This window comes from Grus americana, unplaced genomic scaffold, assembly GCF_028858705.1.
Source record: "Grus americana isolate bGruAme1 unplaced genomic scaffold, bGruAme1.mat H_29, whole genome shotgun sequence".
Classification (NCBI taxonomy): domain Eukaryota; kingdom Metazoa; phylum Chordata; class Aves; order Gruiformes; family Gruidae; genus Grus; species Grus americana.
In genome coordinates this window covers 4,699-76,787 of record NW_026561348.1, presented here as the reverse complement: position 1 = coordinate 76,787, position 72,089 = coordinate 4,699, and the positions used below count along the sequence as shown (strand labels likewise).

The 72,089-nt window shown below is 43.2% G+C and overlaps 1 protein-coding gene across 1 annotated transcript; it reads right to left on the bottom strand.

Annotated features, from left to right (window-relative positions):
* Nucleotides 1-38,189: 38,189 nt before the first annotated feature.
* Nucleotides 38,190-57,619, bottom strand: LOC129200280 (protein FAM83F-like). The gene is made up of 5 exons (XM_054811600.1): nt 57,149-57,619; nt 53,145-53,312; nt 44,834-44,955; nt 43,536-44,248; nt 38,190-38,694 (listed from the first exon to the last, which is right to left on the bottom strand). Exons 1-5 carry the CDS (start codon nt 57,602-57,604, stop codon nt 38,630-38,632), a joined length of 1,524 nt encoding a protein of 507 aa, XP_054667575.1. The 5' UTR covers nt 57,605-57,619; the 3' UTR covers nt 38,190-38,629.
* Between the last annotated feature and the right edge of the window lie 14,470 nt (nt 57,620-72,089).

The window sequence follows — 72,089 nt, the reverse complement described above, 5'->3', positions numbered from 1 at the left end:
CCCCATTTCAGCCAAGCAAGCTATTGCTCCTCCAAAACACAGTGGCATTTACCTCATTGACCTTGGGACTGCCTTCCTCCAGTATTTCTCCCTCATCAGTTTGCATGGGAACAGGATCTGTGCAAAGTTCTGCAGAAATGCAAAATACTGCCTAAAAGATAAAAAAAGAAAGATATGTTTTTAAAACAATGATTTTTCTGCCTTTAACACTGTTATGTGAGACTGCAGTGCACATAAATAACAATTCTAGGCTATGACCTTTAACGTTCCCATTCTGCACATATTCACTGAATTTATGTTTTACACGAACAAGTCAACTGTTATTCAGGATAAGACATAACTCTACTTAAGAGGAAAGAAAAGCACCTAACAGGAATGTACTTTCTTTTTAACTTTAAAATATGTCACTGCTAAGTATTTAATGTATTAATTGTATTTACTCATTAAAGCTATGGTCAGTAAGGAATAATCACATGGACTAGAGCTGAGCAATTCTTACTTACTAGGAAATAGCTTTTATGCAAATATAAGTTTCGCAGATTCGGTTAACAGACAATCAAAAGGTTATTAGTTTGAAAAATTGTTAGACTTCCAGTCATCCCACAGTATCTCTGAATTCTTACTTAAAGGAATTTTTCCTTGACTTTATTTTAAAAATAAATACATTATAGGCTCTAAATGGTGCAGGGAACTGATAAAATCATTAATTTTTAGGTCAACATTTCCAGTCTTACACAGGGCAACAGTTCCCAGTGTTTCCAATATTCAACACTACTTGGTAACTTGTTTTTAAATGTTTGACAGTGTCAGTGCAGTTCCAACCGAACAAAATCTACACCCCAAACTCCATTCTTAGCATTGTAAAGTAACACATGGAAGAACACAATAGAGTCAGGGAGACTTTGGTTACAAAGATTAGAATGTCTTCTACTCCAGAGGATGAGCCATCTTTTAGAAGTAATGGATCAAATTAATCAATTTAGGAGACCAAACGCACCAGCATAAATTCAGCGGGAATCTCTCACTCTCAAAATTCAAGACAAGCTATCAGTGGATCTCTAATGTTCCAGGTATGTGGAAAGTAAGGGCTCACACTGAGTTAAAAACTATCTTAAAACCAAGAGCTGTTGGCCATTAACAGCTGTCCCTCTCAAGATGCTCTAACTCTTCAATTGCACCAGCATTTAAAAATCATTTAAAGTCTTTCCACTTCATTTTTGCACCTCAGCTACAGAGCTGCTGACTCTACTGTCACCTTTACAACAGCAATTAAAAGCTTGGAAACTGACAGCTTTGGAGTATCCCCCATATCCTGGGCTGCATGAAAAGAGGTGAGACCAGCAGGTCAAGGGAGGTGATTCTCCCCCTCTACTCTGCTCTGGTGAGACCCCACCTGGAGTACTGCATCCAGCTTTGGTTTTGGCTGGAGTTCAGTTAATGTTCTTCATAGTAGCTAGTATGGGGCTATGTTTTGGATTTGTGCTGACTCATGAGACCCCACCTGGAGTACTGTGTTCAGCTCTGGGGCCTCAACATCAGAAAAACATGGACCTGTTGGAGTGAGTGCAGAGGAGGGCCATAAAGATGATCAGAGGGCTGGAGCACTAAAAGAGGATGCATTTAGATTAGCTATAAGAAAGAAATTCTTTACTGTGAGGGTGGTGAGGCACTGGAACAGGTTGCCCAGAGAGGTTGTGGATGCCCCCTCCCTGGAAGTGTTCAAGGCCAGGTTGGATGGGCCTTTGGGCAACCTGGTCTAGTGGACAGCGTCCCTGCCTATGGCGGGGGGGTGGAACTAGATGGTCTTTGAGGTCCCTTCCAACCTAAACCATTCTATGAGTCTATGAGTGCAAATAGTAGCAAGGTCAAAAAGAGAAAGTTTGGAAATTGTTCATCTAGATGCACCTCCTTCATTTCCAGGTTAAAGCCTGTTGTTCATAAGGTAAGGCTGTCTGCACTGCCAACGTCTTCTGTATGTTATGCATAGGTAGACAACATCTTTCATGGCTATTAAGTTGACACAAGGATTGAAGAATATGTTCTACAAATATAAAGGGCCTGAAGCTACAAAATGTTACATGCAACTTATTAAATCTTATAACCAACAAGATGTTATGTTCAGTAATACCATACATTCTCACACAAAGCATGAGAGCTGCAAAGACTTACAGCATAGTAATTTCCTTTTCTGGGGAAAGAAAAGTGAGGATAAAGTAGAACTCTCACCCAAGTCCTCAACAAATATTCTGCCTGCAGCATATAATAAAAAATCGTAGGTATCAAATGCTAAGCAAGACTTGTATCCTGCATCTATGTCAAGAGCCTCCTGCATATAGCAAGTATTTCTTGCTGCCCAGCTATCTTCTGTTCTGCAGCAGGAAGGAGGAGGCCAGGCTGGGCAGTCCCTGTCCATGGTACTTCACCACACCGAGTTTCTGAAACCCACTGCAGAGCTTCTGGAGATGGGAGTTTCCGAGCAATATTTTGCAGTATCAGATTCAAGTAATTAGGAAGCTCCACAGATAGTCTGATGTCTAACAGCCAAACAGCTTCAGCCAGAAGGACCGCTGTGGCACTGAACTGGCTTCAAATCAGAGAAACAAGCAACATTGTACTTGAGCTACAGAAGCATTTAAAAAGCTTATAAAATAAAACAAGAGCAGATAGGTCAGGCCAAGATCACTGCAAAGATAGGTCACTGTTCAAATATGAACCTCTGTAAAACTGTCATATTTATCTTCTGAGATATCCCTCACTACCAGAGGAATGGGAAGTGATATTATATTATTATATAATATTATTATAATTATTATTGACAGCAGCCCTCAGAAGGACTTGGGGGTGTTGGTTGATGAAAAGCTCAACATAAGCTGGCCATGCATGCTTGCAGCCTAGGAAGCCAACTGTAAACTGGGCTGCATCAAAACAAGCGTGACCAGCAGGTCAAAGGAGGTGATTCTGCCCCCCTACTCTGCTCTGGTGAGACCCCACCTGGAGTACTGCATCCAGCTCTGGGGCCCCCAATATAAGAAGGACAAAGACCTGTTGGAGCGAGTCCAGAGGAGGGCCACGAAGATGACCAGAGGGCTGGAGCATCTCTCCTATGAGGACAGGCTGAGAGAGTTGGGGTTGTTCAGCCTGGAGAAAAGAAGGCTCTGGGGAGGCCTTATAGCAGCCTTCCAGTACCTGAAGGGGGCCTACAAGAATACTGGAGAGGGACTGTTTACAAGGGCAAGTACTGATAAGACATGGGGTAACAGGTTTAAACTAAAGAGGGTAAATTTAGATTAGGTATTAGGAAGATAATCTTTACTGTGAGGGTGGTGAGGCACTGGAACAGGTTGCCCAGAGTAGCTATGGAGGCCCCCTCCCTGGAAGTGTTCAAGGCCAGGTTGGATGGGGCTTTGGGCAACCTGGTCTAGTGGAGGGTGTCCCTGCCCATGGCAGGGGGGTTGGAACTAGATGGTTTTTGAAGTCCCTTCCAACCCAAACCATTCTATGAATATTTGACACCAGTTTTTATATATTACTCCTGGAAGACAAAAAACTACCAACCACTGCACCTCAAAGAAAACAAAAAGTCAGTAGAACTAGGAAATAAAAAAAATGGAAAGGCTAGAAGAACAAAGATAAGCAAGCTCTCCCACAAAAGACAGATTAAATACACTGGAACTATCCATAGCTCAGAGAGAGTAAGAAACAGAAAAAGAGAGAGAAATAGATAAAAAAACAAATGTAGCAGAAGAGGAGAAGAGAGTTTATTCAGTCTTCATTTGTCCCATAATTCATGTTTTATCAGCTTTAATGTTCAAAACATGTATTGTACTGTTTCATACAATGCTCAGACTGAACTCACTCACACGGGATGGCAAGAAGGTGGAAGTTTTAAAAGACTCTAATTTACTGGAAAAATTCATAGGGGGAGAAGAAAATACACACAAAAAAAAAATCTTGCAGCTGGTGTAGGAAGACCCTAAGCCACAGACTGCAAGAGGTGTTGCAAGAGGAAGTTTTGCCAAATGCTGCCCTTCTATTGTATTTTTCCCCATTACATTTGCTTCTGGCTTCTTTCAGGAGACAAAACATCAGGCAACAAGCTACGAGACAAATTCAATACTATCATTTATACACTCTTTCTGCATACGTGAATCCTTGATTCCCATGGCCACCGGCACAAGAGTACTGCATTTCAAGTTTATTTATTGCCAAAAGCAGGCATCTGGGAATTCCTGAATCCATGGGAAACTACCTCTGTGGCAGACTTTTGTAGCGGCCATTTACAACTGAGGATGACTTCTCAGCCAACAAAGTGACTGCTTAGTGCCAGCATGTGAAGAAATAATGTAATTATTCCATGTTGTTGACACCACCTCTTCAGCGCACTAGCTTCTGAGCAGAGGGCTGAAGACCACACATAGCGTAATTTTTGTACACAGAGGACAGACAGGCAATCAGAATTTGTAGTAGTGTCCTATAGGATTGGAAAAAAGGCAAAATGCCGAAAGGCATTATTTACTTATTTCCAGTATTTGTGTGATATGCCAGGTTTCCAGGGGATAAAAATACATAAAGTTTATAGACAGTCCATTTAGATTTTCAGATCCAACATCTATCAACAAAGTCACTCTTGGAAAAGGTCAAAAGTAAGATAATCCTCCTCTTCCATTCTTGCATATACCCACCAAAACTACTTCAGATGGGACTGAAATCCCCAATCTTTTTATTCACCTGATGTTTTCTAGAAAAATTAACTAGCTTTGGCTTCAGTCAGGACTGCAAGGAAAATCTGACAAATAGTGATGCACGGGTATGTCCACTTATGTAGCAGATGCATGTCTAAAGTTAGGAACAGTTTTTATTTAACTCTTTAAAATATCATGCAGTGATGAGAATCTATTCTCAAAGGTAAAAACACTTGCTAATATGAATTAGGTACAGTTCTTACAAACTTTAATGCCTACTACAATACTGTCCTGTCATAAACCAATACGGCTTTGGGACAATCCATTTTGATTTTTAGTCCTATTTATGTTCCATCTCTTTCTGCAGCAGAGACATACACATTTCATTCAGTGGTATCAGGATGATGGATGCACCTACTAGTCATTAAATTCAGTGTATGCAGAACAGTGCAGAGCACCTTATGGATACTATCTCTTCACTACTGCATTCTAGTACACTCTGGCACGTAAAACCTGAGCCAAATTTCCATATACTTATAAATCCCTGAAAATCAGTATCAGTGAAGGTACTTCCTCAGGCCTAATTTGCCCCCCAGGTAAAAAGGTCCACCATTCAGAAACACCAGATCCTCATTAGCAGGAGAGGACTGGAATCCGAATGTCTTCGGATTTGCTGTTCATCAAACACGCACCACTGGAACTAAGCACCTTATCTAATACATGGGCCTTTCATACAGCAAGACTTTTTTTTTTTTCCAGATTGCCAGCAGGAATCAAATACGGACTAAAGAAGAAAACTGTTCTTCATTTGATATAGAAGAAAAAATTATTTCAAGCTTCTGAAGAGTGCAGCTGCAAGAGAAGCACTTATTAATGTAAAAACAATTGTGGTTCCTGTGAATTCCAAAGTCTGAATTGGATATGGCCCACTGGAAAACCCTTGAAGGACAGTAAGGGTGTGCAAACTGTCACTATTACAGAGAGTAAGCAGAAATTTAGGATAGGTCCAAACTCTCTCACAAGAGCATAAAGCAAAACAGACACACAAGTGCTCTTCAAATACGGTGGTCTTGTATACATGGCATACTTGAAAAAAAGCAGTTAGAACAAGGCAGTAATGTACTGAACTATGTCTTATTTGAGACTGTGCTTACTTGACACAATCTTATTGATACATGATTGCAATCAGTCTCTATCTAGGTATGTAGATAAAAGTGTTAACTTTTAACAGATGGTCTAGCCATATTATATCTAATTGCTACAACTTTACATTACATTGAGTTTGTTAGGAATGTACGAAAACAACATAAAATGTAACGTATGGAAAAAGAACAGAGCACTTTTTGTCATTTTACATGCTAGTTGAGTTACTGAGATGAAAGCAAGAGCATCCAGAAGATGAAGAAAACTTGAATGTAACTTCATTGCTTGTAGAAACTAATCATTTACCAATTCCAGTGACTTTAAAATCTCATCATAAATGAATTACTTTTCAAAGAAAACCATCATATGCATCAACTGTAGCTGACAAAAACAAATCGCATCAGACAGTTACAGAAAAAACTTCACACCCAAACCCACAGGAAGTAACACACTAGAAAGTATATGAAAACAGCCATGTATCCTCTAGCTGGCTAAGAACTAGTATACACTAATGTTCTTCTCACCTCCAACTTTCAAGAACGCAATACTGAATTTTGGTTGATTTTTACCTTTGACAGTTTCCAAGGGCTGCCAAAGCCCACAAGGATCTGTCCTGGCTACATTCAGTGCAAAAACGAAACCCTAAAAGGAGACAAACAAAAATTTAAAAGGTCAGTCAACTGTAGGCATTACTAGATAAAAAAAACATACAAAAATGAAAGTCAATTGTCTCCAAAGATCAGCCACCCTTACTCCCAAAACATTTAGTAAAACCATATTCATCTTAATAAAGTCATGTAGAGCAAACAAAAAAAAATTGTAATCACAAAAGAAGCAACACAGCTCCCTTTCCCTCTCCTCCCCGTATTTTATGCAGTACTGGGGAGATGGGGAAAAAGAGCTGCAATTAGGGTTAAAGAGAGAAGTACTTTTCTCCTCACTATTCTTTCACTTCAACTGTCACCCCAGTCTAGGAAATTATTCTTCAAAGGCAAGAAATTTACATACTGCAAAAAGCATTTACTTGCTGAGCCTTAGGCTCAAATTTAAGATCAAGTTTTAGCAAATTTAGGCTTTTACAGAATAAAGTTGCACCACTGCTGGAAATGCATCTTTAACTACGTCAGAGAAAATGTTAAAAACCTAATACTGTTTATTGCTTCCGCATACTTATTACTCACCCATCACCACACAACTTAGACCAACCATCAGTTTTGATAAAAGAGTAAGAATCCTTATACCGTGACCCATCAAACCATTTAAGATGTATCTTACACCTGTATCAATACTGACTGACTCGCTTGCTCTGAATCTTCGCTAAATACTACAGATGCAGGCCTGACACTGAAGTCAGCATACCTTGCATAGTGCTGCATGACAGAAACCTCAAACTGATACTGAACAGGAAATTCCCCTTCCAAGGATTTACTGTCACTATCAGCATTTCTGTAAACTTTGCCACTGCAACCACTTGAACAAAAAAAAAAAGAAAAAAGCTAACATTTCCTCATAGGTATAATGGGAATACCTCCTAAAAGGAATGTCATTGTTTAAATTAGGCATTGCAAATTTTATGTGTACCAAAAATGTTATTTGTTTGGCAGCAAATTACAATTTTCTCATTATTAATAATATCCTTTTCACAACAGTTTTGAACTGCTTACTTACTATGTATAGGTACAAAACCTAAATGTTCATTTTTCATCCAGAAATGAACATGCAGTCAAAGCACTACCAAAGCAGAGTTGCAACATGCTCAGTCTTCTCAATCACCTTGAAGTAGTTTTTCAAGTGAAAAATCTACATTAAGTACATCATCACCTTAATATTATGATGTCCCAAAAGTATTAGCAACCTTACAATCCATGCCTAAATTGAGAATGTTTTTACCAAGCAAGGCATTTTAAAACATTGTTAGAAACTAAGACTATGGAGACAGAAGTCTAAAAGAACTCAAACTCTTGATTATTTTTACAATAAGTGAATGCATACTCTGCAATGAGTAAGAAGTCATAATGTTTACCACTTTGTAATATTTCCTTCATTGAAAAAAAAAAAAAAAAAGGACCACTTTCATCTTAGCAAACTAAGCACAGCAAGCTGCATTTACCTGGCTTCATGAGACAGCAGGAGATTAAAGAAATACTTCTATTACTGACACATATTGAAAATAACACATGGAGGTAAGAGTAACCCACTCTCTTGTCTGTAAGTTTTCGATTTTCCCTATTAACTTCCAAAACTATAGAAAAACATGAAAAATTGATTCCTCAACCAAGCGTTAAAGTATCATCCATCTCCCTACAACATCTCAGAAATAGCCAGCCACACCATTTATTATTAATCTACGCAGTCAAGTACACAATATAGGTGAAATCAAAGGCTGTTGTTGACGTAGCAGTTTTATCATGCATATCTGACATATATCCCCATTCAATGAGAGTATCAGCCAATAAGCAAGACTAATGAAGTGTCTGTGAAGTTTTTGACAGCATAGAATTTGAAGTTGGAGGATAGGAAATACTGCAGAAGCTGGCCAAAAACCAGCTTTACCCAGAAAGGGGTTGTTACAGGCTGGATACTGAAATACCATAGCATTAGTATCTAGCAAAAGCATTCAAAGTTACAGCCAAACCACCACATGATTATGGACCACTAATGTCTCCATGGGAAAAGAGAGAACTGCTACTAATTATGCCAATAATCTGTCTTATCTCATTACAGAATCTTATTCATGAAGAGGAGTACGGATTCCTATCCCTAATTGAAAAAAGGCTCTTGTCAGTATCTATCTAACTTTTAACAGATGTAAGACAAGAAAAGACTGATTGTCCTTCTCCCGTTACTCTGACAAATTTAGGCCTATGTTTCTAGAGCGGCCACAATGTTAATTAGCAAACTCAAAGTGGCACAAGAGAGCAGACTCCAGTGAAAACAGTTTGGGTTAAAGACAGAACACGACATGTAGCTGAGTGGGACTGCAAAGATGTTACAGCAAGGAGAATCTCAGTGTCTACCACAGTTAGAACAGAATTTAAATCTCATGCATACATCTCCTCCTAATTCAAATCCTCAGAGTAAGTATCTACTTCTGCCAGCAGCATCAACCAGCTTGCCTGGATTACAGGAAAAATTTTAGTCAGGAAAGCAATCACAGTTCAATTAGGTAGCCAGAGGAGAGGAAAAGGAAAAACAACCAACCAACCAACCCACCCACAATTTATGCACCATTTCTCTGACAGAACAAAGGGAGGGACCTCCCCCTTCCCTCCAAGAACTGTGACAGTTCCTAACCAAGGAACAATCAGCCAACTACAACACTTACTTATTAGTTCAGGCACCGAGGCACACTAGAAGATCAGACTCAGTCTCTATTAATAATCTTGCAATTACAATTACAGAAACAATTCATTATACCTACGTACTCCTGGGTTACATATATTAAGTCCTGGCCTGACAGACCAGAACTGTATGCATGTACAGTATAACCCCAAAATATTCTGTATGTATTTCTAGTTCCAATATAGTCACTGCAGCAAGTCGCTTAGCTGGCTTAGGGAATCTATGAAGCAGCAGAATATCTTGTACAGAGTAAGGACTCCTAGACCAGCTTTTTTTCTCAAGTATTTTTTAGGGTGCTGCCCATCTTCCCACATTTGCACAACAAGTTCTTTACTTACAGCAAATACCTCCTTTCTGGTCACCTCACATAAGCTGCCTCTGTAGGAACACCAAATATTCCAGGTACGCAGAACTGAAAGGAACAGGCTGCCACCAGGAAAATAGTCTCTTCAAATTCGCCCCCTCCAACCCCATCCAAATCTGAAGAAACAGTAAACACTGGTAGTATGTGTGAAGACTTTCCCACTGACTATGAGCTACGACAGAACAGCAGGAAGCTCTAAAAATATAATTCCTATTCACAACTGGGGAAAAACATGGAGTGAATGTGGTTTCTTATATAAGAACAAGTGTGTTCAAGGAAAGTGATTACACAATCCTACAATAACTCCTGAATATTAAGTATTATGTGTAAAAATGAATCCCACTACATACAAATTGTCGGGTATTTAATCCCATTTTGAAAGAATAGCATATCAGCAGCACTGAACTGGCTAACACTCAAGCCCATTTGAAATCATTCAGAATCTACCACCCTGTCTTAACCACAGCTAGAATTAAATACTTCAATTTTGGTTTTGCAAAATATAACCAACTTCCAGGAATGAAAAGAGGTCCAGAAGTATTGGTTTACCACTATACATCCAAGTTAACATCACTAAAATCTGAGTTACGCCAGTTGCTATTATTTAGGCACCATAAAAGAAAGACTTGTTGTGAAGGTAACCAACAGGTGGCACATTTCTAAATTCACTGCATCATTTTGTTGGCTACTGCCCATGCTTAATGTACAGCGTTATCTAGTGACAAACTGTTCCTGTCATTGGACTAGCTGCCATAAACTGAGTATTTTTTTCCCTGAGCTTCTAGCACTAACTAAGAGCTTTCCAGGCATGACTTCCATTCAAGCAATTTCTAACTAGCAACAGTGCATTTGAAGACAAAAAGGAGGGCTTTGCTGCCACTGTGGTTTAATTGTCCTTCTGCTAAGTGGATAAATGTTTGACAGCAGCAAATTTTAAACTTAGTTCTGACTTATGTTGTGGAATGATTCTGATAAAGCAACTAAGAGCACACTGCTCAAAAGGCCTCAAGCTGTCTAAAAATATCACTTCACAAAAACCAGCTGCTGACATAACTACACAAAACCATCACATACCCAATTAGGATATTGGGAAGTTGGCTTAAAGTCATTCACAACTTCAAAACAATACAGAAATATTTCATGTTTTTTCATCTACAGCACACCATCACCCTAACAGTCATGATTTACTATAAAAATTATCCAGGACAATCCAGGTCTCACTGTGGTAATCCTCCTCCACTTCACATGAACTAAAGATATGACTCTAAACAAAGTAGCTGGGAGGAATGGGAAAAGGTAGAAATCCTCAGCCTCTTAATAAAAAAAAAAAATGAATCCAGAGAACAGCATTCAGCAGTGGCAGCTGAGTACTCCACAAAATCACCGAGGTGTTTGACAGCAAAACATGACATGGGATAAAATGTCCATTATGTTTAATTCAGTGGTGGCTGCACAACTTCATATTTTGTTCAGTATTAACTTCTCTGCACTGATGTTTTTTGTACTATAAGGAAAATGGTTCAGCTGTTAATGTAGATATGACACAGCCACTTTCAACAAGATAAGTAACTGTAACTTGGAAGAGATATCACGTACATTAGTCTGTACCGCTTTTCTAAGGGAACATGAGAATAGAAGGACTATACAGAAGTTATGTCATTAACCTGTATGTACAAAACACAAGCTCCAATTCATAGCACTTAAGTCTTTTCACATCAACAGCCCAAATATAAATTAGCAAACCACTTTCATAAAATAGAACATTCCTGAACATGCCAGGGTTTTTTCCTAAATAGACAATTACACAACATGAGCTGCTCAAGAAAACCCAATCACTAGTGAGTTTGGTTTTTTTTTTTTTCCATTAAAGAAAGTCTCCCTTCTTGACTCAATGTTAGGGAGGACATGAGAAACAAGTGCAAAAGGATAATTCCCAAATCACATTTAGGATGCTGTTTCCGAGCAAACTAGTAATATTTCTTAACTCGTGTCTCTGTAACCTTTAAAAAAAAGCAACAAACTTATTCACTTGATCACCTGGCTACTGGATCATCATTTCCAAAAGCAAGGTAAGGAAAGGCAACCCTAGACTGCACGAAAATGGTCTAACTCAGACTTGCTATTTAGAAAATCCTGTTTCCAGCTCTGGAATCTGAAGACAGCCTTGAAACATGAGCTGAAGACAGAACATTGCATTGCCACCTTCCCAGTGTTCCAAAACATTTACACAAACAACATTTAAGGTGCTAAATGTTCCTGCTCCCACTAAAGGAAAAAGAATTGAAAAGCGTATTTTTAAAAAAAATGTTTTGCTTACACATTTTTGCCACTTTCTACTGCACAAAGCAGCTTAAAAATTCACTTCTTTCCTGCTCATACTGGTTTTGCTGAAGAATCCGTTAAAGGTTAAGTGAATATAAAATGTATTTGTCTCTATTTTGCCTCAGCAGACTATCATACACTACATATCACTTCTCAACTGTAATCAAGGTTACGTACCAACTATAATCAGCCCAAGGCTGCCAAGTGTTTAAGTTTTCCAAAATCTTTTGTGCTATGTTCCACTCTTTTCAACTGTGGCTAAAGCATACATATACATGTTTCTATACACATACACATATGTGTTCATCTTCTGTTCTCTTATATTTTGCAAACTAATGCTTTTCAGGCACAAAAAAAAAAGGGGCTATTTCACACTGCTAATACTGCTTCTACTTGATAATGGTAGCAATGCTCCAAATCCTAATGGCACACAAGCAGTCATTACCATGAGTATTACGACTATTACATAAATTTAATTGTGCCCTGGTGGCAGAGACGGGGATGCAGTCAACATGCTCAAACTGCCAGCAATCCACGTATACTATCATTCCCAATGCTTCAGCACTGCTGGAGCAAAACCAGTACAATAGCAAGCCTTTATTTCAGGACATTTGCAAAATGACAGTTTTTAGAATACAGAGGACTTTAGTTTCCAGGAGGAGACGCAAAGGAGGGGGGATGTTATACTAGACCAGAGACTTTAAACATTTTTGTCCATCTTAGGGAAAATGTTACGATGAGAGACAAGTCTACTTCTCAACAGCTCAACTTTAAACCTGAAAGCTATAAATAACTCCTTTACTGCTGATAATCCCAACAGAATCATCCCATCGGATTGCTCATACCACGAAAGACAACTCAGGATCGAAGGTTTCCTTTTGAGCTACAAGCAAGCGTCATCAAGTCCTATACAACAGTATGCTTATCGAAACCAGAGTGTTTATCAAAACCAGCAGTAGTAACTAAATTAAAACTGATAAGGTAGCAAGCAGGCATATGCACAGGAAAGGGGGAGGGGTGGTTTATCCATTGACACATTCAAATGACAACTTCAGCAGTTAGAGTTAAAGACAGCACTACTAAAAACCATTCAAATGCATCACAGGATTGTAAGACACTGCACCTTTCAAACTCTTTAGTTCTTACTATCTTCCTTTATAATAATTAGAAGAGTATCAAAGTTTCCTGTATTAAACCATCCTTTGTTTTGTTGTCTTTTACAATAAGAGCTGCATTGTTAGGAATTCACACCAGTGGGGCAATACTGCTGCTAACTCCTACAGCAGTCATGACACACAAACGTGCATACCTTGCTGCACATAGAGATGCTCTAGATCACAGCACTACGCTCTGTAATGCAGCTTTGGGTAGATGTTTATAGCCAGACTGAGCTGTGACAGAGCCAGGAGGAGGGCCGGGGGGGTGTGATAGAGAATGAAGCTTAAATCACAATTTCCTTTTATTTTTTACTTCACTCTGCTAGTTTACACACCAAAATTTTCCAAATGAATGTACCATATTTATCACATTTTCTAATCACTAATAACTATTTTGTTGTATACAAAGACATTTTTACTTCCTACTAACATGATTATATATGCAGAGAAGTCCAAGATTTTAACAGTACCATTGTCAAAGAAAACAAATACTGAGTTGTTAAGCAAATAATTCTAAACTATAATTGCAAACACCAACTTTCAACATAACCAGCTGCCAAGTTCAGCTTCATCAATATTTATAGCTTGACATCAGTCTGAATTGTACTTTTCAGCTATTTAGGCACCTAAGAAAGGAACAGGAAGCTAATTTTCAAAAATCTGCTCTATATTCAACAATGTTTTTTCAATCTTTAAAGAAATGAGGCAACACACTAATTTTTTATGGCTTTTTAAAAAATTTAATAACAAAATGAAAGTTATTATGGATACAGTCCTAGTCCTCAACACTACAATCTCCGATAAACACGCTCAGTTAGCTCTACCGAATATGGAACTACTTGCAAGAACAGTTTTGGACCGCTCAAGTATGTGTGAGGCCAGGGCCCTAAATTTTAGTCTTCTGGGTTTGGCACAAAACAATTCTTCAACATTCACATCTAATTTCCTCTGAAAGTGGCATTTAAAATATAAAGAACCAATCTTTATTATTTTCCCCCAAAATATGCAAGTCTGCCTTTAGGCTACCTACTTGCAATACATGACAATTGATTTTCACAGTCAAGCTCTCCCACCATATCTAAAAACCTAACTCTTTAAATTTGCTTTTGAATGTTTTTCACTTTTATATGTTTGTCACTTTTATATGTTAGTTTTCGTTCATCCTTTATTCAATCTGAAACTGAGTAATAAAACTTTCCAGTTATTTTCTGAGTTAAAACTTTGTAAAACTAAAGTTACTTTTAGTTTATTTACATACCCAGCTGAAGCAGGGGTAAGTTAAACTGATATATGGTATCCATACACAAGGCAGTACCAGTTTATCTAGTTACCTAAACTGGTGAAAGTAACATTATCCAGTGTTGGCTGAGTACAGGGTTAGAGACAGAACAGACTAATTATGTCACTATATTCTTGCCCTGAGGCCACCACCATGTTACCGCTGTCAGAAGCATTTTCCATTGCTTATTAGCCAGCGTTAAAAGTATTTGATACAACGGGACTTGTACCCTTTTTTCCCCTGAGACCGTTCTCCACAAGCTAATTTACTTTTCAATCAACAGGAAGTCTTTCTCAATTTGAATCCATTTTCTGCAATACATGAATTGCCAAGGACAGGGAAAAGAAAGTTGGCCTTTGAATATGAAAGAACCAGAGGAGTTTACTTCCAACAGAAGAGAAGATTATCAGCCAGTTTTGGTTGCAAAGAAAGTTATAGACAGCTAATTTACTGACTACAGAGTTTAAAAAAGTGAGTGAAAAAGCCTAGCTGTGCAGTAAACTAACATTTCTTTCCCCTCTTCAAGTACCATTCAGCAAAGTGAGTGCCATCAGAAACGCAGGTAACATTCCCCTAACCTTTTATTAAATAGAATATAAACACTGAAAAACAACTAAAATCTGCCCATGTTCTTGATGTTGTCACCACAGCAGCCACAGAAATTGGAGGAGCAGATCCTGAAGCACCCAAACATTTATCCAAGCAAAAAGCACAGCTATATTTAAAAACCCTCAATTAAACTTTAGTATCCTGCTTTGTTTTGAAGGGCTATGAAATACATGACCTGTGCCTGTATAAAATCACAACAAAATAAACCCCAACAAACACTTAATATGAGGGGCGGGGGAATACTAGTATAAAGACAATATCGATCTTTAAAAACTTCCCAATATAAGAAAAATATCAAAAATATTAAATATTGAAAATTTTTTGCAACATCAATGAAAATATGGTCTGTATCTTGACCAACAGTCCCAAACAAGCACTGTGGCTTGATTCTTTTTCATTCTTGCTCTCCTCATGAAAAAAAGATTCATCCGCATTTTTCACTGCAAGAACAGACTTCTGGTACAATGCAATTAAAATCTGACAAGGCAGAATCTTAGCTATTTGACAAACAGAAAAAGTTAGAAAGCTAATTTGAAACAAATTCTTCTCAGAATCCAAATATGTACAGAAGGATATGCATTTAAATTACAATAGCTGTGATAGTAAAACTTCCTGTGTGGACAGACATTTGTGCCAAAGCGTTCTTTTTTTAGCTTATTACTTAGAAGCAGTTTAAGTTGAACTTAAAAAAAACCCCAAAACCAAAAAGACCCAAACATTAATTTCAGAATAACCATGTTCCCAACACAGAGTTGAACTGCCACATTTACAGCAATATAAGAATAGTGTTATAATCACACAAACATATCCAGGAAAAAATCTCAATGCAAACAAATCCTAGAGAGGGTCACAAAGAAAGATACTAAAAACTATAAAAGCAGCTGACAATGTCGCAAAGCAACTATCTCATGCTATATGTATTATAGAATTCTTTCCTAAAGTGATTTTCAGCTGCTTCAGGTCAAGGATGGATCATCATTCATTTTGGGATTAAGTAGATTTTGGTTTCTGTAAGAAGCTGGGGTGAGGGGACACATTCTCTTCCTCTCTCTCAGAGACAAAATTTTTTAATAAAAAATTTACACTAATACTTTCTTTAAGTTTGTATTAAAGATATTGTTCCGCAAACTAGTTGCACCCACTAATATTATTAGCTTACAGTTTCACTGTATTTGCAAAGAAAGTGAATGTACCGGTGATTTTACCTTCTACAAAATCTAACTTCTGGAAAAATTTTTAAATCACAAAGTTATGGTACTACTATATAAAAAGCAGATTCTACTGTTGGCTGTAGTGAGAAAATAAAATGTATTCTACAGCATTTCAATTGTCTCCAGAGTTATTAGTTTATTTCTACAGATACAAAAAACATTGCAGGAGAGAAGTAAAAGGTTTTCAAACGTACAAGCGAAGAGCCGGACAACCTGTGTCTCTTCAGCCACACATAGCTCATAAGACATCCAAGTTTATAACCAGACCACGCTGACACAGGGTTGCTGGGTAATTTATATTTCTTGCCTGTAAAAAGCAACAAGACAAGAGGGCCTGCTGCTATTAACACCAATGGATCTCCCTAAGGCCAAAGCATGTTTAGTCCACAGCAGACCGGCAACCCTGGAGAGTTACTTCTATCTCCTAGAGGTGAACCCCCTTCCTACCACATGTGGGATACAGCCATGAGATTTTTGCAGAGAGGCGACAGGGCCAGGAAAGGTGGTAACAACTGCCTTAGAGCAGCCCAGACGTTTCTCAGTTCTGATCATGTGGAGACTTAATAGACCAGTCTCAAAACAAGAATGCCATCATACAGCTTTTCAAACATTTAGCTTCTTGATTTAAAATAATACTTTCAATTTAACTTGTGAAACTTTGTGAGAAAGTCTACTTTTGCACATGAAGAACACAGTAGAGAACTGCAAAGGCACAACCAGTGTTTGCTGTAAGAAAAAGAGACTCGAGTAGAAAAAAAACCTGCAACCTTAGGATTCAAGATGATCAGAGGAAAAGGAAGAGGTATTTCCGACTAGCAAAAGAGAGGCTAGAATCTGAAAATCTTTGAACTTAACAGAAGAAATTTAACAGTATTCATAAAAACTACTTTCTTTGTAGACCGCTAGCAAATCGAACAGCGTAAAAGAACAAATTTCTCTTAACACAGAACAGACTTCACTACCAAAAAAATGAATACACTACTGAAAAACTGTCAGGTTGTTTTTCACTATAGTACTTTTTATAATGCTGTCAAGAGCTACAGTGAAGTTATAAAAATTAAATGCAAGTAAAAACATTAATGACACTGACTTTGCTACTCATTTAGATGGCTTAGAGGGCTTCCCCTGACACAGGCAACACGATAGTATTGTATCACCTTTTGCCTAATCCTCTGTCAGGCTATCTAAAATTATCAACTCTTTGTTTTGCAACTTTGCTTCCTATCCTTTCATCTGCTAATTAGCTTTTGAGCCTTCAATCTTCTGCCTGACAGGGTCAAAATATATTGACTACCAGTTTATACTTTACAAATTTATTCTGACCAGCATCCTACAGCATGCAGCATGACTGCTGCCTTACAGTATCACCCATTGCTCCTTACAAGCAGTATGCTTCTCCACACACCTGAAAGCTAAACTGGGTAAGAGCTACTTTAAGATCCATTCTTCCCTTTTAAATACATATTTAAAAATTTTCAAACAGTGGAAGTCTCAGACAGAACATGGATTTTCTTCCCAGATTTTTTCACAAATTATTGTGTTTTTTCTAATCCACAGACATTACATCAGGAAATACATGCAAAATATCTGATTTCAGAACTACTAAATCTGGCAAAGCCCAGAAACGCAATCCGTACTGACTAGCTGAAACTGGAAAAGGTCATCTCCATAGCTCACTACATGGTAAACACTGAGAACATCCAAACTCCAACCACAACCCTTACACTGATGAAAACTTTAAAACCTCAGAACATTCCCCTACAACATGATGCAAACCATAAGTGCAAAACCACCCTCTCCCTCTTACCGCTATAAGAAGGCAAAGGGAAAAAATTATTTAACATACTCACTGCCTACTGCTCTAAAGGAAAAAAAAAAAATACACCAACTCTTTGCAGCAAAATGTGCTTACTTCCCTGAAGAAAAGTGTAATGCGAAGAAGGTACAAACAGTAAAGCAGAGAAACCTAAGAAAGTATAAGAGTTTTACTATCTGCTCAAAGTGGCAGGGAACAGCAATTAGAATATCCTGATTACTATTACCCTAGTCACCTCACAAGCAGAAATACCAACAGGCAACTTACTTGTCTGACAGTGACAGCTGGCTCAAGTACCAAAAAGCACCCCTGTTTTTATTATAGCAGGTAGTAGCAGAAAGTTTAGTTAGGATTCACAAGAAATTAAAACCTATTCTTCAGTCCCTATTCCACACATTGTTTGCTGAAAGAACACACGAACTTTGCATATTTTTATCTGAATAGGGAGAAAGACAGTAAATATTAAGCTAAGAAAGACTATCAGCAAGAATCCACGTCTTATTCTACCACATGTAGTCAAACAATTAGAAATATATGTTACTGTTTGCTCAACACCTCTGTGCTATGTTCTTGCTATTAGAACTGAAGACTGACATCTTCCTGCTATTCTTTCCCCAAGACAGCGTAATATTTCACAAGTAAAATTTCTGAAATCACAACAAATAGATCACTAAAAGCAATTCCAGAGATAATTCAGGCACACACACTTTATAAGCAATGAGGTGACAGAAAACTTAAGTTAAAGGTAAACTCACTGCTATATATTTGCTAGTATCAGGTACTTCCCTCCTTATCTATGTGCTACATATGCTTAATTTATCATATCATAGAATTATACAATGGTTTGGGTTGGGAGGGACCTCAAAGACCATCTAGTTCCAACCCCCCTGCCATGGGCAGGGACACCCTCCACTAGACCACGTTGCCCAAAGCCTCATCCAACCTGGCCTTAAACACTTCCAGGAATGGGGCCTCCACAACTTCTCTGGGCAACCTGTTCCAGTGCCTCACCGCTCGGAAGACAAACAATGCTAGTTCTTCACAAGGTCACATTTAGTGATCCAGAAATTATACACAGAAAAAGGCTGAGTGAAAAATAAAATTTAATAATACAGAATTGAATAGCGGTAAGCTGTAAGGTACACTGGAAGTAGAAGTATTGCAGAATTTATAAATCTTCAGTACAGACAGCGTTTGTGAATCTAATGGCAGCACTAGGGAGCAATTACTGAGGAAAGCCATTGCAAAGAAGCAGGAAAATGACTGTTAATCATTATTATTACTATTATTGCACAAACCAGACAATATCTATGTATAAAAAGACAGTCCGGGAAAATAAACATGTTAATGGCAATAAGTGACTAGGACAAGAGACTTTGCATCCAATCGTTCCGCAGAAAACGGAGAATAAAGTAACTGAACCATTAAGTAGACTATTAATAAACTCATTCAAGTCAATAACTAAGCTCCTTAGACTTATTCTATGAGCTACAGTTCATACAGCTTAATTGTAAATCCAATCTCTTCTGCGAGCAGAAAAATACCAGCTTTACTGGAGGAAAAGCCCCAACAACAAAAAAAACCCTAAACCACTCAAAAAACCAAGCAAACAAACTCCATTTGAACATATTTTCAAATGACTTATTCTGTAGCAGTCCTCTAATTCTTTCCATCATTCTGGACTCAGCTATTCATCCCATTGTTCTAGATGCAGCTATCTCTATATATGATGTATATTATACATTACTTCTACAAAACGAATTTATTTCTGATTTTTTGCTTCCTATGACAGGAGGCAGATCTAAGGTAAAACACACTGTCAGAACTATGTAAAATTCTCTCCTGAAGCTCTCTCCTCTTAAGTCATCCTCCAACATCAAGTTTTAATGATCAAACACTCATCACCAAGCAAAGCCATGACACACATTCTACCTAAATGTTTTATTGGACTATTCAGTCACACAAACTCTGGTAGATGAAGCTTTTTTTTGATTTACAGTTTCAAGATTTTTATTCCCAAACATTTGAGCTTAATACTTAAATGAAAGCTTAGATTTCCAGCTAAATTTGCAGCTATACAGAAACTGCAGTAATGGACCAATTCATAAGGCTGCCTAATAGAGAGACACTGACTGGTTTATAATTAATTTTTTTCCCCACTACTTCCACATTACAGGATTGAAGTGATTCCCTTTACTAAGCATCCCGATAACATCATCGGAAAACAGAAACCAAGACCAAGTTCACAAGTATGCACATTAGAATTTTACCAATTAGCACTGAAAATTCTGAGCTAGTTCTGTATGTATAGTTTTACATGAAATTGTATATTCATGAAACCTTTACATGCAATATAGCTAACCAAGATGAAAGTAAAAGGTATAATGATAACCTCACCTATTTCTACAAAGAAAGATGTGCCTGCGCCTCGTTGCCCCCAGAACTTCACAGCAGAAAAGCTAACACACACTTATTACTGCTCTGGGCTCCATTCCCCCTTCCTCAACCTCAACTTTTTGCAGGGTGACTTCTTCACCACAGAATTGACTAGTTTCACCTGCAACTTAGTTAAACACAAGTGAAAAGTCAACCTTACAAACCACTCCTTGAGGCACTTCTACGTGGCAGTCCCTGCACTAACTGTGGATCGTGTAGAAAAACTTGACCTTATCTGTAAATTCAGGACCTCAGGTAATGCAGCAGAGGACAGCATCTACCCAGCTTCTCAACAGCCTGCATGTTCCAAGGCATCTGTACCATTAGAGAGAGTCACTATAGGAGAGGAGGGAATTGTTGAGCAACTTCACTGTAGACAAACTACAAACCTGCTTGAATTTGTACACATATTTAACAACCCTGCAAATCTAAGCTATGACCTCTACGACACTTGTAGCGGAAACTAAAATCCAATTCTGGATAGCAATATTACTGGAAAATACTACAGTAAACCAGATCTTTCAAATACAGAGCTATGTAAACACCAAAGGTCTACTTACTATTTCTCAGGAAGATTCACAGTTTTTGTAGAGGATGAAAGTGTGACACTGAGACCTAACAAGTCATGATTAAAAAGTAATAATAACGAATTGTTTAAAAAGTTAACTTTATGGAGAGATATCTTAACAAATATTCTTAAGGTTAGTCAAATGTTAAACATGTAAAAATGAAGTACTGTTTACAGCAGTAAGCATATCTACTTTAGCTAGGAAAACACTTCGTTGAAATTTGGTTTTATTCAAGAAGCCTCAGCTCTATGCTGTAGTAGACACTCCTACATGCATTTTCATAAAGCAGATTTGAGCTTGCAAGATACCATGCTACAAGCAGCGTTATCCACAGCCGGTGAAGCGTCTCCAGAAACAAACGTTCCCTCGTTTTGCTACAAACAGCTCGGAAAACTAACTTTTTTTTTTTTTTTTCCGCCTGGGACACACCTCTGAGCACGGTCACTCCTCCCACCCACACACACACATTTTAACTAGCATCATGTTCAACACATCCAGTGCGGTTTGTAGTGGTACCAATGCAACCTCAGGACTGTCCCCACGCCACACAAAACCACTTTTCTCCCCAACCACAAAAGGCTGCTCGGGGTCTTTCCACCCTTATACATTTTGCACGGCCTGGGCGAGCTGGCGGGCGGCTCTTCCCCGGGCTCGGCAGGCAGCCAGCAGAGCGCACGGCGCTGCGCACCACGGCGCCGGGCAGCGGCCTCGGGGCCGCCCGCGCGTCCCGCCGAGGCCCTGTCGGGAAAAGCGGCGGGGGCTGCGGGGGGCACCCGAGGCGGGGGGCGGGGCGCAGCCGAGGCGGGCGACGGCCGCACGTGAGGCGGGCGGCGGGGAGGGGGCAGCGCGAGCCCGGCTCTGCCCCGGGACAGGCGCTCGCCGGGGTGGAGGCGGGGGGGGGGGGAGCAGCAGCCCCAGCGCCGTTGGGGCAGCGCCCTTGAGCCGCCGCTCGGGGCCCACACCGGCCCGGCCCCCCTCTGCCCCCCGCCCCGAGACACCGCAGCTCGGAGAGGGGGGAGGGGGCGCGCGCGCTCGGCGCCAAAGGCCCCCTCACAGGCGGCGCAAGGGTCCTCAGGGCGGGAAGGGCCCTAAGGGAGGCCCGCAGCCCGCCCGCCGTCCTCCCCCTCCCCCCCCCTCCGCCCGGGGGGAGGAGGGGAAGATGGGGGGGGGGGAGCCTGTCCCGCACTCACCGCTGAGGCGCCGCCGCGGTGCGCTGAACCCCCTTCTTCTCAGTGCCGGGGGCGGCTCCGCCCGCCTAGCCCGGGAAACACGAACCCAGGAAACAAACACGAAAAAGCTCCGAACCCACCCCCCCACCCTCCAAAAAAACCCCTCCCCACCAAAAAAAAAAAAAAATAAAAATCCACAACCAAACTTTCCTCGCCGCCGTCTCCCTCCCCCGAGGAGCACGAACCCAAACACACCGAGACACGCCCCCGCACCGCCCCTCGCACCGCCCATTGGACGGCGCCCCGCCGACCCCTACGCTGACTGGCCGCTTTGCCTGCTCGTCTTCTCCCTCCGCTCCCCTTTCCGCCCCTAGACGCTGCCCATTGGGAAGAGCCTCGGGGATCTCTCCGCCCATTAGTTACGGCCCACGTCAATCAGAGACAAACACCCGCCTCTCAAAGCTTCTAATTGGGCATCCGCGTCACTACTCCCTCACTGATTAGCTGCACTTGCTGACTGTCATCGGTTAACATTGCGCCCTTCGCAATTCTCACTGGCTCCCACCCCTTCTTCCTTTCTGCCAGTTGGCTGCGAGATTTGTCCCTTAAATGGGGCACCCGCTCGCCCGCCCCTATTTGCCCCGCCCTTCCGCGCTACGGATTGGTTTGCGGGTTGCACCCTCGGACACCATTGGTGAAGGGATGTGCCCGTTACACCATAACAGCCCGAACACCCGCCCACCGAGCTGCTCTCCTTTGGCAGCCTCTTCGCGGCGGCGCTGGGGCCCTCCTCAGCCGAAGCGGGAGGGGAGGCTACATCAGTGTGCCTACTTCATCTGTCGGCCCCAAGGGCGGGGCGCTGTGACGGGCACACGCGATAACGAGTACGGCCGCGGATGTCGCTGCTGAGCGGCGCCAGGCGCCCCCGCCGCAGAACGGCAATAACGCCACACTCCCTACCGTCCCCAACGACGTTTACCCTTTGCTCCGCCCCTCCAGGCACGCCCGCCCTGTAAGAACTATTGGGCAAGGAAGATGTCAGTCGTACGGCTCGCGAGGCCATTGGCGGGAGGCCGACGCCCCCGCAGCCAACTGGCAACCGCCCCCGATGTCAGCCGCCGGATGACACAGCAACCGTGGGCGGGGGGAGGTGGCCGCGCGGGGGAGGGGAGGGGAGGAGAGGATGAGTTTTTGATTGGTTGATTTCATTGTCAATCTCCGTGAAGCGCGGAGGCGGGGCGGGGAGGGAGGTGCCAGGCCGCGTGAAGCAGGGGCGGGGCAGGGGGATGCTGCGTGCCTGCGGGGCCCCACGTGGCCCGAGCAGTCGCGCACGTGACGGGGGCCCGCGAGGTGCCGCCGCGGCCGTTAGGGGGGTGAGGGGAAGGGGGGAGGGGAACCGTCAAAACGGCTCATGGCGGCAGCTCGGTCCGTCCCTTCACTCTGTACTGTGTGTCGCTGTCTGTCTTGGCACACGGACATGCGGGAACACAGCGCGGTGAGCTAGGGGGAAGGAGGTTTATGGTCCACCTCACTCCTGCCGGCCTTCATGTTCCCTCAGGGCTTGCACTAGGGGTGTGTAGCCTGGTGCCTGGCGGCCTGTGGGTGGTCAGTGATGCGGGCTCGCCTGATCACCCAGCCGACGCGTGTTCTGCATTTCACGGGCGAAATCTGGGGTTTGTTAGGGCCGAGAGGAGCTCGGCCGTCGGCTTCCACAAAGCGGCGTTTTGCCCTTCGTGCTTTGAATGCTGGCTGAGGTTTTCTTTGGAACAAGGCCCGAGGCTTTGCAGGCCGTGGCGCTCCAGGCACCTCGGTCCAGAATATCTACAGTGCCTTTGTTGTGCAGGCTCTCCGTGCTGAAAATTACTTTTATAATTTTAAGATGGAAGCTGTGAATAGCAATCAGGAAAACCTGTGCAAAATGGTTTTGCAGTGACTACAATATCATTCATAAATGTAATTGTTAAAAATAAACGCTGATCTTCAGAATTTATGAAGTGGGCTGAGCCAGAAACGGCTGTGGGGATGGGGCAGTGGGAGACTGACGCAGGAGCTGGCCTGGGGACACATTCCTGGGAGGCAACGTGAAGCTGGGGGGGAGGTGCAGCAGTGTTAGCCCGGGGCCGGAGGGGTCTGGAGAGCAGGCATGGGGCAGCGCTGCTGGATCTCAGAAAGAGAAGGAAGAAAATGAGAGATGTATAAGCAGGACCCACATGGGACAAAGAAGCGTTTAGGATTAGCAGAGCAGAAGAGCATGGCCAGAGGAGCATGTAAGTCTCTGACAGGGAGAGAAAGCAGCGAGAGGAATACATGGAGTAACAGAAGCATATGGAGGATAAACTAGGAGGAGAGAAAGGATATCCCTGCTTGTACCAAATTTCTATGCTCATTCTCATTCTCCTTGTTCTTCAGTATTTTTGAAGACTGCTGTTATCTTAATGGCTGTCACTTCCTGACCTCACCCAGGGCTGCATGCCAGTGCAATGTTTTCATTTGATCTCCCCCAGAGAATCCTGTTACAACCTGATCAACAGAATAGTAAGGCAGCTGAAATTACCGTTTTGGTGCTGAAGAGAAAACTATAGAGATGTCATGTGCCTGTCATATTAGGGAACAGGTCTATGAGTGTTCAATGAAAACTCAGTCTGTCTTGGAAGAGCCATAGAGCTCTTCACAGGTTAGTCATCACCAGGAGGGACAGCTGCCAGCACAGCAAAACAATGCGTGCTGCTGGCACGGACAGCAGACAACATCCGTGTGAATTCGGGCTACACAAGTCCATAAACAGCGGCGAATCTTTTGATGGCTTCCTCATTCAGTAATGGTAATTGATTTGTACATTGATTGGTGGGGGAAAAGCCCCATTAATGTGAATAAGACTTTATACTGGGCATATGCATATTTGTTACTGTAGTGTTTTAAGGAATGCAAAAGGCACTATATAAATCAATATGAAATAGTAGTATAAATTGGTGATGCACCTCGCCTTTGTTCCTCATTGTTTATTCACTGAGTAGGAACTGTCTGTATCCTGTCCGCATGTATTCTTCTTGGTGTAAGCAGAAATCACTAATATACTGAGAGTACAGGTTGCACGTGCTGGGAGAGAAGGGTATGTCCAAGATGCTGACCTTGTCTTGCCATAAATCAAAAAATAATAAATAATTTCCTTGTTTAGATTCTCTTTCCCCTTACTGGTGTTCTTTTGCAGGTTTTCCTTCATATGTTTTGCTCAGGGTTTTTGTGCACTCGTAGCAGGACATGGAAAGCAAGGTGAAACAATATGATTTATTTTGCCTAAGCCTAGGAAACCAGACATTTTCATTTCAGCGGAGCAAAAGATACCACGCTCCATTGTCCCTGTAGTTTCACGCTACAGAACAAATTTGAACTGTAGAAAGCGAGCAGATTTTGTTGGTTTGTCTGAAATGATAATGGATGACTCAGAAGTTCCCACCTGTGGATTTGGGGGGATCACAGCTCTCAGGCTAGTTTCTGGCTCTCATCAAATCCAAATGCTTATGAATAGAATAGTTCTTCCTATTTTTTTCATACGTCCCCCATTGCCACTTCTGTCCAAAAATGGGACCAAGTTGGCTAGTGAAATTGCATTTTTTCATCCACTGGATGTCAGTGTTACACTACCACTGTGGTGCATTTCCAGGTGCTGGGAAAGGTTGGGCTGCTTTGGGGTGAGGACTTTTGGAAGATCTGTCCACTGTGGTGGACAAGTGATGTGAAAGACCATTGAAACTCGGGGGAACAGGCTCACTGCAGTATGAATATGCTCCCTTTGACTTCTGCAGAAGCAGGCTGGGACCCTGCCTGCAAACATCTGAAAGTATCAGACCTCACAGGGACAGGCACCTCCGTGTTGGGGGCAATTCCACAACCTTTTGACTATTCCAACCTCGCCTCCTTATGCCATGAAAATACATGGCTACCTTTTTTTTAAAATTAAGTTTACGTGTGATAGCAGAGAGACAAATAATGCTGCACCTGACAGTGTGGATACAGTACAGGAAAGGAACATGAAGGAACTAAACAAACAAGGAGTGCTGCCAGCTTGGGACAATTCTGAACGCAGGAATGAGAGGGGACAAATCACTAGAAGCTGCTTTGGTATTTGGAGTTGAAAGTCAGGGGAGTTTAGATCTGACACTGGTTTATTATTTCCAACAGTGCCGTAACATCTTTTTATAGGCCTGCGAGGTTTTTTAAATTAACATACCTCAATGAACTCTGGATAGTCAGTCACTAAAAGCTACTGATACTGAAAAACAGTCTTTGTAACCCTGCCTTTTTTCTGCTTCACATGCTTTAAGCAGCAGCTATCTGGTGGGCACAGAGAGGAACCGGTTAGTTACCTGCATTGCGATTAAGAGATAGGTTACTGTTTGGAAAGCCACAGTAAAGTGTGTGCTGATGCTTTTTATGATGCATTATGTTTAAATGTTTTGGTATGAAATACGGTGTTTAACATATGATATAATGCTCTACTTTATCTGTGACCGAAACACAGGCAGCACTGGAAAAGAAGATGGCTGTTGTTAAAAAGATGTCTTGTAAAAAAGGAATTTATGTTCTCTTGTTGTATATAAAGACAGGCTGATTAGGTTATTCTCTTGCTTATTTCTTTCCCCTGGAAGATGCTTTTTTATCTATCCTTTTCCTAGAAGACTTCAGTGAAGTTTCAGCAGGCATATGACATCAAAGTACCAAAGGAATAAAACATGAATATTTGGAAACATTTTGATACTGTTTAAAATACCAATTATCCTTGTTTAAAATAATTTATCCTAATAATTACTTTCAGAAAAGATATCTGCTAAGGATTCAGCATTTCCTGTTCCTTCAGTTGAGTGGTGAGATGATTTCTCAACCATTCTCCTGCATCCTTCACACAGCTTTTCAGGGAACAAGCAAGAGAGAAAGTAATACTTCATATGCCCAGGAGCTGTAAAAATGTGGATAGGAAAAAGGAATTTGTATTTAAAATAGAGAAGAGCAGATTTCAACCCAATTATTTTTTCCTTTCTAGGTCACCTATAACAGCAGAGAACAAACACAAAAGAGCAATTTAAGGAAAAAAAGAAGTAATGAATACTAGAATTAAATAAAATAGCAGAAGGAAATTAGGGAGATAATGTCAAATGTAATTTTCAAATTTGTTGGTCAGGTGATTAGTGCTAACATTCCTGTTTTACAATAAAATGTAAAAAAATATCTTTAATGATTGTTAGTGTTCAGGATCTGAGCTTTAAGTCCCAGTCAGACATCTCCACATCTATAACTGTTCTTAAAATAATAGGCTTATTTTGACATTACCTATTTTTATGTGTCATACCCAGGAAAGACATGCAGTTGCAATAGAAACAAGAGCAGTTTATGCGTGTCTTTGGCAAAGTGCTTAGCAGAAGTTTCAATTTGTTGTGCTTTCGTGCTCACATAATACCGTTGGAAGGAAAAGGGGAAAAGAGAAGGTTGTCGGCCCACAGCTAAAGGGAAAAAATTACTAATATGATGGCAGTGTTCTTAAATGGAGAACAATTTATAATAGTATTTTGGTTTGGGTTTATTCCTGGAGGCAAAATTAAAACAATGCTTCATTAACATTATTTGAAGCTATTTTAAATATTCCCATTTTCAGCAAAACAATGTTAACGTGGGGTTTTTAATGGAAAAAAGGCAATTAGAAAAATGTTTTGAATAATACTGTATTCTTTCAGCCTAACAGTATTTTTTTGCCCATTTTTTCACTATGTTGGCAGAGGAAGATGCCTGCTTTGTGCTTTCAGTGCTGAAAGTGAACCAGTGTGCATATAGGAATTATTGGCTAGGACTGGAGCAGTTTGCTGAGGCTAGAGGTCATGCGGCTTTTCAGATGAGATTTTATTTACCTTTTAACCTCGCCATTCCACCAACTTGGTTAGAGCTATGATAACACCGGTAGCAGCCTGTGCAAAACTGTTTTGAGTCACCTTTAGCTGAACCTAAATGAGAACTGAACTATAGGCAGGTGAAAGCAATTATAGTCACAGGTCCACCTTCATCATCAGTACAGCATTAGAATTTTACAGTTAGATGTAGGGTAACTGCTACAGGCACTTTCTCCCTCCATTTTCTGAGGTTCAGATCTACGTTGGAGTTTTTATTTCTCCCAAGTTAGCCAGTTTCATGTGCGATACTCATTTACGTACCAATTTATGTCACCCAACCCCATCACAGCAGAAGAATCAGGTTTGGAAGAAAGAAGAGGGCTGGGCACATTCCTGCCAGCTCCTTCCCTGCGCCACAGGAGTTACGGATATGTACATGCCCGTGCACTTGCAAGAGGGAAGGAAGGAACCCACATCTGATAATATTGCACGTGTATGATCAATACTGAAGCTCCCACCTGTTCTTCTATCCCAAACTCTTATTAGGACAGCAAGAACATATGGTTGGGATTTTTTTTAATATTATTATTTTCTGGGAGTTGTAGCTGTATAGCAATTTAAGATGGCAGCTTTCCAAGGCTTTGCTGTGGTTCTAATTAATTGGGTATGCTGTTTAATTTTTTATTTTAACTCAAGCTTTTTGCTCATATTCAAAAGGGCTCCTGTTGTCCTTTATTATTAATGAGATCAAAGCAAGCAGAATGGCTGCCATTTCTCCTTAGTCTGTGGAAGCAAGACTGTCCGTAGTAAAAATGCACAGCGCTGTCCGCACTTGTCAGCAGGACCGAAAGCAATACCATCGGCAAAGAGGCTGCCCTTCTTTAGTCTAGTGAGCTGGACACAGACTGTGAACAGGAATAATGCTCTGAGAGAAAAAAACATAAGAGAAAACAAGGAGTGGGGCCAGGAGAACAGGGGATGGACCAAAGAGTTACTGGAGGATGGGGCAGTGGAGTGTGCAGAAGGCAGGGCAGAAAATCGGGGGGGGGGGGGGGGGGGAAGGGGGAGGAAAGCAGTTTCCTTTTCTAGTATGTGGAAAATTGTGCCTCCTTCAGGCAGCCCAGGTGAAAAAGAAAAAATAAAAGTTGCTGTCAGTTTTGATTAGGGATTTAGAGGTACAATTTTACTGTTTAAACTCTCCCACACTTTGGATGGTGGCTATATTATTCCCCCTTCACAGGCTTCCTTTTCTTCCCAGGGTTTCCAAAACCAGTGTTTGATGGGGAAGCATAACAGTTACATTTTTATTAAAAAACCCCAACCAAACAAAAACATACACAAAAAAATAACACCAAAAACCCCCATCCCCAAGCGTTTAACTGGACTGCTACCTGACACTTGCAAAGGGGCCAGAGTCAATTGTGGCAGGACCCGAGGACAGAATGTGAGAATAATTCCAGAAGGGAGCGTCATAAGTAAGAAAGACGGAGGAGAAAACCAGCTGAACGACAGCATAGAACTGGGATTGGTAAAACAACGTGGTTACTGAAAACCTCGATGCAAGGCAGAATGAGGATGATGGTGGGAAAAACGTGGGGAAGATGTTACGTGCCAGGGAGTGGGAAGCTATATGGGAGGTTTCTTGGATCTAGGGCCGGCGTTGCACACTAAAGGGCGTATTTTGTCCCTCACACAGAGCTCTCCTCAGCTGCAGTCTCCTCCTCACCCTTGCATCATCCCTGATGAGCTGCAGGGACTCCCTGGCAAAGACCCTGCGGAGAGAGCTGTGTGGAGAGGCAGAAGGGAGATGGACGGCGACAGTGGGCTACGAGTACCAGGAGGAAGAGCTGCAGAGGAAAATGGCCCTGGGTCACCCTGTGTGAGGTGGGGTGAACCCCAAGGAAGGCGGCAGCAGCCGTTCCCATGACTTTGCCTCCAGCAGCTGTGGGAACAAAGAACAGCAAAGCTGGGTGGGCCAAGCTCTTTTTTCTTAACTACTCAAACCTGACTACTTGCAAACCCCATGACTCACTTGCTGTCCCAGCTCTGCTTCTGCAACAGTTGGCAGCAAAGTCAACCCAGGATTGTGAGTATAGCTTTCTGTGTCACCTCCTCGATGGAAATCTGCCAGCAGCTTCCCTGAGGCCACCACGGGATCCGCTGCTGGGAGTTCAAGGTGGGGCTGTGTGGGCAAAGTCCTTAGGCTGACTCCTGGGGGCAACTATAAGACCTCTTGGTACCGGGAGAGGAGGAGGTAAAGTAATCAAGATTCCAGTGGATTTCATCATGCACAAACGACCCTTCTCAAAACACCAGGTTCTTTCTTCCTCAGTTGGGGAAAAAGCAAGCAAAAACTCTAAGGCTTTCTTCCTAATCCTGCCCTAAAGCAACTCCTGGATTGCTAGAGGAAAGTCATCAGTTTGTTGGGGCTTGCTTGCTTTTCTGAAAGAGAGCAAAATGTTCTTTCTCAGCTCAGTTTTAGTCTGTTTGCTTCCACTGCTTGGACCACACTCGATTTCTGCTGCTGGATTGCTTCTTGTCATTTAGGATCCTATAGGGCCTAAACTAGCCCTGGTATCTGTTGTAACCTATGGTCCTGCTTCCGCAGGGTAGTGCTGGTGCACAAAGAGCAAGGCAGTACGCTTTTAAGCTACTCTTCCAAGACATTCCAGACCAGGGCTGTCTTCAAGACAACAAGGAGGCTGTGTTTATCAAGGGATGCCAACTCCTCCAGATGACCTTCTGTTGCAGCAATTGCTTTTGCAGCAATATTCAATGCAAAGACCCTACAGCATTTCCAAGAGTGTCCTCATGTTAACAACGCTGCTGTGCATGGGTGAATTCCCAATGACTTATGCCAAGCACTACTTACGTGCAAGATTTTGAAACAAGATGGAGCCTGCTTGGAACAACACCCTCCTTTTGGCTGCAGGGTACAGCATCTGTAGCTGGCGCCTGTGCTTGTCTGTCTCCCTCTTTGTTCTTGTGAGTCTGTCTCCTCGGATGCAAAAGGAAGCTGTTGGTCATACTCTGCTGTCAGTAACTCCAGCATAACTCCAGCGTAACCCCATTGGGTGCAGGGAAATTAATCTGGATTTGCAGAAACATAACTTTAGCTCTGTAGCTGAATTAACATCTTTAAAAGTGGTTTGGAAATTGGTGAGAAACCAGTAGAGACCGCTCCAACTTTTCCTTTCAGAAAACTTCTGATTTATTGAAATGCTGCAGTCATAAATACAGAACAAAGGAAGTGAATATATTACAGTGTCCGTGTTGTGAAAGGGCAACGGCAGATGCTTTGATAAACCAGAAGACAGGTCATTATTTCAGTGCAATGCCTGTCGGAACTTCTACCTACTGTACCTCTCCAAAAAGTTAAAAAATAACTTCCTTCCTATGAGATTTATTAGACTGTGAAGGAGAATCTCAAACAAGTGGTAGAATAATTTACCAAGTCCTAGAAAAGGTACATTGGTGAATTGCCTTGCATTGTACTGGGGCAATGGACCAGACGACCTGGTGGCCTTTTCCATTTCTAATGTCTATGATTATTGCAGTTATATCTCAGGACACTAAACAGAGCCATTTTCTTCCTTTCAGTGGCAGCAAAATGTCACTAATGGCCATGCTAAATCAGAGCAACTGATCCTTCTGCAGATGTGTTGTGCACTTAGCAAGATGGCTATAAATGATCCTACTTTGTTTAGATTTGCTGTTTTCTGTTTCTGCAGTGCAAGTGCTCAGCACAAGGGGACTGCCAGCCAAGGGAAAGAATTTCTGGTAGGAGATTAAGGATAACTAAGGAAATGGTTGCATGACCTATAAAGAGAGGATCATAAATATTGCAACAATAAAACCAATAGCTCTTTCAAAGTTTAAATAGCTTTTCTTTTCAAACACTTGAGGTAAATGCCCTTTTCCCAAGGTTGTCTATCCTTGAGATTCTGTATAGTTTCACCAAATATACTGTAATTTCTCAGGGAGCTAGCTTTTCCTTTTAATTATCTTTCTTTGTGGAAGCGTCCCCTCCACAGAAGTTAGACCCCAGCTACCTGGACGTTCCTTATTGCTTCTTCTAGTACTGAAGTTTCAGAAAAGCCAGAGCATACTACCACTAATAAAATATCCTTGCATTTCTTAAGCACAACACCCACTGAACAATGCAAGAAGGGGCAAGTATGGTTCTGCCCTTTATAACCAAGCAGCAACACTTGAGGCGAACCTCAGACGCAAGGGTCTGCCTGCATAAACACTCAGGTATAACGCTTATATTCTTCACAAACCCAAGTGTGCAACACCCCAGACCTGGGCTGCTGCAGCTCTGCAGATACAGACAGCTGACATTCCTATCCCACACACCCTGTTGGCATGCAAGACATTGCCTTTGTTTTTTCTGCTTGGTGTGGGATCCAGCTCCAGAGCAAGCAGCCCGTTCTCTTGCGTGCTCAATTTTTCCCCCCCGTTCTCCATCCTACCACTAGCCTGTAGCCAGTTCAGGGGAAGCACAGACCAGTGTGTTCCACCAGCCGCACCACAAGGATGCTGATCTCACAGAAGTGTTCCTATTCCTTTGTCACCTCACGTTCATTTAGCTCAAAATGTCTTAGCCCTTGGCTTGGCAGTACTGCTTTGGGTGCTTTTAAATAAAGAGGCACAACACCTGCCACAGGACAAAGGCTGGAGAGCCCTGATATTACTGCTCCATCCCACAATCTGTTGGCTGTCGGTCTGATTGCAGAAAGCAAAATCCTTCCTTTAACAGCCGCTCCAGTTTGGTTAAGTCAAATAGCTGAAGAAACATGGGTGTTCGTTCAGCCCACAGCAGGCGTGTACCAAATCCTCCCCCGAGCCCATGCAAAATGCTGATCAGTCCACAGCCCGCTGGTGCAACATACTTTTCTTTCTTGCACATTGGAAATTTGCTACTCAGCAGCTGGTTTTGCTTTAAAAAAATTAAAAAGGCAAAGTACCCCCTGAATACAGTCAATACTCACAAATGGCAAATATCCTTAACCTGACATCCCTGATCCTTCCCTATGCTACTGTATGTATATGCATTAAAATCAGCTCTCATTTTCATGTTCTAGGTTTCAGGCCCTCTATAATAGCTACAATCCTCATTATTCAAATGTTGTAGTTTGCCTCTCTGCTTTCTGCACAAGTTTGGTTGTTTGTGTTTTCCTGGTTATGTGCAATTTCACACATCCAGTGCGTATAAAATCATGGCTTTCAGCACTCTTCTGTCATCTAGAAGTTGCTGTTTTCTACCTGAGACAGGCAGAAGAGCTGTTTTATGGCTACAGTTCCCCTACAAGTGACATATCTAACGTTTTAGAAAAAGAAAACAAAACCTAACAAGTCAGATGACAAGGCAGAAGCTGATACTGCAGACAGACAGGCTGGAAAGGAGAGAGAAGCAGGATGAGAAACATCTCCAAAACTTGAGACATTGACACATTGTTTTAGGAATTTAGGATACACCAGTTATCTGCCCCAAAGTCCTTGTGCAGACACTTCTCAGCTACTGTCCCTTGCTTCCCTATCTTGCTGAAAAGCACGGCAAGTTTGCCCACACTAGGAGTGAGGATGGAGTAGCTAGTCTGTTACGCTGTGGTTTTCTGTACCCTAACTCCCCAAGTACACACGCCCAGGCTTGCAAGTAAGATCAGAAACAGGTGTTGTGCAAAGAGTTAGGTAAACATCTGCCAGCCTTGCTGCGTGCATAAAGGCCTTACCATTTCATCTACATCCATAGGTTTCTCTTCCAAGATGGTTCCTACAGTCAGTGACTGTGCTTATCCTAAGACTTGTTAGGATTGACGAGGATTCCCAAATTTGCATTTCTTCAGCAGGCCAAGGACAGGGGACGTAAGGTCTGGGGACAAAGAGGTCATTCATTCCTGAACTGCTCCCTGATTTTGAAAGAGCACAGACAAAAGTGTCAAGAAAGAAAAGTGTAGTATTAAAGCAGCAGTGAAGCGATGGGAAGGACAAGTTTATTTTACTTTCTTGGAGAACCTCCCTAAAACAAGTGCAGAAAAAGGTACATAGTGATGGTGGCACTAACACTATAAAGAAAGTGGTTCAGGATCCACGGAGCCCTGACATACTCTGAAACCAGCTTGGATTAGACAGACTCCTCTTAAACAGGACGAATGCAATTGCTATGTGGACTTTAAACACTGAAAGAAAGATGAAGATTTTGTTTACTGCAAATACTTTTTCATGTACCTTAATGCCCAAAAGTAAAATAGGGGCTGGATTTATTCTGAAACATGGTCATGAATTTTAAAACAGGCTTTTGTATACACAAACAAAGGGAGCATGGGAAACAAGAGCTTGGGAGTTACTTAAATGTCAAGGATTACAATGTACCAGGTAAAACTGCAATGTAGCAGAGACTCAGTTTCATAAATGAAATGTCATTGCTGATGGGTACAAATTATATAAGAAAGATGGAAAGGAAAACAGAGGTGGCACTTTGTCAGATGCATTTATAGCTGCAGCAAGGTACAGTTCAGCTGCAAAGAGAGCAGTAGTGAAAAATAAAGAAAAACTCAAGTGAGCATCTGCTACAGCCCTACTTCAGCAATGAGAAAGCAGGAATGACTTAGTCTCTTCTCAAGGTACTCAAAGTCACAGGACACTGTACTTGTGGGGAATTTAGCTGCCCACACATCTTTTAACATGCACCGCCAAACATTGGCCAAAGATGTTCATGTGTTACACAGAAACCTGCTCTAATCCAGATAGTGCAGGCTCCTGACAAATAAACAGAAAAATCCCCAAAACCCAGGAACTGCAGCTGAGAAATTAAAAGCGACACCAACGAACAAACTATCTGAATGTAACATAGTAAAGAGTTTATTTGTTTGACTTAGAAAAGGTCTCTGGCATAATCCTCTGGATACATATACATTACATATACAAATGCATAACAAAAGGAACCCAGAAGGCACACGTTCAGCCCAGAGGCTCATTCAGAACCACTCACCATTTCACGCCAGAAAGAAAGAGCGAGCTGCCAGCCCCAGCTTCGTTACTCTGTCCAAAACCAGCACCACAAGCGTAGGCCCCATGGTATGCCACGCAGATCAGCAAACCCGGGCTGACAAGCCAAAGAGTCAACAAGATCCAGAGAATAGGCGTCCTCTTGGGATTGTCCAGGGTCAGGCCACAGACGCCAAAGAGAGCTAATCTTGTTCTTTAAAATAGCAACAGAAAACCAAATGTCTCCCATCTTTCCTGCCCCCTTGGGAGGTTAGTGGCTTGGTCGCAAGAGGCGGCATCTTGGGCAAGGACCAAACGATAGCTTATCTGCAGACTGCCGTAGGTACTGCTGTACCTTCAGCCTCCGCTGGCAGACTTCCAACAGGATCCATAACCACTGCTCCTCGCCCCTCTGCCCCCCAGCACCACCAACCACATTTTATCTGGAGAGTGATATTCATTTTACAGGTCACAGCCTCAGGTTTGTAGCACTCATCAAGAACCACAATTAGCAAAACTAGTCAAAATAAATGCGGTCACCTCACCCAGACTCAGATCTGTTGCCATAGGAGCAGCCAAATAGTCCAAGTTCAGCTGATGTTATCTTCAGGGAAGAACAAGTTCCACCAGAGTCTGAAATATCCATTCTAGATCAGCAAGGCTGCATGCATCCCCAAAGAGTCACGCTGAGTTTAAGGAGCAGATTCATATCATGCAAGAAAGCAAGTTTGCTCTCTCAAATTAAGTAATTAAACAGTGCGTGATAAGCCTAAGGAATTCTACTAGCCCCTGGAGTCAAGGCATGAGACTCGACTTCTGTGACAGAGGAAGGAATTTAAAAACAAGTGAACATTGCTTTTCAGGAACTGGTGTGGCAACAAAATAGGACAAACAGGTGAGAGATGCTCTCTGGAAAGGAGATCCTGTTAGCTGACAAGGTTAAAGGAATGTGCTCTCACATCTGTCATAGGAAAGAGAAAGTAAAGCATGTTAATAAGCAAGCACAGAAGGAAAGGAAGGACAAGTGAAATCAGCCTCGGCCTATTTTTGAAGTCACTCCACCCAAGATGAAGCAAGACAAAACCAAAGAGATAGAGGACTTCCTGGAAAACCTGACCATATATATCAACATGGTACTAATTAGCTAATTAACCTATTGCACAATTAAAAAATAAATAAATATTTTTAAAGTCTGGGAGAACAAGGAAGCACCAGATGACAAAGTTCTTACCAGAACAAAAAGTGGAACAAAGTTGGCCTGATAAATTTATCTCTGATCTCTGCTAACAAAGTGAAATAAATACAAGGAGACAAAAAAAAAATCTCCCAAATGACTGGAGAATAACGGAAGTATGGCAAAATCAAGCCATTTTAGACAATCCTACAAACATACAGCGAGTAGCTTTCGGCACATGAGCCATACACCTGAAGCCAACAAGGACAACTCAGGTATTAAGTTACTTCTATGTCCAAGTGATGGTGTCACTTCCAACAACTCTTTTCTCCCATTAACAGGAACAATTTGATAAAACACTGCTTATGATAGGAGCTGAGAGACCCAGCTGTAAAACCACAGCTTGTTCCCAGAAGGCTATATAGAGTAGCAAGCATTTAACGCACTGAGTGAGGATGAGTAAGTTTAACAGAAGGTTAAATACCTTCAGTATTTTAGGGTCTCAAGATGTTCTACAGGGTAAACTCAGAGTAAAACAACCCTGCTTGCCATTCAAGTTAAATACACTTCCAGGAAAGGCAGTTAATCAATTAATCAATCAGTCAATTACACTTTATCATCGACTACAGACAGCTGTTTCAGTGTAACCACCATTGCTGCAACCCAGCACTTAGAAGAGTCTTTGGAACAGCTTGTTTGTGTTGGGAGTGCAGCAGTTGTTTTTGTGGTGAATTCCTTGTGCAGTGAAAAACTCAAATGGTTTCTCTAAGCAAAAAGAAAACTAAACCTGTGTTTTTCTAATGTCTGAATAGGTTTTTGGCAAGTAGGTATGTTAGTTTTCAGGTGCCTACTTACAATTAGAATTATTTTTTCTTAGGTATCACAAGAGGGTTTATTTATGACAGCAGAGTATGTAATTTAGATGGCAAGAAAGCAGAGTGAAACATCAATCCACACGCTGAAGAAACAAAAACAACCCACTTCTCCACTCTGTTAGTGGGTAGAACTGGAAAAGGGCCAGTGATCAAGAGGACAGAGGTCCTGTGTAATGAATAGTTACATATACCGTGAACCTGCAACTTGGAAAAAGTGATGACTGAGGACATATATGATATAGGTCTGTAAAATCACAAGTGGCAAGGAGACAAGGAATAGGGGTGGTCATCACTGTATCTGACAGTGGAAGAATTAGAGCCACTTGATGAAGTCATCAAGAAAACCACTAAAACAGCCTGAAAACAGTTCTTTTTCATACCACACAATGAACTCAGGGTTCACTGCCACAGAACACTGTGGAGGCCAAAAGTAGAAAAGGATTTTTAGAAAGGGACTAAGCTCATTCATTCAGGCCAGGTCCAGAAGGAACTGCCAGTTCAGAAAGTCCATATACTGTTGGAATGGTGTCAAAGAAAGACCTCTGTATACAAGCTTTATATTTTATGTTTCTGTGATCACCTGTTACTGGCTATCCTCAGAGACAGGATAGCAGATAGATGGCCTTTGGTCTGATCGCATGCGGTGCTTCTTATGGATCAAAGCTCTCGATTTTGGCATGATTTAGAGTTTGGAAAGGTTAACTTCAAAAAAAAAAGAAAAAAAGGAACATTTGAAAAGCTTGTATGCCTCCTCTGCTTCCTCTTTCAACCCTCAAAGATGTGCTCCTTAATCATTCAGTTTCCATGAATGGTAAAGTATTGCTGAATTAGCAACAAACAGGATTTTGTAACAGCCACTGAAGGCTGCATTATTGCTCCCAGATCCTGCCCAGTCCCCCTTATTAGGTATTTCTCCTGACCTAGTCTCAACTGCAGGTTAAACATCCCCCCATATTCCATTTTTTCTCTTTATTATATTCTTGCAAAATCACTTTGTTCGACTGCTATATTTATGACATGAAACTGTTAAGATACTAATCTGTTGGCCTCTGCTAGCTAAACCCTTCTCTCGGACCACTCATTTCTGCATGGATAAATGACAACAGGAAGACTCCTTGTGGACAAAGGATTGCTACGCTGTCTGTAAACTTCCTTATTTCACCCAGAATTTGCCACTTCAATTGGATTTAGCCTTCCAGCTGGTCAGACCAATACATTTCTGCAGTGCAGTAAACAATGCAACACAGTGATTCTGAGTCTGTAGGTAGACAGACTGAAGTAGCAGCACAAGTAAGTCAGAAAAATCTCCTGCATTTATCTGGACACAGAGCAAGCTCTGAGACCAGTCATCACAGTTGTTTTTATATATAAAATAAGTGTGCACACCGACATATGGACTAATACATTCATCACTAACCCTCATTTAAGGGACCGACCATCCACAGTCTACACTTCACCCAGTAAATTTGCTTTAACTGGGGGTGCCAGGTGCATCCAGGACCATGCAGTGGCCTGACAAACCACGGCATGAGGACTTGGCTGTAGGTTCAAAATCAATCAAGAAGTTACTGTTCCAGCTTGTTCAGTCTTCAGTTCTCCAGGCAATCCTTCACAATCAAGATAACACACAGGTAGATTGTTTGTTTTTATCACTTGTAGCGGAGTTTGGACCCAGGTTACCTGGAATGAAAAGAAGTTAAAAGTAATTTTAATGTTAAGAAAGTAAGACCTGTATAAAGTTTGGACTCACACTTCAATCCTCTATTATTATTTACTATACACCTTGTATTAGACCTACATTACTCTGCACTCCCTCATGATTTTATTTCCTACTATTGTGAAATGAAGAGTCACTAAAATAAGAGCACATTCAGAGTTTTCCTCACTCTGGAGGAAACCACTGGAGGAGTATTTCCAGGCTTTGGCCCGTACCCAGGCCAGCTTCAGTGGTATTCTTAGGTCCCAGCTGGCACTGAAAAACAGTCTGGCTATGACTTGGGTGGGAGGTTTTCCAAAGAGTGAGGGATGGAAAAAAAAAAAAAATTAAGGTCATCTCATCCATCTGATCCCCACACACATTCTCAGGAGACGTTTTTTCATGTCCAGTTTTAAACATCTCAAGTGCTGGTATTTCCACCATTTCCTTTGCAAGAGAAATCCTAAGGCCTCAGGGTCTCCCACTTAAGTAGCATAGTATGCTGCCTCAATTTTTTATCATCTTAGTTTTTTTTTTCATTGCTCACTGTATGGATTCCTTCTGCTCCCCAGTATCTGTACTTTGCCATGCTTGCACTGCTGTCTGATCTCCTTCATTACAGCTAGCTGTTAGTTTGGATGCTGAATCTTAAAAGTGTCCAATGTTGGGGAATCCCCCATTTCCCTGGGGAGATTATTCCAATGGCTGATTGTTCTCATTGTGAAAAAGTTTCCTCATGTCCAATCGGAATCTCTCCAGGAGTAATTTGCACCCATTGCCCCTTGTCTTTTCCATGTGACTCCCTGTAAAAAAAGGAGTCTCAATCTTCTTTGTAGCCACCATTTAAGTACTGGAACATGGTGATGATGTCTCCCCTAAGTGTTCTTTTCTCAAGGCTGATCAAACCCGATTCTCTCAACCTTTCATCATATGGCAGGCTTCCCAGTCCTATGATCATCCTAGTGGCCCTCCTCTGGACACTCTCCAGCCTGCCCATATCTTTTTTGTATAGTGTTTTCCTCACCTGTAGGTGATGGGGAAGAGAAGATCTCTCTCCTCTCCTCCTCCTTCTCTCCACCTTCTTCCACACTGCAACTTCTTGCTATCCACATGGGAGGCTGCACTGAAACCTCCCCTCACTTTTGTGGCTGCTCTGTATGCTACTGCCTCCTCCCCACGTCTCCCCATGGCATTTCATTCTACCTCCTGTCCCCCCTTTGACCCATTCCTCACCACCCCTGTTCCCCTCCCTGTCTGTACCACATTCACAGCCCTCATGTATATTTTCAAAAGTGTCTGTTCTCCTCTGCTTAATCTCAACTCCCAACTCCTTTATTCTTCTCACTTTCTACTCTTGTCATCTGACTTTTTTCTACAGATCCTGCTACAGTTAGAGCAAACACCCTCCTTAAATGTACCCAAGAACGTTCCCCTCTTTCTCTTCAGAAAAGAGCCTGAAAATTCCAGTTACCACCTGTTCATGATCCCACTTTGGCTAAAAAATACCGGTGACAACTAAGCAGCTATTTCTGCAGTATTGCAGTGTCCAGTGTAAATATCATTTCTTGTTGCAAGAAATACCCAAAAATGAAACATGAAATCCTGCTATTAAGTATATGTGCTCTGCAACCAACACTCATGAGGAGCAAAGGCCAATATATGGAGAAACTCAGGACGGCAGACCCTCCTGAATGAGCCCACTTTGCTTCTTGCAAGGGAGAAAACAAAACAAAAAGCCAAGCGCCTTTCAAAGGCAAATAGCTTTCAAACCCTTGCAGTATTTCCCAGAAACTGCACACAGACATCAGTGTCTTTGCTGATCACAGTCTGCCCAGCAGCAGCTTAAAAGGAACAAGATTCTGGTCAGGTTCAGAGCTGCTGCTGTTGTGTTCCTAAGCAGGCAACAGTGAAATTCAAGGGTTGTTTCAATTTGATTATGCGGTTTAAGAAAGCCTTGTAAGACAAAGCATGGTCTCCGTGCAGTGTGCTAGGACAACGCCTCAGGATGTTAATTTGGACACTTAGTTTGGGACATTACTGTCTGCAGCCCTGGTATTTTCCAGACTCCCAATTCTGACTTGTAGGTAACGTTTCCTAGCACACAAACACCCAGTCAGATTTTCAGACTGTCGCAGAATGCACTTTCATCACCTCCCTTCCCAGTTCGGATTCTCTTCATCACCATTTGCTCTTACAAGACTGAACCTGACCTTTAGCCTGCTTGAATAATGTCTTTCAATTACTCTGCGAGCTACTCAGGGTGTAGATCTGGTCTCTCTATGCATTTGCAAGGTGGGATGTGTCTCTGTGGTACTACAGAATTAATAGTGACTTTGGAGGCTGTGTGCACAGGCAGGCCCACAGGGCTTAAGTGTGCTGTTTAATCTTTACAAAAGGTAAGGGCAGCTATTTCAAACTGTGAAGCTCTGAATAATTGCATCCTAATCTGACTGCATACCAAGCACCTTCTCCCTCCTTCATTTCCACTTCTTACCTCCCTTCTGTCACCCACAGTATCACAGCATCAGTTTTTTATGAGGCCTGCTCAAAGACCACTTAAACTTTTAAAACTAAGTCAGTCCTACAGTTACCCAAGAACAAAGTGCCTCCTATTTTTATCTTGAAGCTGGAACGCTATTCCATGTCCATGTTCAATAATTTTTTATTAAATCCTAATGAAGCACATGCTACTGATTGAGTAGCTGCAGGATCCTCTGTGGTAACTCATTTTTTTCCTCTTTCTCATGACTCTCCATCTTTCTAATGTGCCCTTTATCATCTCTGTTCACATGCCACTTTGGGAGCACTAGAGAAGCTTTCTCTCAAGAACAGTGATTCAATTCAAAAGGAACACACAAGCAGTGATCATCCTCCAGCCTTTTACAACACCAGATGACCTAAGTCTATTCACACCATACCTCAAAAACCATGGGAGTCTCCCGTTGCCACCAAGAACAGGCATTCTCAATTTGCGTAAAACAAACACACAAAAAATACCTGCATGGACTCCTTGGAAAGACTTATCAGGTCAGGAAGAGCACAGCGGGAAGGCTGGTGTGCTGGACCTCTGTGCCTTCCCTGCACCTGTTCTCAGTTCTTCCTTCTCCTCTACTGAAAAAGGTGCCAGCCCTCAGGAAGTAGCAGTGGCAATAAATAAAACCTGAACATAATAGCATGATAGTGTCTTTGTGGAAAAGGTCCAGACCAAGCATCAGACTGTCTGGCACAGATCCACTGTGTTAAAAGGAAGAGGGACATCCCTGCTGCCCTGACTGTGCAATGCCCCAGAAGGGCGCAGTGCCCCACTCATCAGCTAGAGGCATCAATCTCTTTTGTGCCTTAATCTGGGCCTAATTTCATCATGACATTGTGGGAATGATGGGCTGTCTGCTTTAAAACAGCTGACAGTGAGAATGTAGGGAATCTCTGATATTGTGAAGTGCTGACAAATCAGAGATTACACAATTCTCTACTTGTGTCACTAGAGGGTAGTGCAAGCCCTCAGGTCCATTCGTCTGAGAGGATATGCCCATACATCTCCCTATAGATCTTCACAGATTTTGTTGTTCCTGTCTCTGAGGAATGGGGCCCAGCAGCACATACTGTCTGTGCTCAAGACATAAAGTGACTTGGAGAGAGAACCTCTTTAGACCAGGGTTTACTTCTGCCTCCCCAAATGCCAAACACACATCCTAAAATGGGTCTACTATAGTCTTAAATAAACCATCCATGCCTTCTCTCATGTTCATTTGGCTTTTTTGAGTCTCTCCTTCATTCAGCCAGATATATTTCCAAGAACCTAATCAATCGCTATTGTTGACCTTTCCAATACTGTGCTTTTCTTTTTGGTCTCAGGAGAATGTCTTTCCATTTCCTATCATGGCAGTTTCAAGGGAATTAAGTCTCTCTGCACCTGCATTTCGCATTCATCAGAGCACAGAATGGACAAGTATGGCTGGACAAGTCAAGGAGAGACTTTCTCCCCAGAACTAGTTTATTTTCCTGCTGGTACAGGATGTATTGACACCCAGCACAGCTCACAGAGAGGAAGACAACCAGGCTGTAGTCCATAGATTTACTTCGATCTTCAATCAAAACATCTAAAATGTTGGGAAGTTAGCTATGAACTCATAAATTGGGAGAAATCTTTATCATTTCTGCCTTCAACTGGATGAAAACTTGGAAGGACTGAGTGAAAATATCAATTGTGTTAGCAAAGAAAGAAAGGTTGAGATCTAGTACTTTTCCATAGCTTCTATTTTCATGACCTTCTCCCCCATTTCAGAAGGTGATAACAGAGCAAATTAAAAAGACTTCCAGCCTCTCCTCCACTCCTTGCCCCCTCACCTCAACACGAACACATTTTCCTCTCTTCTCCACTGGTAACTTGTCACGGAAAACACACCTGACTAAAGCCAAATGAGGAAAGAAGGAGTCACACTGGAAATCTGTCTGCACCCTGCTAACCACTACAACACTGAGCATACTGCTGCTGTTTATTAGGGCAGTGCACTTCATGAACTGTACACACAACCTGTTTTACACAAGGAGATGTTCAACCTTTCTCTCCCTTTGTCCCATACCTGCTTGCTGAGAAGTATGAGAAAACATTTGCATGAGAAGTACCAATACGACTGCCATTAAATTGCCTTCAACTTAAATTGCCTCTATCATTTGATACACCTTCTGCTCTTCTTTGATCCCACTCATTTTAATGTAGAGGAAATAACAAGATCTACTCACAAGTGCCTATACTGAATATGTTTGCACCAATCACCTGAACTTGGAACAAGGGACACCAAAGCAGAATATGCTGAGGTTTTACCTGAGATGCCTCCAGTGCTCCGAACACTGGCATGGCCAATGCTGAGCCGCTCATATTCCAGTTTCATGTTCCCAAGGTCTTCTCCTGAATGTCCTTCACTGGCAAAAGAATTGGCCTCAATGCTTGAGCCTGGAGACCGTTTGGCCTTGCGACTGAAAAGCCCACTGGCAAACCGTTTTCCTTGCTTTGAATTGACTTGTGCATCTTCTTTCTTCACATCTCGAATAGACTCTCTGGATTTGGATTTATTTTTCAGGTCCATGTGGAGCCGGGAGAACAGTTTCTGAGGGCTCCGATTCAGCTTGTTCACGTTCTCCAGAGGTGGATCGATTTCTGGGAACTCTTGCTCCAATGTGATTAAGTCATTCAGAAACTGATTTAACCGTTTCTTTGACTCACTTGTTTCCTCCTTTTCCATGTTTCCCTGATTATCCTGCCTGTGTCGTGAAGCCCAGAGCATCATATCACCACGGGTTGCCCCCGCCACTAAACCATACTTGGGGTTAATGAACTTCCGAGCCACGGTGGAAGAATGAAGGCCTGGCTTCCCAATTCCAAGAAGGAATGGGTTAGCAATACCCAGTTCCTTGTAGAAATTAACTTCCTCTGAGATGGCATAGAGCTCACGAAACTCAACGTCAAACATCTCCACGTGCTGTCCTGTCAAGACTAGCAGGATGTTTCTGTCAATGTGGGATGAACTCCATGTGAAGCTAAGAGTAGGAAACAGAACTGACATTAGATTTTTGAGTGCATACTTGACCCAGCCCACCTAACAATATCTAAGACACTACATGGGAATCAGTAGCATTATGCCATTTGCCCCTATGTCCTTGCCAAGATGGGCCAGGATAGATACGTGAAGCTCTTTATTATTGCTCTTCATTAGGCATGCAGACCAGATCTGGAAGAAAGGCTGTAAAGCTCTGAAGGATAGTTTACCCTTTCAAAAAAGCAACATTGCACCAAGAGGAGGAGTCTCCAGACTAAAAACCTCACTGAAGAAAACAGAGCACAATGGCTGATAGGGAGTCCTTGCAGACCACCACCTGATGCAGTGTGGAACTATCTCTAGCCCACTGAAATGGTCTGCTAGCATGGGCATGTTCCATTCTCCCAGGATCAGCTGTGCTCTATGCCACCTTCTCTGTCGTCCCACCCCAATTTCTACAGATGCCACAGAGATTACAGGGAGTGGGATAAGAAAGGGAATGACATGGGAAGAAGTCTCTCGAGCAAAGCCACAAGCCATTCTTTACACAAAGAATGTAGCTTTGCCTTAAGCAAAAGCGACCCACCTGTATGATCCCGTGGCCACCTTTTCACCATCCACCATCAGGAATCGGGATGCCAGTGTGCCTCTGATCTTCCCTGCTGGCATGTAGAACCCAACTCCTGTCACAGAACGTATGCGGATATTCTAAGAGGGAGGTGGAAAGACAAAATGTCACAATAAATAGGGCAGAGAATTAGATAATTGCCAGCTCCAAGTCTTAACATGTCACTCACATTATCTCACTACTTCTGGGACTACAGTTCATTTTGTATCAGCCACCAGAAATCAGAAGGGCTGCACAAAGGAAAGCATAGTGCCGTAAGACCTCTTGTCATCCCCTAGCTATGCAAGTCGCTCCCCTCCATCAGTTTATGGCCCCGTCCAATGGGTCAGCATCTTTGTAACCCTGCCTGCTGTCTTCAGCTATTCATCTCAGCCCACTGGCAAGACAATGCTTTCAAAATCAAATAATCCTCCATCTCCAGTTCTGTGCTGTAGCTCAGAAGGCCCAGCCCAGTTCAGGGGAATGAATCAGAGGAAGCTCCGAGTCACGTCTGTATTCTCTGAATCCTGATCCCTGTTCCACAGCACTCGTGAGCTCTTCTCCAAACTATGTTAGCAGGACCACAAAACCAAGGAACTTTGCAATACCTGTGCAGTGCAAAGGGCACAGTTACTTGGAGGGTAATGTATGAGACAGGTCTATATTAGGTTCTTTTTGTGCTTGTGTTCCGATTCCCAACAACACATGGCTGGACAAAACTGGGCAAATTAGAAGACTGGACAATTTAATTATTACAGAAGAGAGGAGGAAACAATTCTATGGCTCAAAAGATAGATGTTTCCTGTCTATTACAACAAAAAGAGAACTCTGACCTTTATAATTTTGCTAAGGACCACAAATAGTTACAGTGTCCACCCAGATTTCTGACTGTTCAATGGAGAGTGGAAAAAGACAGAACTTTTTTTGAACAAAAAGAGTAGGATAAGTGTCTCTACTGATGTCCTGAATATATCAGCAAAGAATTATTTCTGAAGAAGATGACGGAAAAACTTTTCATTAAATGAATGGAAGTAGTTAGAAAAAGATAATACCGCTCACCAAACTTCCTGTCTCACACTCTTTGGCCAGCAAACCTACAAGTAATGAACCAAAGCACTACCAGACACAGAGAAAACACAGATTTAAGGTTACATGATTTTCAACAACAGATGTGTGACTGCCCTTACTATAAGAATCACAGAATGGTTTGGGTTGGAAGAAACCTTAAAGATCATCTAGTTCCAACCCCCTTGCCATGGGCAGGGACACCCTCCACTAGACCAGGTTGCCCAAAGCCCCATCCAACCTGGCCTTGAACACTTCCAGGGACTATATTTGCACACTGGACTCAGTGTTATTCTGCTCATGGGTCCTGGCTGCATGAGGCTGAATTGCCAAACTGTCTAACATGAAACACCCCCTCCCCCAAAACCACTGATTGTCAGTATAAGTTTAGAGCAAATTATCTTGTTGCTCTGACACACAAATTTAGACCATTTTCTTCATTCCACCATCTGTTTCTGTAAGAATTCTTTTAACAATGAAAAGCTAAAAGGTCTGGAGTAATAAATGCAGGGTTGGGAGTCAGATAGTCCCAAGGGTAATCACAGTCCTGAAACCACTCCCTGTGATGTTCTGGGAAAGTCAATTCACCTTTGCCTCATTCTTCCCCCATCTGCAGAGCAGCAGAATCATGAGGATTTGGCTAATGCTAGCACAGCCTCAGATCCCACAAAGAGCTAAGTCCTATTATTATAAACCTCACTGACAGCTTAAATATTGATAGGCTATAAAAATCTGCATGCAGGAACGAGTGATTATAAGAATGCAGATTTATTTTAAAAAAAAAAAGTTTTCTGACTATAACTCTTACCTTTTGAATCTGCTCCTATTTTCCCCACTAAAATACAGCAGTGGCAGTACAAATTCTGACTAACAGTAACTGATGATACTACTATTTTGCATTCATTTATTGCTTGATCTGGAGTCCTGTGTGGGCATTAGCTAATTAATGCTCCCAACAATGCTGAAAGTATTATTACCCTGTTTTAAAGACGAGGAGCCTGAGAGAGAAAAAGATGAAGTGACTTGCCCGAGGCCTAGCAGTGAGTCACATGTGTGGGATGCTGAATGCAGGTTGGGTAGAGCTCAGGAGAAAGGGTGCCCTTTCCAGTATTTAGAATAACATTTGTAGTTGGCTGGCTGATCACCTGAAATATTTTTTTTCCCTGCTGAGTAAAGCTGGATGTGGGATTTGCCAAATCATGGAATATTGACTGCAAGTGTCAAGAAGGACCTCTGTTCTTCAAATCAGTCAACAGCTCTGACACGTCACGTACCTTTGTGAATCAAGAAATATCAGCCTCTGTGAGCAGAAAGTTTTTTAGCATGTAACAAGTGTGGATTTTATTGTGTTTGTATGTGGTATCACCTTCTTTTGGTGGAAAGAAAGCACATTTGAATTTCTGCAGTAACTGAGCTACACATAACGCTTAGAAAGGCACAGAGGGGACAGAACCAAACAGCTGAACACATAAACCTCCTTGAACAAAGTAGGCACAGGAGTGCATAAATACATCTTGAAATGCAGAAAACAAGCACAAAGTCATATAAACATCGAGTCACTTAACAGGTTATTTGTATAATGTTTTCTGCCTTGAAGGATCTTGGAGCATTTGTAGACTGATATATCAAGCTGTACAGAGGAGGAACAAGCCTGAGTTCATGTACTGAAGACTATACAACAAAAAAAGAGGAAAGACAAATATAAATGAGGTGAGATTGTAGCCATTCTTTTGGGCACTAGTGTTACAGTAATAACAAATATTTTGAGAAGAGGACCAGTTAGTTAGCTGGATAAAAACGACCCCTCCAGATCTGTATCCTTAGAGAAGCCTGCCTAAGGTTTGTCATATCCTGGCTTATGGAAGCTGCAGTCTGCATTAAATTTCCACATTTCCTTTACACAGGCTCACACCACTCCTCATCACAAGCAGTGACTAACATCTCCCTGGCAGCAACTTAATACGGACTGGTAACACTCAAGCCTGACAGAGCATCCTAATACAAACAGTGAAGAAATCAGTTTTTCTTGCTTTATTGTGACGCAGTTTTAAACCTTACCCTGAATCCACAGGAAGTTAAATTAGACCCAGTTTAGAAAGTCAGTAATAGGTTGTGTTGTGACTGATACTAAGTTGTCACTTGACAGACCTGGGCAGTAGTGCTCACAAGCTGGGGTTGAGCAGGGGGGATACACGAGACAGACCCTAAAGGGAAGCGTTGTAAGTACTTCCACCAGGGAATCCTGTGTGTACCTTCCCTCTTAGAACAACCGTTGATATAAATGTTGCAAAGCAAGCAGGGATATCTTTATTTCAAGTTGGGATAGACAGCATGAATGACATCTGTAAACTAACAGATGTAAAACAGATTAAGAACAGGCAACGGACAAAAGCAGTAGCTGACACATGACAGTGACTCAACAGTCCCTTATATTGACTGTGTTTCTCAAAATGTGGAGAGCCCCTTTCTGCTGTCCCTGGAAAAATCAGATCCCTTCAGTCAATAGAATCTGTTGGGGTAGCTCCTGTCCTTTGTTTTCTTGTACTATGCTTCACCTGAGCACAGAGCTGAGGGGAGGCCTCAGATGCCTGTTATTTCCCACTCTAAAATCCTAGATGGAAGTACCACGGAATGGGGAGAGAGGAAGAGAGATAGGAGGTTCATGGGGACAGGACCACTGTAACAATAGTAAAGGAATTTTTCTTATTCATGGTCTGCAAGATTCTAATTTCTGGTGATCAGACCTCCAGGTCAGAGAGATGGGTGGTTGGTGCTCATATTACACAGGGACACAAAAGCAGCTACAATCTGGAAGCAGCCACCAAGAAATGCTGGGAAATACTGTGGACATATCCTATGTGTTTGCCCTGAACAGTTTTGGAAAAGGCATGCTTGTTGACAAAAGAGTAAAACTTGCAGGTAATCAAGTAGAATAGGATGGAATGCAGCTAGCTGGACCTGGCCTGCCAAGGTCAGTACGAGGTATTATTTATTTGGGTCTCTGCACAAAGAGAGCCTTGTAAGCCCCCATTTTCAAAAGGTCACAAGCAGCCCAGAAGAATTCTCTAACAGATAATTAAAAAAACAGCAGCACTGCATCACATTACATTCAGCTTCCCTCTCACTTGAGTTAGGAATTGATGAGGAAAGATATGAAATACTGAAATGAAATTCCAAAAATTTCTTAGGCAGAAACTTTTAAGAATTCCTGGAGTGAGGGGAGGAACTCCTTACATGTTAGGGAAAATTAATGTAAAAATTAACATGAAGGTGAACTTTCTGCAGGTAACTCATTCCCTGGGCTTGCTTGGAGCTCTAGGTGAACTCCCTGTCTTTGAGCAGGAGTGTCTGTTACTGGGGTCTTGGTTAGCAGAAGCACGGGGAGAAAGAGAACGCACCTAAAAACTGGTGAGAACACTCACCCTCAGGTCAACAAAAAGAGAACTTTTTGCAAGGCTATGAATTTTCTATCTATGAGAACTTTGATTCATCGTGATATCCGAAGAACACTCTTGTGTCAAACATAACAGAAGTCTGGCAAACCATGTCATGTCGACTCAGGAAGCCATATGACTCATGCACACAAGACACGCTCTTACTAACATCCCAGGATGAATGTGTTGATGATTGAATTTAAATGCATTTCTAGTGATCTCTGGCCTTCAGACAAAAATTGAGGTTTTCTAATTTCATGCTTGGAGTCAGTAAAGAACTTTCTGTCTTTGCAGAATGAGGTACTGTCTTGTCTTCCTACAGCAGTTTCCCTCCTCCGAGACTGTCAGCAGATCATGATACCTTGCCATCTCAAAACAATACAACAGCCAGGAATTTTGCAAAAATGCCCAGCACTGTATGTAGACAAAGGGCAAAAACCAGTGTTAACAGTAAATCTCGCTGTATTAGGACCGTTGAAGTATTCACTCTGCATTGGATGAACAAGGTGATGGAAACAAAAGGGCAGGAATCACAGAGCAATCTGAGCATCTGGTGATGATGAAAGACAGAATAAGCATCCTGACCCTGCAGCAATGACAGCCCATGGTAGTGTGTCATCTCTCTTTCCCTGGGATCAGAATGTGCCTCTAAACCTTAAGTTACATCCCACATTGCTGCAGCTTTCTGAGGAAAAGCCATCCTGTAAATCTTGCACAAGCATTCCAAAGGAAAGGTGGGAAGAAGGAAAAATATGCAATTCCTTTGTTGACAAACTATGGCCCACTTTTAGAAGAAAGCAAAAGGGTTACACAAAAAGACAGTGTAAGGAGAGAATGTGTTCCCTGTTGCTGAAACTTTGTAGAAAAAACTCAGACATCAAAGCAGAAGTCAGGAGAAAGACATGTCTTAAAGAAGAAATGGGTGAATGATAAAGTTAACTACACTAGAGTTTCTTGTTCTTCCTCAGTGTCCCGGTTTTGGCTGGGAGAGAGTTAAATTTTCTTCCTAGCAGCTGGTATAGCCCTGTGTTTTGGATTTAGGATGAGAATAATGTTGATAACACACTGATGTTTTAGTTGTTGCCAAGCAGTCAAGGACTTTTCAGCTTCTCATACTGCCCTGCCAGCGAGAAGGCGGGGGGGCACCCAAGAAGCTGGGAGGGGGCACAGCCAGGACAGCTGACCCAGACTGGCCAAAGGGATATTCCGTACCATATGACATCACGCTCAGTAAATAACTGGGAGAGTTGGCCAGGAGGCACGCAGCTCCCGAACTAGCTGAGCATGAGTTCTGGGTGGTGAGCAACTGTGCTGTGCATCACTTGTTTTGTATATTATTTTATCATTATTATTATTATCATTCTCTTCCTTTTCTGTCCTATTAAACTGTCTTTATCTCAACCCATGAGTTTTACCTTTTTTCTTTTCAATTCTCTCCCCCATCCCACAGAGGCAGGGTGTGTGCGAGCAAACGGCCGTGTGGTTGTTTCAGCTGCCTTCTGGGTTAAACCACGCCACTCAGCAATTCCAACATCCTCTGTGATCAAGCAATGTGGGACAAAATGATTCTGCCTGAACAAGCCCGGAGGCCCAGATTGCTTTCTTGCTTTTCAAAACAACCCTTGACACATTACATCAATGAGGTGGGGGTGGGGGGACTCCTCAAGGGGAAGCCTTAACCTTGCTTGAGATTCCTTGGGTACCTAAAGCCTGGTGTTAGGAGAATCACTATATGATGATTTCTGCCATTCTGACCCAAGCAGCACCATAGATACATCCAAGGCAGTCTTGGGCAGGATACTAAGAGGCCATCTTCCTTGAGAGGTAAATGACCTGCTTCCCCTTACAGGAAGACTCTTCCCAGTCCTTCCATAGTACCATAGACAGGAACAAACTGCATTGCCCTTAACAAGATTAACTAAAGCCTTAGCCATACTGGAAAAGGAATACAACCACCTCAAGGGGAATTTAAGATACAGCATGAGATAGCTGGGAAAAAGAGGGGGAAAAAATGAAGGACAGCACTCTGTGGGCTGGAGCTCTGCAGAAGAGTGAACAGCTAGGTCAAAGGATGTTAAAAAGTTCTTCTCAGTGGACCTCCTTCAGCTCAGCTTGTATTTGGACTTTTTTTTGCTGAAGGAGTCTAATGAAAAACATAGCGAGGGCTGCTGTGAGAGAAGGGAAGCGCAGAAAGGGCACAGAAGAGTTTTCTCTGCTTTTGATGGCATCAGTTCAAACTCTGCTTCTTTGGAAAGGGTAACGCAACTAGTGTTTATGCTGCAGGACCTAGTCACTGCTGTAGCACGTCACTGTGATGATTGGTTTTGGAGTGCAAAGTCTGTGTAGATACCTACGGAGAAAGAGGTAAGAGGAAGAGCAGAAGGGGACTGCTTACTGTTTAAAGACAGAGAAGGCAGACAAAAAGGAACTCACACCTCTAATAGCATTGCAACTTTTTCTAAAATGCCAGGGCATCTTTTCATTCACTCTACCCAGGAGTTAAAATACGCAGTACTGAAGGCATCATTCCTGCACATGATGACACGGTGAGAAAAGTACTGGGAAACAGGCACCGGAACAAATGGAACTACTGCTGTGATTTCACACTTTTGTACCAAAGAGACTCGAGCCTAGGCCACAGAATACCCCTGAAGCTTGAAACAGGTCTATTATGATGATGTCTGTGTCTTGCTTTCAAAGACACCAGAGGAAAGATACTTCCATCTCTGTTTTGGAGAAAGATGAGAAAGCTGCTCAGCTGGATGTCTTTTTTGATGAAGTCCAGAAAGTCAGAGCAGAGTGACAGTTCACGGGAGCATTGTTCAGATATATGCAAGTCATCTTCATCCAGATTTAAGAAGGTTCTCCTAAAATGGTTAATATGAGCCTCTATAACTATCAGAGCTTTTTTAGTTTTGGTTGTGTGGGTTTTGTTTTTTCTTAAACCATTAATCGAGTGTTTATGGAAGCTCTGCCCTTCCTCCAGGCAAAAAGGCACTTTTTTTATCCCCGCTGCTCAGAAGAACAGTTGGATCACAAAAGGGGCGAGTCTGGCATCCCATAGGTTGTTTCCAACCTAGCAACTTTTTCTCTATTCAGAACAAGTCTGTAGTAGTGACAGTGATTAAAAACCATGAAAAAAGCAAGGAATACAATACTAACTGTAAACACACGAAGGATTTCAGTCTGTATGTAATGGAATGAGATCCTACTAAGGCTGCTTCTGCCAGCCAAGCTGAGCTGACTACTGTGCTGCATGCACTATATGAAGGCATATTCTGATATGGAACTGGGGAGCAGCTATGCTCCTCAATCCATATGTTCTCAGACAAAGGAGGACTACAAGCTCGTTCACTCCCAGGTGATCACTGCTGGATAGGAGAGTACTGATTTCACAGACTATATGTGTCCTAGAACTGGGATCCCTGCAGACAACAACTCCAAGAGATACTCTGGACTCCAGTTTGAATCCTTGCATAGGAGACCCACAGGAATTTCCTCAGACAATTTTCTTCCCAAACAGGAATATTAAGGTCACAAGAGCCAAGAAACTACATAGATCCCTGTCTCAGGTGAAAGACAAAAAATCCAAATCTTTTCTTTCTTTCTTTCTGTATTAGCAAGCCACTCTCTCATCCCTCTGTGTTCCATCTACCCCTGTCTAAGTGCTGTGATGTGACTTGTAGGGAGGAAGACATGTGTTTGCCTGTCCAAATGAGTTCCAAGATTCATTACAACTAAAAATGGCCACTGACCTGCAGGAGATAATGGCTGAGTACTGAATATCTTACCCGTATCTGCAAGTCACTGAGGTCAAGGCATCTGCACATTTCCAAGAAGAGCTTCACACCCTCCTCATCTAGGATTATATAGACTGGGATCCAGCGTTTATATGCTGCATCAACAATATCGCGGAAGATGTCCCGGTCTGTAAATACATCCATGACCACTGCAATAATCTGGAAACAAGAAGACAGTAGACAGACAACTGAATAAAATACTAGGAACTGAAAGGGATTCCCATCACACTGGTGCAAAATAAAGGAGAGCACTGATACCAAAATATGGAAGAGGAGGATACAGGGGAGACAAAAGTACAGGGAGGTACATGCCCAAGCACTACCAATAGTCTTGTCATTTTCTGGCTTGGCTCCTGCTGCACTTTGGAAGGAACTTAATAAATGTCTTGGAGAGCTCTCCTTCTTCTAGGGGAAGATGGCTTATTTCAGCAGCCTGAGGAATGCCAAAGCCAAATACCTAGTTTCTCCTCTGTGTTGTGAAACTTTCACTGCCTCCATGAAGATCCACTTAAACAAAGAACACCACTGAAAATAGATTGAAAAAGAAGAGTGAAAAACACAGCTCTAATTTAATCAGAAGGTGAGTAATGGAAGAATGAATGTGCAGAGGAATCGGGGCCTGAATCCTCAGCCATGGTATGTAGTGCAGACAACAAGAATTTTTTTTTTTTTTTGCCTTTTTCCCCAATTCCCTGTGAGAAGCCTGCTGTCAGGGCTGGCTTCATGAGGAATGTCTTACGGAACTCAAACATATACACCTCATATTTGTCAGGAAGGGACTGGGGAGGGAGGGGGAGAGAGAGAGAGAGTGTGTGCGTGTGCTTTTTTTTTTTTCCCCAAGATTTGGAGGCAAAAATGATTGTTCCCTCTCTTCACATGTACATTTTTTCTGGTATAAAACTAATCCCTCTTTCCAGGCACAGATTTTACATAAAAACAAAAGGTTGCACTGACGTGACAGACAAGCCTGAACATTCATAGGATGAGTAACAACAAAACCAAGAAGGTTATGGGCAACTTTAATGCTGATCTTACATGTTTTGTCTTTCTCTCCCTTTCTGTATCTTTTACACCATTAGAAATATCAATTCACTTTTCTGCCTGAGAGAGTTATTCTCCCCAACATTCGAAAGGCTATGAATGAAGGAAACTACTGTTTTCCTAGTCCTACTGGGAAACATCAACTTGCCAGGTCAGAGCTCTCATGCTGACAGTATGCTAGGAATAGAGTTGCCTGAATTTTAATTTCCCAGGCACTGGGGTCACAGTGACGAGCCAAGCCGTGCTGGGGATGGCACATACAGGTGTGAATGGAGCTGAAGACTGGATCGAACAGTAGGATTTTCTTCACTTGAAGTTTGGAAGAGGTGCAGCTCAGTTTGCAGGAGTCCCCTACAGAAGGGGGAATAATTCTCACCAGAGACCTCTTTCCTTTAAAAAAATGCCCTTGAATAAATTGCTTTTGGGAAAGTGATGCCACAGTAAATGTCCCCTACTGTGTTTGCTGAGTCTCTGCTTGTACGGCCAAGAACAACCAACACATCTGCTCCATCAGGCTCCTTCTGTCAACAGTGCTTACACAAGCTTTTCTTTGTTAGAAAAAAAGAGCTGACATTGTGTTTATGCTCATCATTAACACATAGGTTCCTGATACAGGTGAACTATGGTGGAGCTACATTATAAACTAGTAGTAAGTCCCTTGATAACTCCTGCTCAGCAGAACTGGATTTCAGGTCCTGCCTGCGTTCTCACTTCCCAGCCCAAAGCAGCGAGATGCAGGGAATGTAGCTAGAACCCCTGAAAATTAAAATATGGTGAACTTGTGCCACTTTATCCCTGAACAACTTTATACACAGGTAGATTATAATTAAAGGCATGAAGAGTTCATGCATTAATTCAGGCCTGTTATGCTCCCTCTCCCCTCTACACACTGTGGTATGGATGTAGTTATTTAGGAGCAAGGATGCCAAATAATATTCATTTGAAGTAAGAACATCCACATAGGGAATGGATCAAGAATAGATAGAAGTGTGAAGTGTGATTTGTTTTCTTTCCATCTCCATTTGCAATGAGTCCAACGACTGCAGAGATTACACCATGTCCTGGACAGACCATTAGTTGTTAGTACCGGCCTTGCGATATGAAGGGATGGTTCCCTCCAGGCTTTGGGGCCCTGGGTGAGTTCAGGCTTCTTTACAAGACTGTGGATTAAACCCAAGAAAACTGCAGTCCTGTACAAAAAGCAGATGAGCTGCCTTGCAGGTGGCACTTCCAAGCCAGCAAAATGTGCATTGGGTTATGGCAGTCTTCTCAAACCCCTGCCACAGCTGGAGATCTATCAATATTACCTAGGAGCGTTCCCAAATACAGCAAGTCAGAGCATGAATGTCTACCCCTGCAAGAGGTTTTCCCCATTCCTCTGCCTATTCTATGGATAACAACGTATCTACAGGGCCCATAGGTGTGCCTAGCTCTTCATAGGTATTTACAGATTGGCAAGCATTAACTTGCCAATCTCATTGCGGCAAGGGAGCTTAATTAGCATATGTTTGTAAAACACTGATGATAAGCCACCCACAGCCATGTGCCACATATTACTCGTATCTGTTTAGACCCCTCACCCCAAAAATAACCCAAAACAACCAGAACCTACTCTCATCTGCTGAATGAAAAGCAGCTACCTGGAGATTTTTTTTGCCAGGGCCAGCTCAGCTGAACACAGTAGGCAGAGTTATCTACGAAAAGGACCATTAAACACTTAAATGGCTGTTAAACATGAAACCACCTTTGAGCTGGGAGGGGCACAGTTCGTCCAGTCAGTTAAAAAAAAAAAAACTACAAAGGTATTAATTACTTTTAGGTGCCAGGCACAGCTATCTAAAAGAACAAAGTTTCCCAGTCCTTACACAGTCAGTGGAGGCATTTGCAGCAGCGGAAAGAGGATGGCAAGTTGCACTAAATTGGAGCGTAAACATTTTACAGCTTCTGGCTCTTCTGAACGACTGATCACACCAGTTGCTGAGCAGGATTATGGGGTGTGCACGTATTTCTGTGAGCAGGGAGCTGAGGAGATCACCCGCTGGATTAATCCCTCTCTGGCAAGTTTTCTGTGTTTCCCAGCAGATTTGGTTTTAACAAGTCTGCAAAGGTTGTGTGTATCGTGTGTGCTGGGAGGGGGGAGCGGGTGGAGGAGGAAATGACTGCTGAATTAGAAAGCAGAAAAAACAGAAAGCAGTAAAACTAAGAGCAGGAATGAAGTGTCTTATGCTGTTATGCCCTTTCCCAGAGGGGATGTCAGGTCTGAAGAAGATCATTTCCTGAGTGGTCTTCCCTGGAAACTTCACCCAGACCTAGAAAAAACTCGTCATTGCCCCCCACCTATTCAACAAAGCTCTTGTAGCGTCATGGCTGGTTTGTTTTCTTGCCAGAGGTGCCCTGTCATCACTAACAGTCCTTTCCAGCCAAAGATAAATATGAGGAGCAGCTGCATATTGTCTGGACTCCGGCTGCTTGCAGTCCAGGCTGGATGTTATTGAGACCACAAAAAATAAACCCCAAAACCACCACCCCATAAACAAACTCTCTGCCCCGTGTTTAACTAGGGATACCTGCATGTACAGGTGGCTGGCACAGCATCACAACCTGTCTTCCCCTGAGCCAGTGAATCACAAAAAGCAAAACACAGGTATAAAACCCCAATTTGGGGGGAGAGGGGGTGCAGGGGTTCAACCGCATCCTGGGCGTCAGCTTTGGCAAACCATAACACGACCGGTAACTAACTGCAGGGAAAGCCCTGCCTGATGGACGCTGACCAACTGGAGGGCCAACACGCTCCTCCCGGTTCGGAGGGAGCCAGCGAGCACAGCCTGGCCACAGCGAGCTCTTGCTCCCCCTTCCACCCCACGGGCCCCCCAGCCAGGCCCTCTGCCCAGGCGTGAAGGCGGGCAGGGGTGGCCCATCGAGGGTGCCCGCTTCGTGTGGCGGCCGGGCCCTACCTTCTGCGCCTGCTGGATCATCTCTCGCACCACCTCCTTCAGGTGGGGCGCGCTCTCCTCCTTGCGGGGGTGCGTGAAGAGGGCCACCCGGCTGATGCCCCGGTAGAAGGTCTTATCGGTCCAGCCCAAGTCCAGCGGGGGCACCTCCGTGTCCGAGCACTCGGGCCAATAGGCCAGCGAGAGGGTCTCACCGCCGGGACCCCGTGCCACCTTGCCGCCCTCCCGGGGGTCGTCGTATCCCCGCCAGCTGCCCCGCAGGGCCTGCAGCTCCCGGCTGGAGAGAAAGTCACGGAGCTGCTCCTTCCTCAGCGCCTCCCGGTAGGCCGCCTCGCCCCGGGTCACCAGCGCCTCCAGGGCCCGGCGCTGCTCCTCGCTGTAGTAGAAGCGGGGCTGGGCCTCCGTTACCTTCTCGTTGACATGCGACTCGTCCAGCAGGAGCACCTGGGACTCCGCCATGCTGCCGGCACCCGCAGCGCCGGCCGGCCGGGAGGCTGCGGAAGGAGGGAAAGGCAGAGCCGGGCCCGCCTCACCTGGCCTGCCCGAGCCCGCCCCGACGGGTGGAGCGGCCGCACCGCCCTGCGCCGGCCCCTCACGCTCCCCTGGATCCCTGGGGATCTCTTCTGCTCTTCTCCCAGACCCACACGCGTCCCTGGCCCCCAGGGGACGGGGTGGCCGTCCCCTCAGCATGGCCAGGGCCAGGGACCCTGACCACAGCGCTTGGAGGAGAGCCTGGCCTGGGCTACGGGCAGATTTTGGGGTGCAAATGCAAAAGTCTATTTAAGAGGGTTTTCCCCCCTTTTTCCAACACAGCAGCCACCTGAGGGGTGCTCATGGGGAAAGGGGGACACGAGCGTGGCCAGGGACACCGGCAGAGCACCACGGTGGCCACGAGCCATGGTCCATCAGCCGCAGCTGGCTGCTAGCTGGTCCTCTCCAAATCCACTTACGGAGGAGCAGTAGCAGCTCAGCGACTCCCGAAAAGCAGGAGGTGGGTACCCTGTTTACAGATGGGAAGATGCCAGTGCGATTTGCCTGGGGCCACCCAGCAGGCTGGTGTCAGAGCTGGGAATAAAACCACCCTGCTCCCAGTCTCTGAATGGGAGCATGAATAAACACCCCCGGCTCAACACACACGTCCCAGCTGAGACACTAGGGGCTGTAATGCTAAATTATGATTTTTGCGTGGTACGCAATAGTTGCTGGGGGCCCTAATGAAGATTCAGGCCCCACTGCGGTTTGCAGTGCGTACACAAAGGATAAAAAGCAGTGCTTCCCCTTGCAGCCCAGGGACCCAGGGACGGAGCTGGCAGAGATGAGCAAGGAAATGGGGATAAAGGCAAGGCAGTGGTGAAATACCAACATTCAGAGGCAGTTGCAGTGCTTTACATGTGTCATTAGCCCTAAGTGCTCACATGCACAAAAAGCTGCAAGGACAGAGCTGCTGCAGCTGCTCTTTGTCTCTTCCTTATAAGCGATCACCCGTGCTCCAAGTGAGTTAGCTTAAAAATCCAAGTATGAGGTGGGGCACTGGAGCTCATCCTGTGCTGTTCCTCTCCTTTAGGTAGAAGGGAGACTTTTAATCTTCCAGACTGTCATCAATAGCTCTTCCTAGCATAAAATTCACTCAAAATTTGAAATTGCACTTTGCAGAGGTCTACTTCTCTGCCTATCAGGTCCCCTTTAAAAATTAATTTCAATATAGGTTCTTCTAGCCTGATGTCCAGCGGAAATGAGGCTTACGTGGTCATGGTGTCTGCATCTGTCTGCCTGTCTGTCCATCTCTCTAATAACTTTTGAACCCACTGGCTGATTTCAAACAAGTTTGGCAGAAGCGAAATTACATCCCTACAGATTTTGTGAAAATAAATGGCCTGACAGCAAAAAGAGACCCTACCACAGTCCCTGACAGGGAAGGTTACAGTGTGGGTTCACACCTTATTAGTGTTTTCACTTTTACGGAATATCTGAAATCTAATAAGTGCCTGATCTGTATGAAAAGCTTCAAATGAAGTTTATGCCATCTTAGACACCCTAGTCAATCAACCACAGCGTACAAATACACAGGAGATGTGGCTTTGTTAGTTCCAGTGCTCACTAAACTACTTGTTGGGTTGGTTTTATTTTTTCTGTACCAGAGGCTGCCATCAGCTCTGCTATTTCATGTGTGGCTAAATAAAATCTCTTTAATCCTAGGTGCTCTGTTCATTTGTAGCTGCGCAATGTAATCCTTTGTGTTCAGCTAAGGCTCCCACATGAAAGCAACAGAAGGTCCACAAATACATGTTTTATATTTAAAAGCAAGCGAACAATTCCCACATCCAAGTAAAAACAGCAGAGATTTTTCAGTTTGTTGTGATGAAATGTTTAGCCCCTGTCTCTCACTCTAAAAGACAAAGTGTTGCCTCTGTGTTGATACGATAAATAGGGGCAAGGAGCTGCGCGAAAGCTGAGGCACCCCCTTTCCCAATGCATGCATGTGTCCCTCCTGACCCCCTCCCCATTCTCACAGCAATACGTTCCAACCAAGCATATTTCCTATATGGAGTTTTTATAAGGTCTGATGATTCAGTGCCTTTTCATATAGCCTGACCCTCGGGCTGTTGTCCTGACAGCCTCACCTCAAAGACTGGTAAAAAGGGCTGTGCAAACAATCACAGAGGTAACCCAGCCCTTCGGGACTGGAGGAGAAGAAACGTGGCGGGCAGGGTGGGGGGAAGAACTTGTGCCTGGTCCTGCCCCTCTGGGATCAAGGGCTGAATTCCAGTTTCCACTCTAGAAGAGAGTGAGCCATTATTGTTTCAGCTCAGGTTTTCCTCTCTGCCCTTAGCACTGGCTTAAGAGGAAGAAGAAAGGGGAAGCCTGCTTTTGAATTGGGCTGAGGCAGCTCCAAATCCACGCAGAACTAGACTGTCAGTCCTTTGATTTATTTTGTTCCTGGGGATTACTCGCTGGAGGGGCTGCGTGTGCCTGGGCACGGTTGGGTCTCTTTGCTTTTCGTCTCTATTTAGGTGTCGTCCCAGCCAAGTCCTGGTTAAGGTCTTGCTTACTTTTCTGGTCTGGTTCCAAAACGTTTTCCAAAGGATGTAAACTAACCTATCAGGAAATATTACCTCTTATTGTAACCCTCCCCCAACCCCATTACAGTGTGTTAAATCTTCTGCCTTCAAACACCTCCCACATGTATTCTGGTTACTTGGGCCTAATTGCTTCACTTTCCTTTGCGAGGCAGTGCAGGTTGTGTACTAGATAAAGATACGACACCTTATATTTAGCATTAATTTTAACTGCGCTTGTCCTGAGCATACATCTCTCTTGCCAGTCCTTCCTGTGTAATTTCAGTCCCTAAATAGCCCACCTCATGATATATTCTTTGATAAATTTCCCAGCAGTGTTTTTGTTGTGACATAAACTGCTACAAGCTCTTGTTATAAACCTTTGGGTGCTCAGCTCTCTAGGAATAAAATTCCAATGCCTTCCCCCTCACGTTTTCTTTACATCTAATTTCTCCCGAGAGCAGTCAGCATCTACATGCAAAATAGGAGCAAAACCAGGGGAAGGTATTAAAAAGAAAGGATCATTTTGTGATAGTGGTAGAAGCCTTTTTTTAAGGAGGGGTATCATCCAAAACAGAACAACATGATTTACCCAAATGTCTGTGATCAACCATACTACATTTCTTTCTTGTTTGTTTGTTTGTTTTTTCTCCACAAAAGCAGCAACTCGTTAAAAATGAGTTTTGCAAAGAAAAGAGGATGGCTTAAGTGCTGGAGGATACAAGAGAGTGTTTTCCACTTCTCTGGAAAGAGTCCCAGCTCCAGCTTAGCCTGAGGTGATGGGGCTTTGCTGTCTGAAATGGAAGGGTAAATAAATAGGTGCCTGTGCCATGATTGTTATTAAACACTACACTCCCTCCCTGTGCTGGCTGGCACCACAGAAAAACTCGCAAAGGCTTGGTGGAGATTGCATCTTCTCAACTCTCTTCTCTGCAGCCAGGATCCAGGAGTTTGTGGGAAGACTGTTACGTGCGTCGCAAGCCGCGCTCTGCTTGTCCCGAGTCTGAAATTTCATTTGCGACGGCTGCCAACCCAGCGCAGGAATGGGTGCATTAGTCACGTCAAGTATTGGTAGAGCTAAAAAGCCTGAAACAAGGGGATTTCAGGGTGGAGAGAAGAAGCGTTTGCCTTCACCGTTCTCCCTCCAGCAACCCAAAGAGCTGCAGGCGGTGGAAGGCAGGTGTGTCACTGCTGCAGCAGCAGTGACAGGCTGCAATCCAGAGGATGAAGAAATGCTTTCAGATGCTTCCTTTCTGTCATATTACACTGCCTCAGGGAGAAAACCTAGCTGCTGAATTGGAGAATTGCCGCAACTGAGTCAAGTGCTTCTGGCCTCCCACTCAGTTTTTCAGCTGTTGTTTCCATGTGAGAGTAAATAGGTAAGAGAGTCCTCTGAAGAGAGCAGAAAGGAACAACTGCGTTTGCGGGCTCATTTCTTGCAGCAAGGTATTCGCTGACTGAGCGCGCACAGAAAGGCCTTTAGCTGTTTTCCCCGGCTGCTCCCATTCACAGGGCAACAGTTTGAGGCAGTTTCCTGTAAGAAACAGTGCTGACCCAGGTCTCTTGCTTAATCTTTCAACGCCCATATAAGCAAGGACTCAAAATTGGTTGCAATTCAGAATTCACCTGAGCTACCCTGAACGACCTTGGCCAAGTTGTCTGCTGTGCCTCAGTTCCCTACCTGTAAAATGAGGAAAATACTGCTCTACTTCGCAGAACTGCTACAGGGAAGAGCTTAGAAAATAAGAACCCAAACCAACATTACCGACATTTACTTTGGTTTCTCCTGCAAGGCAGGGAGAAAAAAAGACAGCTGTAGAGTCCCTTTGCACATGAGCCAAACCCTGAATGGAAGCTCTCGCTAAAGAAAACAGCGAGGAATAAGCAATGCAGTCTCTGAATAGGATGCTTAATTGCAGCTATAATTACATAGCTCTCAAATCACAGTGTGCTTTATAGACAAAGGAACACCAGGAATGGGGGTACTGAAAAGTTAAGGCAGCAACAAGTCTACAGCATGGTGATCTTACCTGTGTACTGGCCACCTGTCCGCCTGCATTGCTACTGACTTTTTGGAGAAGAAAATGCTTAGGGGGGGAGGAGTGGAGCACAGAGGGAAGGCTGGGGTGGGTATCCCAGGGAGAGGCAGGAGGGATGAGGAGCAGACTGGCAGGAAGCAATTAATGGGACAATCCCGATATGGTGGAACAGGCCACCAGCCAGTGTGGCAAGATGAGGTGTGCGATGGAGTTATGTGCTGATGACAGGGATGAGACGTCCCTGTGCTATGTGGTGGGTAAGAGGGAGTCAGTGGAGGGAATGCAAGAGACGTGATATGTCCGAGAGTGAACAAAATAATTTGAAAAACTGCATAATCCCTGGAGGAAAGGAGAGCAGTGGGAAGCCAAGATGACGCTCTGGTGCATGCAGAGTTTTAAGCATCCTGGAAGATGGCTAAAAAAAGCCATGGCAAAAAAAGGAACCCCTGTTTTTTATACGAGGGGACAAAGAATAGAACTGTGAAGCTTGGTTATGAGGAGAAGATAGAAGTGGGCCCTAAACTACAAAAATGAACAGGTAGAAAGCAGTTTGGTCATCACAATAAATGCAAAACAGCATAGGAAAGAAAAAGGGAACCCTCTGAGAGAAGGTGCAGAAGGCTTAAGTGTAGGCTTAGATCTGGAGATGGAACAAGGACATTTGTGATTCATGAACATAAAGAAAGATACAGGTAGATTTTAAGATGTGCTAGAAGTGTGTTCATTGGTTTTGGAAGATGCCCTTTACTGATCAGCATACATTGGCCTCTGATGTGTATTTAGCTTAAAAATATCCAGAGAGGCAATGTAAAGGAGAAGCCAGCTGCTCATGACCTTATCAGAAGCACCACTAGCTCCAGAGGATCCCTGCCTTTCCCTCGCCAGTGTTTGTGTCCAGCAATGCCACAGTGAAGGCAGATGAAGTGGGTGCAACTGACTCCTGTGAGTCAGAAAAAACAAATACAAGGAGCCGACCAGACCTCCCTTCTGAAAGGCTGTTTCCAGAGAGACGTGTTGTAGGTGTGAAAGCAAAACTTTACAGGAAGTTATGCTTGAAATCTGCTGTTTAATTTTTTGCCTTATAAATCCAGAACTAAGGCCATAAAAAACATTGCTCCAAGTAGGGGTGCACTCCGGCCACCCCAAAGCTACACAAGGAGAAACGAGCATAGTGCCTACGTTTTGATACAGGAGACACTCCTTCCTGGGGCTACGGTAGGGAAGAGCTTCTAAGCCAGCCAGCCTGAAGCATGGTCTTGGTCCTGAGAAAGAGTCACAGGGACAGTGACTCAGGCTGTCCCTCCCTGGGTCTACGGACAACTGAATTCAGGCTTAGAATATCGTATTTTCAGATCAGCATGGGAAGAAAGATATGTTCTTGAATTTTTCCAAAAGCAAAACCCAAATGCATAATGCACTTATGTTCTTCCAGTGCCTGTTTTTAGATCCATTTCTTTTGCAACTCAATTAATCAAGATCTCGCTGCTCATTTTAAAGTAAGTGGCATTTCTCTTACGGAGGTTTAGAGCTTTCAGTCTTAGAGGTTTAAAAATAATCAAATGGATTCTGAGCTAATCCAGATTCATAAACCATTCTTGTCTGTTAATATCTGAACACTTTGATCATCATATTTAAGAGATTCTTTTCTCCTGAGGGGTAGTTTTCAGACAGATTGCCCCCCACTACTCTTTATTTTGAGGCTGCAGTAGGTTACCATGCTGCACCCTCATCCAAAACACATAGGAGGAAGGGAGAGGGAGGAGGAGCTGCAGCAGAAATAAGCCATGGCTCTGAGCTTACCCATGTGCCTTTTTCCCCTCTTCTCCTGACAATGGAGAATCCATAGATCTCTCCTTGTGTTTAGCCTATCCTCCTCACCTGCTCTTTTCTATTTACCCTGCCATCCTTTTGTGGGATCTTTTAAAACTCTTCCCTTGAGAGTGACCATGGGCATTTTTTCCTTGTACTCGTCCAGCAAGGCTGGCTCAGTAACATGTTTCTGCTTGTCAGACCCCCACACCTTCTTCCCCACCCTCCTGTATTTATTTTCTTCTGTTGGAGAAGCAGCTGCATCCCCTGAGGAAAAGTGCAGCTTGTGGTAGATCCCCACCAGAGTATCTCAGCTCTGACAAGCAGGATGAGAGAGTCCAGTCTTCATGGCTCTCCTTCCACTTTGTTGAGGTTGCCAATTAGTAGAGGAAGCAATGATTGGATTTCCCCCCCCCCCCCATGCTGACAATTGACCTAAGCCACAGTAAGGCAGGAAATGCAATTAGACAGCAGATGATCTTGGGAAGGACTGCAACTAATTGCTTAGCATTTTGCATTTCTCACAAACATTTAATTTATCCTTCTACTCTTCCTGAAAGTCACGTATACGACATAGTGGGATCATTTAATCCCCTCATGTAAGGTAATTGCCTTGTGATCCTCTTTCAGCACTGCAGAGCAATGTGAATAGCAAATTACAGCTCAAATATCACTCATGCCAATGCTTGGGGTAACACTGTGAGAAGCAATGTGAGGGACGTACTGGTGGCCTTGGTCACCAGGTAGCACAGCGACTTTCCAGCTAGGCTTCATCTGAAGCTGCAGCAAGGCTCTTTTGAGTGTGGGGCCGAATCCGCCATGGCAAAGCAACATCACAGCCTCTGTCCATCACCTCCAGGAAGCTCTGGCTGACACTCAACATTGGAGAACCAGAAGCAGTCACGATACCCACAGGAGAACAAGTAGCACCGTGTGTGAGTCCCAGCATGGGAGAATGGGTAGGCCTGACATTTGGGATGGGAAACGGATAGGCTCCTGCTCTGGGTGTCTAGGACATGCAGCTATATACTGCTGTGGCACTACACAGCAATGCTGGAAAATTCATTCAGTCAGCTGGAAGAGGGCGAGTTTGGTTTGGGTTGTTTGTCTGCAGCACTAGGTAACCTACTTTTATGAACACTGCCCTGGCAAATTAATTAGATCAGGGTGATTCCCTGCTTTCATCTACTCAGTGGCCTGCCGGTCCCTTTTGTTCTGAGCTCATCTGCGTTTGGAAGGTAAACACAAGGTACGCCCATGGTGACCTTTAGAACTAGAAGCCTTTACAGTTTGCATAACACTGCAGATATATACGCCATGATAATAAATAAGCTAGGGTAATTACAGAATAAATCCTTGCCCCAAAGAGATACCCAGATGTGAATGGTGAAGTACGCTGCCAAACATAAAGTACGGCTCAACCAGAGAGGAGTGTGCTGCAAACAGCCAGGGTTTTTGCAAGAGGGGGGAAGAAAGCCTAGTCAACATGAACAGGCTCCAAAGGCAAGCTGAAAGAAGTCAGAAAGACAGAGGGGATGAAAAAGAAAGTGAGAGAGATGTTTAACTGCTGCACAAGAGTGAGGGCCCAAAGACAGGGATTGCAAGAGATTATGAGAAATGCTATGTATCCATGGCATAAAGATAGTCATGGAAAAGGAAGAGGAGCTTTAAGTCTGACATCCATGGCTCTGCCATTGTCCTGCTACGCTTGCTACCTTTGGCAAGTCACTTCACCTTCATCTCACTTCCCTCCTCCGCTTTGTACATCTTGGCACCCTGACTTGCAAATGCTTTGGAGTAAGACTGTCATTACTACAGGCATGAGAAGTGCCCACTGCAACCATGGTCTAAACTTAGCCAGTGCAACTCTGTCATGAAGGACAACAAAATCCAATGGAAGATCAAAAGCTGTTGCATAGACTTGGACACAAGCAAGGCACGTCTGGTAACAGGGACCGACAGCCTGTGCTGTGGGGATGAAGGAGAACAGGATGCTGGACAGGAGAGGGCAACACCGGTCACCAAGAATGCAGCTTGCTCATGGCAGCAGGATAAGAGAAAGAGCAATGAAGAGAAAGAAATGTTAAAATCTTGATATGTGGGTGGAGGTGAAGAGACAAGCAATGGTTCAGTAGAAAAGGCAGGTGCTATTTTAGTCAGACTGGGCTAATTTCAGCTCTGATGTAACTCCATTTACGTCAATTTTAGTCAGTGGGATTACACAAAAGATTAATTTAGGTCAGTGAGTTGAGGTGAGGGTGAGTCAGCGCAAAATAAGTTTTGGGGTGCAAGGGAGAGATGTGAGACAAGGACCAGGTGAAGAACTGGAGCCATCCTGGATTTGGAGAGATGTTTGAGAAGGGAGGGCGGGGATGAGAGTGGGCGAACAAGTGGCAGCAAAGACAAACAGGCCACGGGACCCTGCAAGGATGTTTGCCGATGATTTTTGTTCCAACCCAGGACAATTTTCAAAGAAAGGCATTCTCCCTGAACTCTGCAACGCAGTGGTTATTTACCCCTTACTCCTTCTCATGGTCCACCTCCCCTTGCCGCTCCTTCAGGCAGCTTGCACACCAACACACCATACTCACTGAGAGATCATAACAATTTAGCTTTGTTTTTTTTTTATTTTTTGGTGTGTTTAATCACAAAACATTCCAGGTTTAACCTGAAATAAATTTTGGATCAGGGTTTCACAGGGCAACAGCTGCATTTAGCAGGGAGAATGGGTCTGATTCACTCCTGGTACAGCTTCACTGGAGTCAATGGAAATGAATTTGTTCCATTAATTCTCCAGAGACAGCGTGAAAGCCAAATGAAACCAGACAGGGCTATTCTCAGGCTGACAAAATCATCCACACCTTAACTCTCACCAGCCTGCCCATGGAACACATGGAACAAGCACCTGAAATACCTGACACCATCTTTAAGGTTTGCAAAGAAGTGCCTCTCAACAATGCATAGGAAATAAAAGAATGATGCCATTACTCTTAATGAAACGAAAACAAAAAATAATTAAGCACATCTCTTGCTTCCTTTCCATTCCACTCTTCTTTTCTTTCCCTGCACATGCTTTCCATCAATTGTTTCTGAGGCCTCTTTTAAATTGGTGTTTACTTTCTCGTAATTCCATGTACTGAGATAATGTAACACCATGAATCCTTTTCTCGCCCCTGTCCTCGTTTCCCCTAGCTTTTGTTTTCCCATTCAGTTTTTATGTTTTTGTTCTTTGAAATCATGATCTTCAATTGTATTTTATTTTCATTCCCTTCCTCTATAGCTTGGCCCTGTTTTCATTCCTGTTCTCTCGTTCCTTGTTTAGCATCAGCTTTAGTTGAGAGAAGAAGAAAGTCAGCAGGCTGTTAAGGTTAAAGATTAACTTTAACCATCTCTTTGACACCTACCCCAAACTCAGCTCCCTCAGTTTCCCACCTTCCACAAATACTTGGTACTGCACAAGAAATAAACACCCACAAAGCGCTCTCGTCTTATATTCAATCACCATAATAAATACAAACTCTCTTCTGTAACATTCAATCATTATATTTAGTCTTAATATCATGCTTTTCATCTGCAAACACCCACACAAGCATTGGTTAATTTGTCCTTACAACAGCCCTGCAAGATAGGTAATTACGTGTTATTATCTACATTTTACACATAAGGAAACTCCAGGAGAAATTATGAAACTCCTAACAAGCACACATGCCCACAAATCTAAACAGGTACTAACTATAACTTCTACAAATGCACACATACACACAGTACTCTACATATATATTAGCGTACGCCAAAAATAAGGGATTAGCAAGCTTGCTGTAGGACAGGAGAGAGGTGCTCGACACATTACGTCCACCAAAAAGAAACATGAGATTGCCCTGTACAGCAGAGGAGAGGTGCAGGAAGCAAACAACGAGCTCTCTGGAGCATGCTCTGTAGTTTCGGGGCAGCATTTCATGACCTCCCTTTCCTGCAGATGAGCAAATGTGCAAGGTGAACAACTCCTTGCCCCCATGTACTTTTTCTGAAGCACCACCGAGGTTTCATTTCATATTTGCAGTTTCACCACTGGTGACCGCCCTCACTCTATCAACACTTGTTTCTGACAAGAAGTTGGGAAAACCCAGTCATGCACAACCCCCAAGTGAGCTCCTGACCTATTTGAATGCTAATTACCTCTTAGTGCTCTATCCAACTCGTTCTACTGCCTATCGAGATGTCAGGATGGGAAGATAATAGACCTTCTGGACTGCGGGCAGCTGCACACACCAAACCATAGAAATATGGAAGAAACATTAGTGGGAAAGCCAGAGAACAAAAATGAAGACATGAGTAATTACCTTTGATCTAGGATGTCAGCTGCCTGTGCCAGAGTATCCTGCGTGCAGCAACTCCCCTCCACCGCGGGGACAGGATGCTCCGTTCCCGTCCCACGCGGTGCTCCCTCACAGCAGCCCTTGCACCGCAGAGGCTCCAGGGACTCTGCAGGGTCTGTCGGGTTCCGTTTTGGAGGGTCAGACCCTCAAGTGTAGTTAGACATTGAATTCCTACTTATGCAGAGGAGCTCCACTGCAACTAGTGGGCATTAGATGCCATTAATATAAAGAAATTTGATATGAAAATAAAGACGTCTGTAAGGATTTGGGCCTTTGTGACTTCCCATTTCATTGTCCTCCGTTCAGCGTGACGCTGAGGCTCTCATGGACTTGGGAGTCATGGTTCAATGAAAACTACCCTTTTCCCCCTTTGTCTGTCCTGTCTTATTTTCTGAACCTGTCACATCCTCTCTCACCACAGGTGTGTCCAGGCAAATGATTTCAATATTGTCTTCCTTTCACCTCTTGTGTTTTGGGTGGGACTGGGGACAAAGCTATAGGACAGAGCTTGCCAAGATGACTATACATTGCTTGTTCCATAAAAACTGACACAAGGCCCCATGTCTTCTCTGTACCAATAAAAATGTTGTTAAGGCTGTGTCATTGCTAGATTTTTTCCTATTCCAGATTTTCTTAAAATCCTTTACTGTTTTTAGCTTTTCCAGCCAGGGTTGTGTCCTCGATGCATTCGGTTTTCCATGTCAGTTTTCTATATTTCATAATTTCTGTTTCAGAACAATTGTGGTCTCTTTTTTTCTTTCCCTTAGTTGGCATATGTTACTTTTTTACTTCTAATTGCTGCTTGAGCTCTGCCACTGAGCCAGCACAGGCTGCTGCTTCCTAAAACACAGACATTGATGCCAAGGCTGAAACTTCACAGAGTTCTGCCAAACCTGCTGACTCCGGATTCCCACATCACAGGGGTTCTCTCAGCTTCATTCCTTATTAATTACAATCAATCATTCATACCACAGGAGTGACCCAAACTTCCAGACTCGTTCACGACCCAAGTGTCTGTGTGCTGTGCAGACAGGGACAGAAGGCCAGCCCTGTCTTACAAACTACAAGTTGACAAGGTGAGGCAAAATGATTGTTCCAGGTAAAAATTGTGGTCCTACATAGATGAGTGGTCTTTGCTTTAAGGACTCTCCTTTCCTTGGTGCTCTTTATCGATAGGTAAAGGATCAGACCACCAGCAGAGCACCTGGTTTCCCCATCCACTGGATGTGGGGAAACCCCACTGCTTCAGTGGGAGCAAAGCTGCAAGAGGGGAGGGGAGAAGCACCGGGGAGCACTGACAGCGGAGTTACTACTTGCATAGTGGTGCTGCTGAGGGTCCTGTAGCACAAACAAGTGTTAAAAGGGATTTCAAGTCAGGGAGGGAAATACTTAACTCATATAACATGCACTGAAACGTTCTGATCAGTCAAAAATGCCTGCTGCTTTGGCCATCGCAGTGATCTATCCTACCTCATTGCTTCCTTGTGCTAATCCTGTCTGTGTGCCTGTACCCACCTCTTATCACTGCCTGGAAACTGCAAGAGCTCTGGGGCACAGCCACAGTGCCAGTACTAGAGGGCCTTGATCTTGGTCTGGATTCAACATTCCCAAGTGCTTACAGCAACTTAGGAGTAGTAAGAATAAATATTAAAATAATACTAGCAAACCTTAAAAACACCATACACACCAAAAAAAAAAAAAAAGCACGCTAATGTCCATGATAGGTGTAATGAAATGGAAAGCAAATCTACACATCCTTGAGAGAGAAAGTGATGGGGCTGGTGAACTTTAGGAACACTGTAGAATGAATTCCAGGACCATAATGAAGCATTTGAGCTGGGGATGAAGGATGAAGAAATTAGAAGCTACGATGATGAAGACAAGAGCTTCCAGCTAATGTGGGAATGCAAAGGGAGACAGTGGCGGGATGCAAATAGGAGGTTGATGTGATTGCAGTGCTGAGCCAGCCAAGCCTTGTCTATACTAGCAGTACACATCCTATTAGAAAGAGTTTTGCACCCACGCTCTAAGTAACAGGATGCTCAACATAAATTTGAATTTTGCATGAACAAAAGACAGCTGCATTAAAAATGGGTTAGTCAGTCTTGGTTAATGCTCTCTGAACACAACACGTGTGTTGTATACGCTACACTTCAGCCTCCTTGGGCACTGTATTCCTCAAAATGTTAGCTCTCCTTTACATGGGATAGTCATTTATGTACATTTACAACACAGTCGTTCTTCACTGACTCCCCTGTGAGGTCTGTTATTCTACACTGGACGGGCCTCCACCAAACACAGTGTCCTCCACTTCCATTGTGTGGATTGCGTGCATCCATGCAGGATGCTTGGCTTGACCACGTACTGTGAAACAGTCATGCCACAGTCACCAGCCTGAGTTATTTACCGAGCTAAACTAGCTCTAAGTTAACCAGCTGTTTTTCCTAAGTGACATGTTTTCCCTGTAAGGACATGGTTGGGGAAAAAACCCTCCACTTTTGTAGCAGCTTTTTCAATAAACTGGAGGCCACAGAAATAAGGAAGGTAGAAACAATAAAGCATAATATGAAAAGTATTTCGAGAAGAGCTTTGGAGCTGTGGTCAGCTTTGAGTCATGAGAAAATAAAACCATGAGGCTTTGACCATATTAGACTGTCTTACAGAGTTAAGTATAAAGATTTTTTAAATAGATAAATGAAAATTATAATTTCAAAGAGGACTAAATCACTACCCACACCCTTTGGCTCCCTACATGAAGATCTTATCAAATTAAATTACGATCTCTTTCTGGAATAACGAGGTAGAACCTCAGCTGGTAAAAATCAGAATAGCTCCATAGACTCAAAACATACAACAGTGACTTACTCAGCCAAAGCTCCATCCCACTGCCTGCTCAGATGTCTTCTCAGGTGTCCCCCTTCCTCCCAGAGCCACACTCAAGCCTGCGTGTGCCACAGCTGCACATTCAGGCTAAAACAGGCTGCTGTTCAGAGACAGCTTTCTCTAGATCCAGGAAAGGCAGCACTTCAGAAAAATAGGTTTCATATTTAAATGTTTGTTGTAAGGACTATAAACACCACCAGTCTTTTGTCAGTAATGGTATCTCTCATTATAGTGGTTGGCCTTCAATTCACCAACAGAGCCAAAGGCTTCAGAAGACTGAAGGGACAGTCGTGACCATGTTCTCCAGCTTCCCGTGACCAAAGCCAGAGTATTTCACCCTGTAAATCTTGTATCCAGCCCTCTTGCCAGCCTTGAGCTGGAGACTCTGTGGTAGAGATCACAACAAGCTTGCTACATCGTTCAAGTGGTTATGAACCTTCTCTTAAATATGCATGCTTTATTTTCAGTCAGAATTTGCCTAAAATTAGTGCAAACCACCCATTTGTGTATCTTGAAGCCTCACCTCTTATTTTTTTGAGTCCTAAATTCAAGATGTTTACAACTGGTGTTCTAGAGTGCATTCTGCTGTGTAAGTGCTTGTGAAATGTCTGTGCTCTTCAAGTTATGCACATTTTAAATGAGAATATGCAGCTATCATTTTGGTCAGCTGATGCTGAAGATTGAAACTTGTAAGCACTGGTGTGCTCTCCAACCTGATAAACACGACTGATAGCTGCACCCCACCCAGAAAGAGAGCATCAGCAACAAGTGGCACTAATTT

Coding starts and splice junctions, on each gene's coding strand:
- LOC129200280 (XM_054811600.1), bottom strand. CDS start 57,604: ATGGCGGAGTCCCAGGTGCTCCTGCTGGACGAGTCGCATGTCAACGAG. Junction 53,313..57,148: donor TGATCCAGCAGGCGCAGAAG/GTAGGGCCCGGC, acceptor TCTTGTTTCCAG/ATTATTGCAGTGGTCATGGA. Junction 38,695..43,535: donor GAGCACTGGAGGCATCTCAG/GTAAAACCTCAG, acceptor TTTTCATTCCAG/GTAACCTGGGTCCAAACTCC.